This window comes from Cajanus cajan, chromosome 10 (genome assembly GCF_000230855.2).
Source record: "Cajanus cajan strain Asha chromosome 10, NIPB_CcT2T_4, whole genome shotgun sequence".
Taxonomy (NCBI): domain Eukaryota; kingdom Viridiplantae; phylum Streptophyta; class Magnoliopsida; order Fabales; family Fabaceae; genus Cajanus; species Cajanus cajan.
In genome coordinates, this window is record NC_138526.1 from 50,488,260 (window position 1) to 50,558,212 (window position 69,953).

Genomic DNA, 69,953 nt, shown 5'->3' on the forward strand with positions numbered 1-69,953 from the left:
ATTATATTTAAACTTTCCTAAGATGATAATTATATATATATATAGGAGGGTTCAAACGACACCAGTGTAATTTTTATTAAGTATTACATCGCTTAATAACTTTATATTAAATATATTTTTTATAAATTCAACTATTAGATTAAAAGGCTTTTACTCTTAGATCATATATACAATATTTTATATTAATCGAAGATGATTTGATACTTCATTCTTATAAAATAAAATTGACGTAATATATATATTTTAAAATATAATAGAATATGAATATTTTGATTACCTTTAAGTTGTTGTTCAATTTTAACAAAATTTGATACAAACATATAAAGTGTTATGAACTTTCAATATAACGGTTAGATTTACAAAATTGACATTTAATATAAAGTTATTGAAAGGTGTAATACTTAGTAAAAGTTACATCGATTTCGTTTGAACCCTCCTCATATATATATATATAGAGGTTATAATTACACCGGTGTCACTTTTACCAAGTGTTACACCACTCGATAACTTTATATTAAATTTGAATTTTGTAAATTCAACCGTTAGATTAAAAGTTCATATCACTTTACATGTGTATATCAAATTTTGTTAAAATTAAACAACAATTTGAAGGTGATCAAAGTGTTCATATTTTAGTATATTTTGAAATGAATATATTACGTCAATTTTGTTTTATAAAAATAAAGTATCAAATCATCTTGGATTAACATAAATTTTTGAATATATGATCTAAGTGATATGAACTTTCACGCTAACGGTTGGATTCACAAAATTCACATTTAATATGAAGTTATTGAATAATGTAACACTTAGTAAAAGTTACACCGGTATTATTATAACCTCTTTTATATATATATATATATATATATATATATATATATATATATATATATATATATATATATATATATATATATATCATCGTTTAAATTAAAATTAATTTATTCATTGGAATTCTTTTCATAAATATTTCTAAAAGAAAAAAATGAGATAAAATACATTGAAATTCACTTATAAGTTGAAATCAACTTACTCATTAACTTTTATAGAATTTATTTCTAACTTCTCCGAAAGTTGAGGTGATATCCATCATTTATTTTAATTTATCAAAAAAATAATTTATTTTACTTTCTTATTTTCATTTCTATACGTATTTGTATTTGTATATATATATATATATATATATATAAACAATGCTTTAATTAAATACTTATCGAATATTTTGTTTATCATATATAAACACTTTCTCAATCGAATATCGAATATAACAAAAAGGAATTATTTGTTAGTTTTAAATATAAATAAATATCAATTACTTTTATTCTATTTAATGATATTATTTTAAAATATTTTTTATTTAATCAAGATTATATTTTCGATGGTCATTTGAAAAATAAATATGTTATTTTTTAAAATAAGATTAATGGAATTAAATGATGTTTACTAACTTTACTAATTAGCATAAATTAATTTGTTTATTTTTTAATTATATTCGAGACAAGGAATAGTATCAATCTATAAGTTGTTTCTATCAAACATGAAATGAAATATTTTTAAATTGTTTTCATATAAATTGTAAGTTATCCTAAAGAGTCAATCGAAATATGGCAAAAATAAATCGTAACTTATTTTTATAAGTCTTCTTAAATGTTAAATTTAAGGAGATAGTTTAGTCATAATCAAGTTCAAAGATTATAAACAAACTTTTTCACACACAGCCTTAGAAATTGTGGTTTTTTTTTTTTTGTTACATGAGATAAGTGTATTTATAAAGTCAGTTAAATCAATCCTTTTAAAATTTGTTCTTAAAAAGATTGGACTTTATGTAATTTAAAAAATATAATTATTAAATTTTAACATAACGTTTCAAGATACTATAATTATTAATAAATTTTGAACATATTAACCTAAAGTCATTAATTTATTGTAAAATGCCTTTTTAAATGTTTTTAAACCTCGATTAATTTTTAGAGAGGTCAAATCATACCGTAAAATATTCATATTAAATTTTAAAAGTGGAAAAAAAAAAAGAAGATCAAACTTAATCTAATCGAGGCTATTGTTAGCTTTGGCCTATCGGAATGTAATTAATGGTATAATTAGAGGAAACGTAATTCAGAACAAAGCATAAGCACTGCAAATTCGAATATACCCATCATTCACCAAATCTTAGTGATATTGTGAACTTTTACATTATTGAGATCCACTTACTCGATGAGATGAAAATTTTAATGATCCGAAGTCTTCCTAAAATAATGTCAGTATCACAAACCATCGTCAAAATCACATCACAAAAACATTAATACATGACAAATCAAGTCAACTCTTGGATGAGGTCTCTGCTGCCGGAAAGCCGAGAAGAAAAAAATGTGAGTTTATACGGACTCAATCCTTTATAAGATATTAAGATAGAAATTACACTCACATTTCAAGGGAAGAAAAAAAAATGCTACAGTGTCATTTCCTCAAGATCTGTGTTGATCAAGATTCTTTACTGTTAAAATTTTAAACCGCGAAGATCAGAACCTTTAAAATTATTTCTTTTTTCATTAAAATAAAACATAATTTTATTTTTCAATACTTAAGCAGCGTTGGATTATAACTGCATGGGGTGCAGTTAAATTCCAAACTCTAGAGGATCCAATTCTGGGTTGATTCAAATGAAGTGGAAGAGGTTCAACATGAGTACTGAAGAGAGGATTGAAGAAGAAGATGAGAATTTTCCTATCATCTTATTTTTGTTCCCGTGGCATCCATTGTTGGATACTAGGTGGCATGCCATTTAACAGTTACATTAACTAACCCGAGTGACGGTTTGCACGTTCAATAATTTATTTATGAATTTTCTTAACTTTAGAGACTCATGTAAGTTGTAACAACACTTAATTATTTTGAGGACCAAAATGTAGTTGCGCGGAAAAGACAATGATTTAGCATTGGAAATTGTGTCATGTTGGTTGTTTCTAATTTGGAGTACCGTCCACTCATGGTAACTGAAAATGCACATTATGGACTCCACTATTAGAATCGGAAAGAGCAGTGATCTAATAAATAATAATCTAATACTACTGTATAGCATGTGGGGTGTTGCTGCAATTTGAATTGTATAGCCAAATCATATCTAATGTTATATATATATAAGAAAATATGGAGGGTGTACATCTAGTTAAGAGATATTGAGGAGAAATAAAAATTTATAAAGTATATAAATATTTAATTAGTAAAAAAATTTAAATAATGAACAAAAGTAAAATTATAATAATATAGTTCTAAAATGGATAATATTTAATTAATATGGAGTTGTAGATGCAAATAATGGATAAAATAATAAAATATAATATAGTTTTTTTTATAAATATATTTCCTTAAAAATAAATAGCATAAAATAACCTTAATAAGGATCACTATAGACTTCAAGAGACATGAGAAAGATATCATAAAATAACTGTAATAAAAATTACTATGAATTCAAGAGATGTGAGAAAAATAGTTCAAGCTCACGAAATCATTTTTCTGACAAATCTTCTAAATTGAGTCGATCGATGAAATGTATTCTCATGTGTTATATTCAAACAGAAGACAATGCTAAAATATGAACTTATATGGGTGAAAAGAAGAGATAGAGAAAAACAAAATAAAGAGAATTTGATAAAAGAAATCAGATATGAATTGATGAAAAAAAAATGAGGTGAGAAAAAGTTAATCATTAAAATACTCACAACTTTTGAAATAAAACGCATCTGATAAAAATTTGGAAAACAAATTAGCATAATAAATGGATACAAAGTAGAAATGATGTTCTTGAAATTGTTGTAGATCACTTGGTACTAAATTCAATTACGATTAATAAAAAATACAAAGTACTTCCTTGGATCTCTTTTACGAGACTTAGTTACTTAATTTTTAATTTAAAAAAATAGTTGATTTAATTAATAATATTAATTTTGTCCTTATTTTATTTTATTTTTTTTAAAAAAAGTATCCTTAACATTAACTAGACTCTTATTAATACTCTACTAACTATATATTGAATTAAAAGAAAATACTTTAATTAAAGATATTCCTTATAAAAATAATTAAGGTAAGAGGTATTTTTATTTTAGATTAGTTTTTATGAAAGTATGACCAAACAATACTTTCAAATTAGATCTTACAAAAATGACGGGTGGGAGGTAGCAAACAAAATATGTATTTACACTATAAAAACTGCATGTTGTTAAAGTTAATAATAAATTATACATATTTAGAAGCCCTAATCATATTGATATAGATACAAGATTAGAACATACATCACATGAGTAAAGGAAAAAAAACATACATATGGTTTAACTGATATAAAGAATAGGTTCGTCTCGTTCATCATGAGATCCGATTAAATCATACAGGAAACTAGAATAAGAGAAGATTAATTTTAGAGAGTTTTTGGGTCTGAAATCATTGGCAGGTGCTAGCTGATAAGTTGGGCTGGGAATGATCCAATTGAAGCATTTTATCTTTCTCTCAGTTTTGGTCACATAATTGGTAATAAAGATGAATGGTCAACCCCTAGACTACACCAACTCCCTTTAGAAGCTAGGGACAAGAAAGATGCACAAATACATTTGGGTCACGCAAAGTTAAAGAATGTATCTGTCCATTTGTCCCCTTAAGCAGATAAGGTTACCCTCACATTCACCTAGTTAGGCACCTCCCCAACCACAAGGACCATCAAATTGCTTTCTACTCATACTCATACATGCAATGCTCCTTCACTCTCCCTTTATGCTATCATAAACTAGTATTGCTCGCTTGACTTTGATTTATTCATGCAAGACTAGGGACACAAGTGTTCACACATGCAACAGTTATAATGATAATATGACCACGAGGTCAGGGAACACCAACGAGTAACCATTGCCTCATTTTACAACTAAAATTTGTGTAGAGCCTTTTAACAGGGATGATCATATGTAAGTTAAATAATTATGGATGTACTTGGTTATCCATTGGAAAGTGTGTTTTCACTCCTTAATGTATTAAATGTAAAAGTAACAAGGTAATTATTTTAAAGTGAAAGTAGGTTAATTAACTTGAATCGAATGTAAATTTTATTTCAACACACTATAAAATTAGATAATTCTTTAGATGTACTAAATTATCTAAAAATGTAATCAAAATACCTCTTCCAAGATTTGGTATAGTCAATTTGAGCACAGTTTTTGTATTTCAATTCAATTGATTAAGGACGCTGAATTATCCCCCGTTAAGATCAAATGATGGACCAGAAGCATCTTGCAAAAGTAGGCTCCAATAATTCGTTTGGTTTTTTCTTTTGATAATAATTTAGGTGACATTTTGTAAAAATCTAAAGTCTTCAGCATGTATCCAAACTGCCATCGTGAGTTTTAAACAAGTTATGCCACCAAGGAATTAACATTTAACCATAGCCTGCTTGTACTCTATGCTGGGAAGAAGAAAATACTACGTCGTAAGTTGAGAAATCGTGTTAATAGAAATTGAAAATCACACGATTTTGAGAAAAACATACAATTTTTTTACAGGCTCCCCACTTTGGTTCTTTACCACGTCGATGTGAATTATTGAGACATTGGAAGAAAAAAAATCCACCTACAAAAAGGGGCTTCAAAATACAAACCAAAAGTTAATGGTTACTCAACAGTAAATCATAAGTACACACATCCGTGAAGTTTCCCTTCCCTATTTATACAGCCCATAAACATTTCAAACCTTCATTAAAAAAAAAAAAAAACATTCATCACATTACTTAGTTGTAATGTATGCAGCTAGCTTCATTCCATGATCTTCACCAGCGAAAAGAACCAAAACGTCCAAATTACAAGAGTCTTCAAGTTTCAGCAGGGAAACAAAGCTTCAAACTGCGCTTCATTTCATTGCCGAATCAAGTGCTATCTTCTCTTGCTTACTGCCAACTGAAAACAATAACATTTCTTCAATTATTCACTCACAACATAAAACAAATAAATAAAAGACATGGAACTAGCTTTTCTCAAATATATAATATAATATAAGATTCCAACTCACGGGTAAAAGCAGAAAGCTCAGAACTCTTCAACACACGTAGCCTCTTCACTGTTGATACAAACATGCTGCCAAGCATATGTAGACATTAGAAAAACCATATAATAAACCATCTTCGCTGCCAAGTGCCAAACCAATCATAGTTTTCTAGCAATAACTAAATCGTTATATAAAAAAATATAAAAGGGAAAGGCCAATTGCGAGAGTTATTTAATATTTATAGTTTATTTGTATTTCTGAGAGGGGACAGTCGTACAGGTGTCTTCATGTGAAAGCACAGACATGCCATGGCATGTACTGCTTCGGATTTATTCACAACAATTGCCAAAAAGTTGTTTCATATAAATATATAGTAATTGTTAAGCACAAGGAATCTAACTAATATCTATTGCAGTTTTGAGATCAAGATGTTAATTCAGCATTGGCCCTCACACATCAAGTGGTGAAATATAATATTGAATAAAATAAAATAATAATAATGCATGAGAATGAGATAGATAGTGATGAGATGCTTACTGCCATGGCACATCCCCAACAAGCATCCTGTCTCCTTCATTATCCTCATAAACAAGAGTATACTCCCCTTTTCCATCCAATAAACCCGTAATCGCTTTCTCTTCCTCCACCTTGTTGTGAGCTCCACCAGCAGAGGAATCTCTTTGAGCTGAACAACAGTGGCAAAAAGACAAAATGAGATAACTTCACCAAGTTTCCTTCTTGACAATACCAAAATGGTCTAAAGGGCCAATTAGAAATTGTATTAAAAAACTTGTTTGGTGAAAAAAGATTGACTCTAAGCATTAAATGTTGAATTAATGTAGCCAACCCCCACGTACATAGCTAGTCATGAATTAAAAATAAAAACCTTCCTTTTGCTTGCTTAACTTACTAGTTCGGTAGCTATCACACAAAAGTAGGAAACAAAAAATTTCCACACAAGGAAGATCTATATCAACTCCAAGAGAATAAAGAATTGTGATAAAATTTGATCACATGTCACAGGCATTGAATTAGTGAGACAAAAGTTACCATTACCAGCAAGAAGGCCTCTGAATAGCTCGTCCACGGCAGAAGAGAGATTTTCATAGCTGTCGTAAGCATTGAGGTCCACTTTCCTCCCTATTGGAACTCCATCCATGTTGATCTTGACAAACAAGCCTTTACCATAGTTGTCAACAGGTTTTTTACCAGCAACCTCGTTGTGCTGTGATGACTCAGGAGGTGGCTTAGAGTTAGAACTGCTTGCAAGGTTCTTCCTGAAGGAACGAATTGGGGGCCACCCCACCACTGGAGCAGGAGCAGTTCTGTTTGTTGTGGGTCCACAAAGGAAAAAAAGTTATGTTAGGCATGAAAGTGAATAGTGAAACTGGTATGAACCAGGCTAAAAGTTTAAAATAAAATAAAAAAACAAAAACAAAAAACAAAAGATGAGGTGGGGCTAAAGAGCTCTCACTAGCACCACCCTGCCATCACTACTCATCACATTCACATATTTAGTATTGCATAATTGCATAAAACATATGTATATGTATTCTTGTTTATTAGTACAATTTAAAATTTAAATGAACAAGGAAAAAACAGACTTCTCCCAGGAGGGACCAATAAATTAAAAACGGAGAGACAAAAGAAGAGGAGAGAGGGAAATAGAGACAGGGTCAGATATTCACATGCCAATGTCAAACCTCAAGGAGGATAACGAAGGCACATAATAAATGACAGATAGCATCAAAAAACCGATGTGGACATATCTGAGAAAACATGGCAAGCAAGTATATCAGAACAAAAACAGCCAGTACAGAGTACAGGGAGATCAAAGCTAAAAAAATTGTCCCTTCTTTATTTCTGAGGATGAGGATATATTGCCATATAGGTTGTAATTAATAATGGAAATCTCTATAGTTATTTCTTTCACCCAAAAGTGCAACAACGGGTTGTGAAACACTAGATCTAACATACGGTAACAAGTAGAAAGAAAGAGGCAGGGTTTGCATGGACCACAGAAATAAATATGAGTGTGGGAATGAATATCCTCTGTCCAAAAGTTACAAAACATGGATACAAGAAAGAAAAGTTGGAGTACCTTTTCTGAGAGGTGTTGGGTTGTGACACAGCTGTATTTGCAGAAGAGGGAGAGAACACTTTTGTATCATTATTCTGCAACTCTACCACCTTAGGGCAACAGGCCTGTGAAGCTAATGCTTCCTTTCCCATCACAGGTGGGGTTGATGGGAACTGAAGAAACGAAGAAGCTTTGTTGTGGTAGCTTGGCCATGGAGGGGTGGTATCCTTGCTTTGGAAACCATTTAGTATTGCATGAGAGAAGCATCCAAGAGAGAGTAGAGACTCTTCTCTTTCTGTGTTGCTTTTCTTCATTTTACCACTGTGAGACCATTCTTCACCACCGGGTGGACCTAGCCTCAGTTCAAGCTTTCTCTCCTCTGAACACTTTCCTTCGCTTCTGTTCATCAAATCCAACAGTTGAGGAGATGCCTCGCTTCTTGACCTTTCATCCATCATTACTTCACACTCGAAAGAAAGTTTCCTCCTTGCTCACCAAATATATATATGCAAGAAACAAAACAAAACAAACTCGACAACTCCTCACTGGTTCATGCAACAAAATAAAACACTTTAGTTAGAAACAAAAAGGTTTTAAAAAATATAACAAGATGATATAGGGGTTGGTGTTAGAGAAGTGAGATTCTTACATGACTAACCACAGTTTATAACCACGAAAAACCACATCCTTAGTTGTGAAAAAACGGATTCCTTACAACAAGTGGGAGACTCTGAAGCAAACTAACAGGAAGAAGGACCTACAATGAAACCTTAAAAGGTTTTAAGGTTTTGGGGAGTACAAAACGTTGGATAGGCTAAGGTTGCAGGAGGAGGAACCCAAGTAAGTATTATCACAGCTCAATGGAAACCCCACCAAGAGAGGAAAAAAAAAACACCCGAAAAGCAAAGGTGGAGGGAGCTATAATAGCATGGGATTGTAATCTAACTTTGGTTTGCTTTAAGTCTTTTATTTGCACGCTTAGTGGGTTCTCTCTCTCTCTATGTCTTTGCTCTTTTTAAGGAGAGAGGAAGGTTATATTTGAGAAGAGGCAAAACAAAAATGAAAAAGATTAAAAGAGAGAGAGAGAGAGACAGACAGACAGAGGGTGATAAAAACCAGAGAGATTCCCCTTAGAACACAAAACAGGAACGGAATTAGAGCAGAATGCACGCAACCTGAAGTCTCATAAAAATAACGTTAGGTTGTTTAGCACAGGAAGTAAAGCAGGCTGTGCTTGTGTTGTGTGTTTTGCTGACCTCTCCTAAAGATACTCTCACACACTCCCCCTATAGCCTTATACCCTTATAGCTCCTACTCCTATTCCTATTCCTTTTTCTTTCTTCACATCACACATCCCAAACACCCCCTCCCTTTATTAGTTCTTTGCTAGAAAATGACCTGCACTGTAATTTAACATTTTCTCCCTAATCAGTAATCACACTCACTCAATTTGATCATTTTTCCACTTTTTATTTTCCTTTTGGATCTGAGTCAAGCGAATTAGTTTACTTAAGCACTTGAAAGTCCAAAGAGAGGGACACTCACACTGGCACGCTCAAGTCCATGGTGGCATAAAGGGACAAAGTTTTACCCTTTTAGTAATGATGGTAATGCTAGCCCTTGTTAATTGGCTAATTAAATATTTGAATTTAATTTAAGGGCTAAAGAAAAAATATAAATTGAAAGGGTCTGAGATGTCAGGAAATTGATGGATGGGATAGCAAAGGTTGGTTTTTTGTTTTTATTTTGGAGGGAGAGGATTTGCATGATCCACATTTGCAGGGTTCTGCAATAAAAACATGCAGATCCCATGATCTTGTCTCCTCTGCACTCTCTCTCTCTCTCTCTCCGTCCACATATCCCCATATGATGAAAATTTCAGGATGCTGAATGAATGGGAATAGGATTCCCTGTGCCGCTATTCAACCGTGTCTGCTACAATCATCCTCTCCTTGCCGTTTGATTTCTGCCAATTACCATTGGGATTTGTTTTTGTCTATTCTAAATCTGACAAAAAGTTTAGTTTCTTTTTTTTTTCTCTCTCTTTAATTTTTCATGATAAAATACGAAAATAACAAAATTTTAAAAAAAAACTCTGTCTGCTGAAGTCTGCACTTAACAGCTCAAAGGAGAACAACTTTTGTTGCTTTTCCTTTTTGTTTAATGATAAAGGAATTATTTAGGTTATATTTGTTTTTTAATTTTGTCGGAATTAACTTTCTTGAAAAATATGTGTTTGAACAGACTATTAAAGTGAGTTAAGAAAAATTAACTTCATTAGATTAGATTAGTAAAGCATATTATCTTCGAAATTAATGTTAAAAAAGGCATTTTATTTATTTGTATGAGTGAACAAACCGCACTTTGTCCACGAAAAAAGGAAAAACCCTCACTTCATCATCGTCTTCTTTTCCTTTTCCGCTTTAACAAAAAGTATATAAAATCATGTCATTTTTAAGGTTTAATTTCTATGTTGTACTTCTGATGCGAATAGAATTTATAAATTCTACATTTGAAATTAGTTATATCTAATAAAAGTTAAACATGTTTATTTCTACTGAAATTAATTTTCTTCCCCACAAAGTAAATTACAATCCATCAACATACTATAAAAACCAAATGTAGTGCACCGAAGTGTAATTTTTGGTGCTGATCAAATAATCACTTAATTATCTGCATGATCAGGATGGAGAATTGGGTGGAAAGTGTAATTTTTTTTAATATAAATTGCTTTGATATAAAAATAGGTTAATATAAATAAATTTATTTTTCATGTATTATTCATAAATTTATTTTCACATTATTATCTAATCAAAATCATCTTAAATATAAATTTCAAAATAATTAACTATTATATATTAAATGTGGGTCACTATCTTACACATAAATATTTTTAAAATTTTTAACTTCTTATCTAATTTTATTTTTTTCATTTATCATATTTATTTATGAAATAGATATTAAAATAAAGTATAAAAAATTAAAAATAATTTATGCCACAATATAAATTATATGTCTTAAATTCAAAATATAATTTATGTTTAAAATAAATTATTTATACAAATTTTTAATAATATATATATATATTCAAATATATGTATATAATTTATTATAATTTTAAATTATATATGAAAACATTTAACCTATAAAATGTACAAACTAGAATATTAGTTATAAGCACAATTAACAAACTTATTTTACATAATAATTTATAATTGAATACTAATGTAAAAAAAATATTATCAATATTTAACGATTCAACAAGTTCCTTCACTTAATTTATAAACCTATAATTCTCATACAATAGTTATATAGATAATCATGTAAATCTATACATGTATAGCATAAAAAACATAACACTAAAATTATAAATCCTCTTGAGGGGTTATATACATACCTTGTACACATATACAATCTATATCAAATTCATAATTGTATACAAAATAAATCTTATTCGTCAATCAAACGTCTATACACAATTATGCTACATCAGAGTAGCAGCAACACAAAAGAGTAATTCCCAACATAACTTGTCACCAAGCAACATGTTAATCTTATCAAATCAAGTATGATTATTTAGTTTCAACTATATGGAAAAGAAATACAAGTTTGTGAAAAGAAACAACATACAACACACAAGTAAACAACTTACAACAACATAACATGGACAATTTAATCAACATATAATCCAACTATACACATCAATTTCAACTTATAAACCACATCATCACACCAACATCTCAACAACTTATAACACCACAACAATATCATCATAATAGTTTTAAATAACCAATACGTTGCTACGCATATTAATTATGGAAATCTTTTATAATAGAGGTGAGCAATTTAAGTGGTTATACCCTACTGAATCACAACGTTTGACCCATCACAATTAGGTTAAGTACAGACAACATTTGGCCTCAAAGAGTGCCACGTTTACAACTTAAATTAGATTTTTTAGGGTTTTCCACTTAAATTATGAATCCTAATACTATTATTAGGGTAAAACATTTAGGGTATGAACCTATCACAACTTTAGCTTACAATATTAAGTATCATATTAATCATTATCATTCAATCACAAAACATCACATTTTTATCATGCAACTTGCACTCGGCACCATTATTGGATGCCTAATGTCATTGAGGTAAGGGGCTTCTTGTGTCACTCATGTTCGATATCAAACTATCTATGCTCAACGTGGTTGAGATAGAAAACCTTCCACTCTCTCGCACCTAACGTGGCAAAACCCCATGCTTAACACCAGTCAAGCAAAGAGTCTCCGTTTGATTCACATTCATCGCCACACTATTGGCATTTGATGTCAATCCAAGTAGAAATGATTCTCTCTTTTCACACTCGATGTCATCAATTATGCATCCAACATTAAGAGAATGGAAACCCTTAACTTCAAACCATGTTCGACACCATGAAGGCATATCTTATGCGATACCAGTTTTTTCACTTGTGAAGAAACTCACTATGTCCAATCTACTTGAAACTCAACAAAATTCCAACATGCAACAAGATATACCACATATATTCAACTTGTAAGACTAAAAAACAACTCCAAAAATCAACATGCAATCAAGATTCATAAGGATCATCAACCAACCTTCACAACCAACATTTCAAGACACCCCAACTTCATCAAAATTCGCATCTCAAGAATTCAATCAATCAACAACTACAGATCAAGGATTCCATGCAACAATAAATCATTATTCATCAACATTGATTCGAAATTAAGTTTCCTTTACATTTTGTCAATCTAAACTGAGGAGAGGAGAGGAAAAGAGCAGGAAAAACTCTATATGACAGTTGACTTGAAATTCTTAGCATTGCACGCTTCAACTTAGCCAAGTGATTCAATTACGAGAAAAGGAAAAATATAAGGATTTCAATCTACAAAGAGGGAGAATAAAACTTGAGCTCTAGAAAACCTCTCTCTCAAAAAATCTTATGTACCTTTTTTGGAACTAAATCAACTTAACTATGCTTAAGACTAACTTAAAAGCAACCTAACTTTCAACGTTCCCTAACCACCAAGGTTCTCAGATAACAATATTGTCAACAACTCACAATTAATCATAAATTAAAGTAATACACTCAAAACATATTGTGTTAAACAATAAATACTATTTATATTAAATTAAAATATATAATATTTTTAAAATTTTATATTGGTCAAATTTTTATAATAACTTTGTATGAATTCCTTCAATATATATATATTTTTTTATTTTTATTTTAAAGTCTAGAGATATCTACTGCATAATTAACCACGCTCAAATTGAATAAAACAGTGTGGATAACAAAGTTTTTTTCCCATATATTTAAGATTATTAATTAATAAAAAAAATTATACACTAATAAATTCATGAGATCAGTGATAATAACTTGTAGTTATTATGTATATATATTATTTTAAAATATTCCTAAACATCTTTATGTTTATAATAATATTATTTTAGTAAGTAACTTTTAATAATATTTGAATTCACATCAATTTTAATTAGATGTTATCAATGAAAATAATAATTAATTACTTTTTCCATTAATATTAATGTGACTCTTATTGATACGCAATGCATAAATGTGCAGCCAAATATATACTTAAACTTAAAAATCCTTCTAAAAATAAGGCATTCAAGCAGCAACGTAATCTAATCCCTTCCGTACACCATTATGTCAAAAATATAGATAGACAATCAAGTTGTGCTGTCACCCTCCTGCCCTCCAAATAATTTATACTAAATTATTCAAAAGCTATGAAAATTACATCGTCATTCATTTTTTAATTGTGAAATGACGTATTTTCTCAATACGCCAATGCGTGACGCCTTTACATATAAAAAGAAGACTGAATCATTTATAAAGTTTTTTTTTAATGCATGTAACTAATTATATTTTTTAATATATTTACAGTAACATGATATAATTAAAAAATGTAATTAATTGTCGATATTAAAAAAATTTATATTCATAATATATAAATAATTAATTATAAAAAGAATTAAAATTTCTTAATACATTTATGTTTTATTTGGAGAGAGGAAGGAATAGGCCATACATACTACATTTAACATTTAAGTAACATTTTATTTATATTTAATAAAATGCTAATATAGATTAAATTAACATGTAATTACAATATCTTTTTAAAAAATATTATTAATTCAGTAATTTTTTATTTTTTTTATCTTAATGTTGTTCTTTATAATTGTCTTTTAAATTTTAATTTCACATCAAATTAAAAAATGATAAAAAAAATATATTTTTCTATTTGTAATTATTTTCTAAACTTAAATTTTTACATTCAATAAAAGAATTATACATGAAGAGTATATAACTTTGAAGTAAAATTTAAAATAAATGAAGTTTGATATGTGATTTAGAGTTGGTGGTGATTAACTTAAAATATTTTCTCTTATTAAATTTTTTTTAAGATATCTTAAATCTTAAATGATTTGTAAACAAAAGTCATAAAGTATAAGTGGTAGTATAATATCTAATTATCATTTTATAAAATTTACAAAAATTTAGTAATATTATTAAAATGTTACGAAATACTACTTTGATAAAATTTTAAAAAATATTGCCATTGATATGTAAAATATTATTTAATTTTTTTAACAACATAGGTTTTATCTTACATTTGATTAAATTTTGCAACAGTATATTAGTAACATTTACTCATAATATATCAACATTTTTCTAATGTTGTTAAAAACACATTTTGTTGTAGTGAGAAAGGAATGAGAGAATCAATGAAAATTAATTTGATAAGAAATAGGTAAGAAATAAAGTAAAATTGAATAAAATTTGTAATTGCTTAGTAAAGTGAAATTAAATAAAAAATATAGTGAAATTGATATTTATAATCACTATTTTACCCTCACTTTATAATATAGTTTGAATTAGATTTTGATATTATGTACTTTTGCATATTTCCCAAATTTCACAAAAAAAAATCTCAATAAAAAAGGTATAAAAAATAATATGAGATTTCTTTTTAATTCCTCATTATTCTTCTTAAATATTCTCTACCAAACACAATTTTTTTTTTCAAATTCATTCTAATCCATTCTCCTCTTTTCTAAATCACCTCGACCAAATATTTGCTTAGAAACATTGTTACTTGAACTTTTTTTAAAGCTTTTCTTATTGTAAAATTGGCCAAGTTGAGTTCTGGTTTCATCCATCTTTTACGATATTTTTTATTCAGTTATCTCCCTCTCACCTAATTACATCGACCAAAATAAACTTGTTAGTTATTATTTAAATACTACGTATTGCTCAATGATAAATTTTAAAGCAAAACATAAAATTTTAAGAAACTATATTTATATGAAAATATTATCATATTATGCACACATTACATATATATTTAAGTTAATAAATTTTATAAATTATCCTTGGATATTTATTTAAGTTTTACTTCAATCGTGATTCAAAATCCGACAAAAAGTATATTTATCATTTAAATATCTAAGCACAATATCAGTTTCGAGTTAGAGACTATTTTAACTTTTAAAGAATATTTTTATAGTGTATAGTAACATTCGAGAATAAATCTTACTCTACAAAAAAACGGTAATAGTAAAAAAACATATATAAACAACTATTTATTATTTTATCTTCACTATAAAAAAAAAATTATTTTTCACTATAAAATCAATCCAAGTAAGTGCATTCGAATTGAAGCTGGTGAATGGTAATAGTAATATAAAAATGCGCTTAATTTCCAGTTAATTGCAACAATTTCTATTGCTACACACACCATTTATATTTTCCTTCTCTATTTTCAAGAATTTTAAAATTAAACATGATAATTTTTTAATCTAATTCAAATATATATCGATAATATAAAACTCATAATTAACTCAAAATATGTACGTACGTATATTATTCTTAAATCCCATTTTGTAGATTTATTTGATTCACCAAATATTATAATGCTATACAACACAAATATAAAAAATAAAATTTCATTTTTTTGTTACATAATATGTTAAGAGACAATTTTTTTTTCTCAAATACAAAAGCACATACTAGCATGTTGATAGGATTATTTTTACGTTTTTATTAATATCTCAAAAGACCTTTTATGTATATGTTTTATAAATCGTTATTTTTTTAATTTTATCGTAGGATATTATTTATATTTTAATAATTATCTTTTATAAAATAAGAGACTTAACCTTTTATTTAACGGAATTTGTCTTTGTACATCATTTTATCACTTTTATTTTATTGATACAGGATTTTGTTTGTATCTCAACACATTGTATCAATATTATTTCATTCCTTATTATCTATATATGTCCAACACCCCTATTGTTGGTCTACCTTTGTTGTCCTTGACCACTATTATATTTGCAATCATTTATTATCACTACACTTTTATTGTTATTGTCGTTGTTGTTTTCATTATTATCACTGTTATTAATGTTATTATCATCATTATAACTTTTGTTAGTATAATTTTCATTAAGATAATAATTTATTATAATAATTAATATTAATTAATATTATAATAAATTTAACATTATTTTATTTATATTATCTATCATTTATCAAATAATATAAAAAATAAAATGTTACTAAATAATTGAAGTATTTATTATATATATATTTTCCTATATCTTAACACTCACCTATATAAAACTCCAACCGTGTGGATAGATAAGTTATATGTATTTAACTATTTATAGTTGAGACATTTATTTCTTTTGAAAGAATGAATGTGTAGTGTATAGTTGTATACACCTGAGTTGAGACAGCAATGTTAAGTAGGTGGCGTTGGTTGTGTGGTGTATGTGGCGGTTTTGTCACGTTTTCAGGTTGAAACATTTGTTCAGGCGTTAATCAATGAGACAGCCATTCACGTGTGTGAGCTTCTACAACTTCTGTTACTGTGTCTCTGTCTCTGTCCTCTTCCATTTTTTTTCATTTCTTTCATCTAAGACATGAAAATCATTATTTTACAAATATGATATTTCACAATAACATACACACGTTTTGATATAAAAATATTAGTTACACATTTCAATTCTACTCAATAGTTCAAAAATCAACTTCATTAAACGAGAACTAAAACAACCTGGTGAACATAATAACCCATTCAAATACTCCGTTTTTATTATAGACAGCTCATTCCTACAGTTAGAACATTGTCTTTTATGCATAGACTACAGTGCATGTTGAAACAACAACAAAGCTATATAGAGAAGAATGTTAGGGATTTTAACAGAGTTATACATATTTCCAATAAATAGTATCAGAAATTGACTAAAAACAAACTACAGTACATAACTTTACGTACTAGAATTGCTGAATTTGAAAACTAAATTCAATTGATATGTGTAGAATTATCAAACGTGTGAACATTTGTGCAAAATAATTAAGTGAAACTACGTTTAAACTAAAATCAGTCAAATGAACCAATAGGAATGAAGTTAATAGCTATACAATTTATACTATATATTGTAAATATTTATATAATATTTACTAACATGCATTTTTCAATTAAAAAAACAATAATATAGAGAAATATATTAAATAATTATATTTTAATCACAGGCTTGATAGATTATACATTCGCGGTTATTAGAATAGTTAGCGACTATAAAAGGAAAACATATATATATATATATATATATATATATATATAATATAATTGTTGTTTTTTTCCTCAAGTATAAAAACTTAAAATTATCATTTTTCACTTTGAACTTAATATATATGATTATATTTTCATTCACTATTTTGTAGATAACACAGTTTCTTTAGTATATATAATTGCCAATTGGATATCACAAAAGAAGATTAAAGAATAATTTAAGCTATGATAAATACAAACTGATTCCATTATTTGAAAAGGATGCTGCACCACCTCAATTATTTGGCTTGTTTGTACTTTGGTGATTATATATATAATAGCCAAAGTTGAAACTAAAATAAGCTATAATTAGACCAATGTAATAAGGAGTAGGAATAAAACATAGTATGTTAAAAAAAGAGTATATTATTATAAAAATAAAACTAAAAATGAGTAGGAATAAAACATAGATAATAAATAGGGATTATTAAAAATGAGAATAGTATATATGTTGTGTGTTGTGCATATTGGGACGTAATATATTTTAGGCAGTAACATGGATGGTATTCCTGCGTTCACTGTTGAGGTGGCGTGGAAAAGGGGAATCTGGAATCTTTATGATGCATGCGGGTGAATATGGTGTTGCGCGGACCACAGTATCGAATGTCCCAATCCGTGCAACATGCGAAGCTGAAGACGTTGATTTGGGAGAAACGGATGGTGATGGCGAAGAACACATGTCCAATCAAAGTGGTACTGGTAATGATGCTGCGTGTGTCCGTTGGATGAGAGAGAATTCATTGGGATGCCACGCCAGTCTTATCATACGATACCACTCACTCTCATCCTCATGCCCTTACTTCACCCCTCTCATCTCTTCTCATATACAACTTCCTGGGCCCCACTCCCCTCCCTGCTTTTACTTTTTATTTTTATTAATTATACTTTTATTTCATAATAAATAAATATCTTTAAATATGTAAATTGTTTTTTTATTTTTAATAATTATATTTATAACGCAAAGCTAAAACAATAGAGCTTTTTTACACATACCGGAATTGAGATTTTTAATTTTAGAATTTTAACTTGTTTGATCCATGGGTAAAAAGAAATATATTTTGGAAAACTTAGTTTTTATCTACCTCATTGAAATGAACGATTTGTGCCCGAAAAGAAAAAGAATAATGTTTATTTTAAAAAGACATAATTGTAAAAATGATTTTGTATCCATATTATTTTTGATCTGGGTAGGTTCATAAATATTTATTAGTTGTTAAGAAGGTTATGCTGAGTTCAGTCCTTTTACAAAAAGCAATCGTTGAGATGATAGCATGGGTCGTGTTCTGATCTTTTCTCTTGTTCTTTTGCTTGTTTCTTACTTTTTCGGACGATCTTTTTGGGTCCTTGAAAGTCCTTTTAGTTTTGAAGAACCGGATTCATGGAAACATATGTGTTAATAAGAATGCATTCCTGAATTGATTAAGAATAATTTGATGGCAGTGGTCCACTACTCAAGTGTGATCATGGGACAACAACAACTTAACCTTTAAAGGCAACACAAAAAGATAAATAAGTGTTAAGAGGAGAGTGCTTCGTTCGTATATATCACATGCTACATGTTGTAAATTCGTCCTAAACCGTGCTATCGACTCAATACCAACCATTAATCGTGTCCATTAGATCGACAGGGTATCTATTCTATTTCTTAGTGTACTGCAAAAGAGAAAGAAAAAATAAAGTGAAACTCGAACTAGCTAATCTTTAAGTTCAATTATTAATCCGAATAAAGCCCAACATTAAATTGAATTTAAAATATATAAATAAATGGATCACTATTAAAATGTGACTCTGAATGTAATCGAAACCGAGAATTATTGATCTAATGAATTCCTTTGGTGGATGTAAATTTTTTTTTTTTAACTTTCCTTATCTAAGAATTGTATATTTCGATTGTATAGTTAAATATAATCATTAAAATAGACTTTCATATTATTATTTTTATATAAATTTGAATCTAATTTAATCTTAAAAAATTGACTTATAAAATAAAAATTATTTTTTATTTATATATTTTATTTTCATCTTATGTCTAGTAACATGGTTCTTCAAGAGATGATTTTTAACTATTTGTGTACCGTGTAATACATGTTGTACTATTATACTGATAGGGTGTTGTCATTGAGGTTTTATTTGGAAAAATAATCCGATCGTTATTTAGAAAAAAGGGAAGGAATCTGACAAGGAGTGTTTGATTGAAGAAAAAGGGTGGGAAAAGGTGGCAGTGAGTGAGGTAAGTGATATATCAAAACCATGTTTTGGCCTCTCATGTCTTGTAGTTGTCCACACAACACATCAATGCTTTCATTACCTTTGGCACTTTAATTTGCTAGGTGTGGTTGGTTGAGTGAGCATGAGCATGAGCATGAGAATGAAGAAGAGAAAATATGGTTTGGTGGGATTGCGTGTGTGAGTGTTGTGTGCATTGTGCAACAAGAGGCTGCTATGGTCGACCATTCCGTGTATATGGACTGTGAGCATAATAATGTGTTATTTTGTGGCACGTTTTCTAACATTAAAATGGTCTCACACACACTGCCACCAAAGATGACTCCAACAACTCCAATTAAACCATATAAGTTTGATGCATATCCTCAACTTAACTTTGGTTTGTGGGAGACCCCACCCAACCCCATTCCTTTTATCTAGTATTATATTACCATCATTGATAGGATCACTTCCGATCCCCCACTATTGCCAGTTTTTTCCTACTTCGATTCATTCATTCCCCTTTTTTTGGGCTTTTAATTTTCTCTTTCATAGTGTTATTCTCGCTTTCATTGATTGCACCCATCACCCTGTCTTTTTGATAGTTCTTAGTGTAGTGACCTTTTTTGTTTGTTTTTTTATATATGTGTGAATAATTGGGTCATGCGCCGCTATAGTACCAAGAATGTATGTGTGTGCATGATAAGTAATGGGATCCACCTTTAGACTATGGTGATGGCTTTGTTCCTTGGAAGATAGAAAATAAAGAGGGCTGCTCAGAGACAATACACTTTCATGCTTGGATTGGATATATGGTAATAACTTGAAAGCCACCGACTGTACCATATTATGTAAAGTTGCAACTTGATAGGGTAGAAGAGCAACTACTATTATACTATTAGTCTAAGAAAGGTAAATCAATTTTCCCTGCCTTCTTTGTATTCTCAATATGGTATTTAAAAGCATTACAAATGCCAATCATTGGCAGTCCGCACATTCCGGAAACAGAAAAGGAATCTATCAATGCGTAAACCTAAAGCCGTTGTAACCAATTCACGCATCTCCCTTGTGACTCATATCAAACAAAGTCCTGAAGGTGGCTGGGCCTTTTGGGGATCCTTTTGGGCCTAGGCGTATTCACCATGTTGCTATCATCTCCTTCTCCTGGGAAAAACACCTTGTCCTCAAGGTGGTAAGTATGACGAAGGTCTTCCCAATTTTCCCAACTAGTGTCCTCGGGTGCAAGTCCTAGCCATTGGACAAGCACTAGCTTGGTGGGAGGAGAGGTTGAGCCATCCAATTTAGAGTCCAGGATTGTTAAAGGTTCCACTATGGGGTGGTGTTCTATAGCCGGAATTGGCAAAGACGCAGAGTGTGGAACCAAAGGACCCTGGTGAGGTTTGAGAAGTGAACAATGGAAAACAGGGTGAATTTTAGAGGAGGGAGGTAATTGTAAGCGGTAAGCTACAGAACCAATCCGCTCAGTAATCGGAAATGGACCATAGAATCGCTTAGAAAGCTTATGATAAGAACCCGAAACTGAGAGTTGTCGGTAAGGCCGCAATTTGACATAAACCCAGTCGCCCACTTGGTAATGTACATCACGGCGTTTGCGATCAGCAAAATGTTTCATGGCTGCCTGAGCTTTGGATAAACGCTTTTGTAATAATTCGTAGAGAGCCTCACGAGTAGTAAGTACAGAATCAACAGCCTCTATATTGGAAGAGCCTAAGATATAATGAGGAATTGTAGGCGGGGGTTTTCCATAGGTGATCTCATAAGGAGTGAGACCAGTACCAGAATGAACAGAGGTGTTGTAAGACCATTCAGCTAGAGAGATGAACTTTGACCATTGGGAGGGTTTTTCGTGCACAAAAGAACGTAAATATTGTTCCAAGACCCTGTTGAAGACTTCAGTTTGGCCGTCGGACTCGGGATGATAAGCGGTGCTCATGCGTAACTTGGTACCACACAATTTAAACAATTCGCGCCAAAAATGACTGATAAAAATGGGATCACGATCTGACACCAGGCTACGGGGAAATCCATGAAGCTTACACACCATATCCACAAACAACATAGCAACCTTGTAAGCTGAGTAATGAGAAGGCAAAGCCCCAAGATGAACCCCTTTTGAGAAACGATCCACGACAACTAAAATTGTAGAGTGACCTTGCGAAGTAGGGAGGCCAGTGATAAAGTCTAAGGACAAATCTTCCCAAATTGACGAAGGGATTGGAAGAGGTTGGAGGAGGCCGGCGGGGCGTTTGGTCTCGGGTTTCATTAGTTGGCAAGTGGAACATTGGGCTACAAATTTTTGGACGTCTTGGCGCATGTGAGTCCAGAAAAAATTTGCTTGCAAACGATGAAGGGTCTTGGCTACCCCTAAATGGCCACCCAAAGGAGTTTGGTGAAACTCTTGCAATAAAGTTGGCCGTAGTGGATTATCAGCATTAATCCAAATTTTGCCTTTGAAGAAAATGAGGTCCCGGTGGATGCGAAAATCAGCATGAGAGTTAGGATCATCCCGAATTTGGGAGAACAGCAAACGAAATTCAGAATTGTCCTTAAGTGACTTATGTAATTCTTCGAGGAAGGTGAAGTTGGGGATGGATAGGGTATAAAAAGTGGATTGCGTGAGTGTCGGGAGGCGAGACAAAGCATCAGCAACAACATTACTAGCCCCTGATTTGTAATGTATTGAATAGTCATAGCCCAAAAGTTTGGAAAGATACGTTTGTTGTTCCGGTGTTTGGATGACCTGAGACATTAGATCTTTGAGGCTGCGGTGATCAGTGAGAATACGGAAGGGATGACCGAGCAAGTATTGACGCCACTTCCGAACAGCAGTAGTGATAGCATGCAATTCGCGAACATACGTGGAGGCACGTTGCAAGCGAGGACAAAAAGGCTTACTAAAAAATGCAATAGGATGATTCCCTTGGAGAAGCACAGCACCCATCGCTAATCCCGAGGCATCTGTCTCCAGTGTAAAAGGCTCATTGAAATTTGGTAAAGCCAAAACTGGTGCAGTCGTCATGGCTTGCTTGAGAGCATCAAAAGAAGATTGGGCCGCTGGGGACCAATTGAAGTTATCCTTGCGAAGAAGGTTGGTAAGAGGCAAAGCAATGGCTGCATAACTTTTGATAAATTTGCGGTAAAAACCTGTAAGCCCCAAAAAACCGCGAAGTTGAGTAGGAGAATTAGGGACTGGCCAATCAACCATGGCTTGAATCTTGGAAGGCTCTGGTGCCACACCCTGTAAAGAAACAATGTGCCCAAGGTACTCAAGTTGTTGTTGGGCAAATACACATTTGGTGGAGCGCAGAAAAAATTCTGCCTGCAAAAGAGAGGAAAACACAGAGTCCAAGTGGTGGAGATGAGATTCAAAAGAAGGGCTATAAACAAGGATGTCATCAAAAAAAACTGCGACAAACTTTCGAAGAAAAGGCTTCAAAAGTTCATTCATAGTAGCCTGAAACGTAGAAGGGGCGTTGCAAAGGCCAAAAGGCATAACATTATATTCATAATGTCCCTGATGTGTGCGAAAGGCTGTTTTATGAATGTCTTCCGCGGCCATGCGTATTTGATGAAAACCTTGACGTAAATCCAGTTTAGTGAACCAGGAGGCACCACCAAGATCATCTAACAACTCATCGATAGAAGGCATCGGAAATTTATCCTTCACGGTAATGGCATTTAACGCGCGATAATCAACACAACAACGCCAACTGCCGTCTTTCTTTTTGACAAGTAGAACCGGAGAAGAAAAAGGGCTCTGACTCAAACGAATCATACCAGAGTCGAGTAATTCTGACACTTGTTTTTCGAGTTCGTCTTTCTGGAAATGTGGGTAGCGGTAAGGGCGAACATTCACAGGCTCGGAATTGGGTAAGAGGGAAATGTGATGTTGTATAGTGCGCGGGGGGGGGTAAGTTTGTTGGTTTCTGGAATAGGGAGGCATAACGAGATATAAGGGAAGTGATCTCAGGGAAGGTGGGGGGTAAAGGGTCTGAGACTGGTTGGGTAGGTGGATTCGGTAATAGGGTAAGGTGAAAACAGGCGGATGCAGAATGGGTTTGGATGATGCGTTTAACTTGTTGGGCCGAAACTTGAGTGGGTTGGAGCGGCACATCAGCATGTAAGGTAATAGGTTGGCCCAAAATAGAAAAAGTCATGGTTAAAGATCTAAAATCTGTGGTAACCGGCCCAAGGGATTTGAGCCACTGTACGCCCAATACAATGTCTGCACCGCTAATAGGAAGCACATGTAAATCCACGGAAAACTCATGACCTTGGATGCGAAGTGTAACCTGTGAGCAAAGGTGATGGCAGTCTAGCATTGAACCATTGCCAACCATAACCTGCAATGGAGGAGGGGTGTGCATGGGAAGGGCGAGAAACTTAGCCACCCGTGTCTGCACAAAATTATGGGTGCTCCCGCTGTCTATCAAGATGGTGACACATGTCCCTCCAATGTGTCCGTAGAGACGAAAAGTCTCGAGAGCTGGCATACCAGATAACGCATTGAGACTAATGTGAGGTGTGGGAGAGCGGGGTTCAGCAGAATGATCCTCAGTAGTGGTAGCGACTGGCACTTCAGAGACCTCGATAGGACCAACATCGTCATCATCGGCAATAAGGAGTAGGAGACGCCCTTTACAACGGTGAGTTGGGGTGAATTTCTCGTCGCAATGGTAACAGAGTCCTTTCTCACGACGAGATGCAATCTCAGCTGACGAAAGATGTTTGAAATGGACCTTCGGGGATGGCGGGAGTGCAAGAGGCGAGGAAACCGGTGTAACGGACGAAGAAGAGAGAGTGGGGTGGCGAGAGTGGCGACGTCGATCAACAATCTTATCTTCTTGAAGCTTGGCTAGGGCCATCGCATGAGGAAGGGAAGTAGGTTGCAGAGCCTGGACTTCCCTACGTATTTCGGATGTAAGACCTGAAATGAAACAACTCAAAAGAAACATCGGAGCAAGGCCCACGATGCGATTAGCGAGGCGTTCAAAGTCAGTCATGTAGTCGTTAACAGTACCACGTTGCACAAGTTTGAATAGTAGTCCAGAAGCGTCATCATAATAGGAGGGTGCAAAACGAGACTCAAGTGCTTGTAGTAATCCAGGCCAAGAGGTGATATACCCATTACGAAACATCCATTGGTACCAACTCAACGCGGGACCGTCCATGTAGAATGATGCAACGGTAATACGTTCAGCATCAGGAGTCCCTTGATAATCAAAAAATTGGTTGATCTTAAAGATCCAACCCAATGAATCGTGACCATCAAAGCGAGGGACGTCCAACTTGATAGGCGGGCGGTGGGGAAACGGTGGTGGGGGGGATGGCTGTTGGGTGGTTAAGGTGGCTAAGCGATCAAGAATAGTATCCACTTTGGTGGAAAGGGCATGGTGGTCTGTGGATAGGGTAGTTTGGGAGAGGGTGAGTTGCGTAATGGCTTCTTCGAGGCGGTCAATGGTGGTTTTACGGGTATGATGTTCAGTCATGGTGGACGGCAGGTCGGACCAGTTGATAGGGTAGAAGAGCAACTACTATTATACTATTAGTCTAAGAAAGGTAAATCAATTTTCCCTGCCTTCTTTGTATTCTCAATATGGTATTTAAAAGCATTACAAATGCCAATCATTGGCAGTCCGCACATTCCGGAAACAGAAAAGGAATCTATCAATGCGTAAACCTAAAGCCGTTGTAACCAATTCACGCATCTCCCTTGTGACTCATATCAAACAAAGTCCTGAAGGTGGCTGGGCCTTTTGGGGATCCTTTTGGGCCTAGGCGTATTCACCATGTTGCTATCACAACTCCAACAACCACTCATATCACTAGATATTTTAACTCATATATGTATAAACTCAACAAACCCAGTTTCAACATTATCTGAACTCGTGTTTCAAGAGAACAGAAAACCAAACAATCTAATACGATGAATCAATGCAGTGTGTCTAGTTTGTAAACATGTCTTGTGTTAGACAAAAATATTACCTAATGTACCATGCATTAAAGACCTAAGAGGAAGATAAAAGAAACAGATTTAGCTTACATAATTAAGTGAGGAGATTCCGTTTTATAAATTAAAATACAACAATAACTGTTAATTAAAATGTTAACGATGAGTATTATAATTAATCTTATATTTTATTATATATGTATTTAATTTTATTATAATTTTCAGTTGTTAATTTTTTAATAAAAAATTGTGAATATATTTTATCATTTAAAATGTCTCTTCTAAATTCAAAATAAAAATTCACATTGATGATAACTTCTAAAGAAAAATACTCATATATATAACTTTAATGGATGTCAATTAACGAATAATAATTATTCATGTATAATACATCTTATTATTTTAAGAAAAATAAAATAAAATAAAAGTTATATAATATATAATGAAAATATTCAATCCGTTCAATGTAATCTTATAAACTACTTTTGGGCCTTTCTAGACGCATGGTTTTAGCTTTATAAACAAGATAGTGAAGATATAAATTTCTTTTATTTTTATATTTTTACCATTGAGTTACTTAATATGATTAGCAGCCAGTAGCCACAGTTAATTAAAGATTGTTTCTACATATGTACATAGAAGGGTCTTTTGTGAGTCAAGGTTCGTGGCACAAATTTGCTTTCCGTCCCTAAAAGATTGATTTTCCACAATGGAAGACCAAAAAATGGTCTTGACCTAAATCAATTACTTTTTTACTATCATGTATGATTGCTTTTTAAGAGTTGGCCTGCTTTGAATTTGACGACGTAGTTGCTAATTGTGTTTTGGTTCTAAATTAAGTCAATGTTAGATCAAGAAAACAAAGATTCTATTTTTTTTATGTACGCACACTCTTAACTTATTTTTGAAAATATCTTAGAATTGGTGGTGTCATGATTTAGATTGTGTCTCTCGATCGGATTAATCTTCTCATCATAATTTTTACACGTAATATTAAAATGGACTCAAGATCCCAAAAATCTTCTTTAGCTGCGAGGATGAGAACTATATGCGCCACATACTGCGTACATTCTTCTTCTCTCTCCACGCTTCAATCTAGTTCTACCTAATAATAGGTCGTTATTCCATGATTTCTAATTTCTAATATTATCTAACGCAAGCATAAACATTCATGGAAGACAACTGTTTGTATGCTTTTTCCCTTTGCCAGAGGAATTAATTCTAAAAATGAAAAATAAACTAAGTTTCAAAAGAAACAAAACAAGATATTGATAACGACTATCGTAACAAAATAGAATGCTTATTGATTCCTAAGGGTACATTAGTGCACGCCTACACACGCCTGTCGGGTTACGTGAAAAATATTTAAATTCGAATTAGATTCAATCGGAATCCTTGATTTTCTTTTAATATCTCATCAATATGTTTAGATATTCAATGATGATTAAAATGAAGTCCAAAACTTTGAAACATTGTATGTATAATTAAATTGGTAATTATAATGAGGATTAAAAGGGTGGGGACCTATGTATAATTTTTTTACAAGACATTATAAGTATAATTAATTTGTATAATAAAAGAAGTATAAAAATTAATTAAGGTATATCTTAAAATAAACATTTTCATTACAAATATAATATCATGTTATAAAAATATTAATAATTAAATAAACTTTATTATTATTAATACACAATTATTTTAAAATATATATTATATATTAAATCAAATTGTAATAATAAAAAAATGGATTGAGATTCTAAATCGTAACACGACCTCATCCTAAAACTCGAGTTTAGTTTCAAATTTCAAATCTTCTAAATCAATTTTAAGTTAGACTAAATTAGTGCCCCGATTTATATCATGATCATCCTATATCAAATTGTAACTCAACCGAGTACATTGAAGTTCAAAATTTAGAAGAGAAAAAAAAAAGTGAGATTGTTGGAATGTCTTCCCTGATTTTCCATTTTCTTTTAAAAATTCAAAACAATGGTACTATATCTTTTTGCACATCCAAACAAGCCTTCAGATATCATAACTTAGAAAGAGGTTTATTAAATGCACTATTCCCACACCCAAAAAAAGAAAAGCACTAGTTAACTCTTTGAATTTGGATTTCTTTTTTTTTTTTTGGTAGCTTTCCTTTTCGATTGATAGAGCTTTGATTTAATTCTTTACATATGTGTTTCTACTTTTTTTTTGAAGGCAATGGTCCTAATGTGTCATTACTCATTAGTCTTCTTTCCAAAATAAAATTGACTTCATTTTAAGGCACCAATATTCCGTGGTAATACCTTTAGTTTTGTGGTATTGACTTTATTATGACTGGAAGAAACCGCTTGCTATCAAATATCATCATTAAGATTTGATGTTGTCTCCGATGGTTAAGTTTTGGTGGTTTAATTAGTTAGTAGGAACTATCGTTGGGCTTAATTTGATGTGACAAGAACGTTGTTAGGGTTGGGATTGGGATCAAGAGCATGTCATAAAAGGGAAGTTGAGTGAATATGGATAATTGATAAATAAAAGAGGTTTAAGATAAAGAAAAACGAAATGCCCTTCACTTTATAAAGAGACAGAAATAGAAAAGACTCCCTAACACGCGTACTGTTTGAGAAACTAAGGACCCATTTAGTATGAGAAAATATTTTCATTTAAAATTTTAATTCAAATACACATTATTCTCACTTTATTTCTTATTTAAAAAATGTATAAAAATTATTAAAATCTAATTATTTTCTATTTTTGCTATTTTTTATGCAAACTTTTAAAACAAAAAAAAAGTAAAACTTTTAAATATAAAGGGTAAACTTTCCATCAATTCAATAAAAAAAATTAATTTTCTTTCTTCTCTCAATTTAAACAACTTAAACTTTCATTAATTTTTTTTCTTTATTTTTACTTTTGTCCATTTTATTTCCACTTCTTTTTCTTTTTCTTATATGTATTTTTTCACGTCCAAATATATGCTCAAGGAATTATAAAATTTGTTTTCTTGGATAAAAGGCATGAAAACTATTAAACGGCTCCTACAAGATTATCTTTTTAGTTACTTTATCTTCTACTCTCTCTTTCTCAAAATTTGCTCTCTCTTTCAAAATTTGTCCCTGAAGGGTGAAGATTATTTATAAATTATTTTTAGCTTTAATTTCTATGTAGGGATGTGTTTATAAACTATTTTTAGTTTTAATTCCTAAGCGATGTGAGATGTATTTATAAATTATTATTAGTCTCGATTTCTAAGTAATATGAGACTTTTAAGTTTATCAAAACAAGCTCCAGATGAGACTAAGGAATAAGAGTGACATGTATCCTTCTTGTAGCACCAATATTCTGATCATAAATTTACTAACATTGATAAGTGACCATGTTCAAGGTATTGTTCGTTTTGACACTTATTTAGTCGTCACAGTTTTGTCCTTGAAAATATGTCTCAGTGAATTAAGGAAAAAAAATATTTATAAACTATTATTAACTTCAATTCTTAAGTGATGTATGATTTTTAGGTATATAAAAAATATTATTTATAAATTTTCTTATCATTTTCTTTTCTTTAAAATTTAACCGAATTAAACACAGAATATGTTTGAATACAAGTTTTAAAGCACTTTTGAAAATTTTTTCATAAAAAAAATACTATTTATTTTTAGTAGAAAAATTCTAAAAAAAAAACACTTTTAACTTTATATAAATAAGCTTATGGACTTACCCAAACCTATCTTTTGTATTCCCCCTCCCTCCCCCCTAAGGTATTGTTATTATCTGATGAATAAATAACTATTAACTTAATATAAAAAAATGGATACATAAACAGAACTTTCCTCTTTTAGAAACCTAGCCTCAAATCTTATGATTCCATCCGAATTGGCCTAGTAGATTTATACTTATGAACTATTAAAAAAACAAAGAGAAAAAGATAACATATTTCTTGGATCCATTTTTTCTTTTAATCTTTAGGTCTTTGGAGTATTTAATTGAGTATGCGATATGGTGGCCGATCTTGGTGGTGCTTTCGGCCGTTTATAATCAAACCGAGGGAGAATAAGATCACTCTCTTCAGATACAATATTGCTTTTTCTGTGCCCTTTTGAAAGTTTACTAAAATAAAATTATTTTGCTCTCGGAGTAAAGCACTTGCACAGATGCTGTAAAATTCAAAAGATTATATTATACAGATACATTGTCTAAATCATTTTCTATCTATTCTCATGATTTATAACTTTGTGATTATAAAAACAAGACTGTCCAACCGGGACCATAGTTAATATGTATAATGTTACATTTCGTTTTTGAAAGGTTTTTATGTTTTGTATTTTGTTATATGAAGGCATCGATCCTTTAGGTACTTATGCTCGGAATGATTGCGATGAGGCATTATGCAGCACTATAATATAAAGTTACTCTTATTTAAGCAAAGATGAAGAATTGAGCTAGTGATGAATGTCTAGAATCGTAATTGGTCAACAACGCAAAAGAGGGCTTCAAACTTGTTGTTCAACTTTATCTGTTTCCATGCAACTTGCACATTTCTGTCTTTTAAATTTGTTCTTAAGAGAGAAAAAAAATGGTTTTCCTTATTAGTTCGTTTTGTTGTCTGGTAAAAATATTTTCTAATTCGGTGGCTGGACTACTCACAAAATATAAAATTTGATACCTCTAAGAGAAAAAAAAAATTAAAAAATATATATATAAAGCATTCACATTAACTTAAAAAAAAAATACTTTTAAAGATTATGATGTATGTATGTAAATAAATATATATTGGCACCCCACTGATTTTTTTTTTTAGTTTTGCCCTGCAATGCACTTATGAGCTACTTCGTGGAAAGATACTGCCTAGCTACAAATTTGTATGGAACTTTTTTTCCAGAATGAAATGGACAAATGGTTCTCTTTTTTTTTCTTTTCTATAATGGAATGATTGGGTTTTTTTTCTAGAACGAAACGATTTTTTGACTCATTCTCTCTCTCTCTCTCTTCCTTTTTATCAGTTGGATAGTGAAAGATTAAGATCATTATACAATCATAAGTTTTGTTATTTTGGTATTGGTCAGTTTATTTATTGTACTTCTTTATAACTTTTAACAAATCGTCTTATTTAGAATTATCATTAAGCCACAGAGAACAAACAATACACTGATGTAATTATTATTGAAAATGAGAAAAATGAAATTATGTACAAGCAAGTATCCGCATGCATGCACTGCGTCCCATGATTACTTTGAAATAATACAGTTTTTATTTCTGACCCGACTTGAAATAATGTAGATTTAGTGACTGAATTAATGCATATAATAACATAAAACCCTTTGGACGCAGTTATGGGCTATAGTATTGGGCCATTGGCCTTCATTTATATGTAAGAGATTACTTTTTGCTCTCCTTCTTTTTCAATATACCCCTACTTTTTTATATTTGAAAAATTATTAAATTATTTTTCGAAACATATGAAATAATTTTAGAAATCAATTTCTAAAATGAAAAAAAAAAACGAGAGAATTTTTTAGAAAAAAGGGGCGGCAAATAGAAGCCCCCTTTTTATTATTATTATTTTTTGTCTATCCCTCATTCATACCCTGAAATAAATGTTTTGTCTTCGACTAGGTTTCTCAATGAGCTTATCAAACAGATCCATGTTGTTTTATATTATTGTGATCTATACCGAAGCCCATAGAAGTTTTCCTAGGCCTCTCCTTTTGGGTCACATGATAGTTAAATAGTTATTTCAATTCAAGGGACAAAAAAGGGCCGAAAAAAGAGTAGCAAAAACGTCCAATGGTATCAGAAAAAAAACAAAAAAAAGAATCCCACAAGTAGTGGTACTGTGGTAGGGTACGTGTTCACCACTGGTAGTGGTGGGTGTCAATCCTGTGTTTCCCGGAAGAAACTTGGTGCACTCCATTAAGCATGCATAATTCACAACATAAACTATATATATATATAATATTTTTCTTCTTAATATTCGGATACAGACTTATACCAATCCATTCAATTTAGTTTTATTTTACCCAGTTGATAAAAAAATGCTATTTAACAAGTGAAAAATAAATTGTATATATTATATGAGAAATTATAATAACACACTTTAATATGGATATGATATACGGGTTATGCTCTCATGCATAATTCTTGAGATTATTTCCTCAATTAGAATATTTAATTTGGCGTATATTTTGTTGGTTTTAATTCTCCTTTATTGCAGAATATTGCCAAATCATATCAAAGATATGAGGGAGATAATTTAGCCTGTATATTTGTATATAATTACCTATTGATTAATAGAATGGGGGACGATTCTTTTCCATAACTTTGTTATGGTATCAGAGCGTACAAAGTCTTGGTGAGAACGTGTGACAAAACTCTTCTCATGGATAAAGCTGAGATCGAGAAGAAGACCGAATTGGTGAAAAAGATACCTTCACCGTATGACTTGCATGCAAAAGATAATTCAGGAAATTTGAATGGAGGTTTTCGAGCAAATGCAATGCAAGTGAATGGAGAAACCAATGGGACTAATGAAAATGCATTGAGTGGACTAAGATCTGAACAATGGAAAACTCTAAAGGATTTGTTGAACAATCACAAAGGAACCACAAGTGACAAAATGACAGGTAAACATAGTGAGTGGATCATAGACACAGGGGCCTCTAGCCACATGACAGGAAACTTGAGTTTATTATGTGGGCTGAGAGACGTAATTGGGTGTCCAGTGAGACTTCCAGATGGAAAACAACTGATGGCAAACAAAGAAGGGGCAGTGACACTTGATGGAGGATTGAAAGTGGAAAATGTGCTTTATGTGCCAACATTGAGTTGCAACCTGTTGTCTATTTCTCAATTGACAAATGAAACAAATTGTGTTGTCTATTTCACTAACAACTTATGTGTTATGCAGGATTGCACTTCGAAGATGCTGATTGGAGTGGGTGAACAACGAGATGGACTTTACTTCTTTAAAGGAATCCGAAGTGAGAAAGCACACAAAGCTAATGGAACTTGCGAACTTAATCTGTGGCATCAACGCATGAGGCACCCTTCTTTCAAGGTCACTAAATTAGCTTCCAACATGAGGTGTGATAACATTATTTTAAAGAACAAACCATGTGATGTATGTTTACGGGCTAAGCAAACTAGAGATGTCTTTCCGTTAAGTACAAATAATGCTAGTGGTAGTTTTGAATTAATACACTGTGATTTGTGGGGGCCCTATAGAACCCCCTCTTCTTGTGGTGCTTCATATTTTTTGACAATAATGGATGATTTTTCTCGTGCTATTTGAATTTATTTGATTTATGATAAAAGAGAAGTGTCACGTACATTGCTGAATTTCTTTACATTAATAGAAAGACAATTTGGCAAACAGATTAAAGTGCTACGTAGCGATAATGGTACTGAATTTACATGTTTGAGAAACTACTTTCATGAACACGGGATAGTATTTCAAACATCTTGTCCAGGAACCCCACAACAAAACGGAAGAGTAGAAAGAAAGCATAGACACATTCTTAATGTTGCTCGTGCTCTACGATTTCAAGGTAATCTCCCTATTTCTTTTTGGGGTGAGTGTGTCTTAACAGCTGGATACTTGATTAATCGTACTCCCACTCCAGTGTTGTCTGGAAAAACACCGTATGAGATGTTGTATGGTCAAGCCCCAATGTATGAGCATTTAAAAGTTTTTGGTTGTTTATGCTATGCACACAACTTGGATAGACATGGTGATAAGTTTGCTAGTCGAAGTCGAAAGTGTATCTTTGTGGGTTACCCCTATGGGAAGAAGGGTTGGAAATTATTTGATTTAGATACTCAATGCTATTTTGTGTCTCGTGATGTTGAGTTCTTTGAAACGGAGTTTCCTTTCACACCTACAGCTGGGGTCAAATATGATTTATCTATGGATTCGTCGTTAATGAACGATGCATTGGATAATGATGATGATAATGATTTGGATAATGACACAAGGATGGGAGAAAATACACTCAATGAGGTAGTTGTAGGTTCTGAAGTGAGGGAGGGAACTGTTGCCTTAGACAGTGAGAGAAGTGATGAGCTCGTAGAAGAAGGAAATAATCCAACTCCTAATGTTGACTCACTAGAGCTTGTTCGTCAAAGCAGTTTGGAGGAACTAGGAAGAGGTCATCGTACCAAATTGCCTTCCGTGAAGCTACGTGAGTATGTAACTCACACCATAAAGAAGTTAAGTCCATCTCCAAGTCAATCCACTTCACAGTATTCTTCAGGTACTCCCTATCCTATATCTCACTATATAAGTTGTGAAAATTTCTCTGAAAAGCATTGCAGGTTTGTTGCTGCTATTACTCTAGCCCGAGAACCCATTCATTATGCTGAAGCAGTGCAAGATGCCAAATGGAGGCTTGCAATGCAGCAAGAACTTCATGCACTAGAAGCCAATGGAACATGGTCTCTAGAAACTCTACCGGATGGGAAGAAACCTCTTGGTTGTAAATGGGTATACAAGATCAAGCATAATTCAGATGACACGATAGAGCGATACAAGGCGAGGCTGGTTATTCTCGGGAATCATAAAAAAGAAGGGGTTGACTATACTGAGACATTTGCCCCTGTTGTCAAAATGGTTACGGTTCGCCTTGTTCTTGCTGTTGCAGCGACAAAGAAGTGGGAATTGCATCAAATGGACGTCCACAATGCTTTCCTTCATGGTGATTTACATGAAGATGTCTACATGAAGCTTCCTCCGGGCTTTCATGCTTCTCAACCGAACCATGTTTGTAAATTGAAAAAGTCTTTATACGGTTTGAAGCAAGCCCCTCGTTGTTGGTTTGCCAAATTATCATCTGCTTTGATAAACTTTGGATTCCGTCAATCAGGTTGTGACCACTCACTCTTTACTCTTCTTGCCCATGGAGTGCAAATGATGGTTCTGGTATATGTAGATGATTTAATCATATGTGGGAACGATTCCGCTGCAATTCAACGCTTTAAAGAATATCTTAGCAAGTGCTTTCACATGAAAGACTTGGGACATTTAAAATATTTTTTGGGAGTAGAAGTTGCAAGGAATTCAAGTGGAATATTTTTGTGTCAACGTAAATATGCATTAGACATCATTCAAGAAGCAGGCCTGCTTGGTGCACAGCCCGTGGCTACACCTCTTGAGCAGAATCATCAACTTGGACTCGCCACTGGACGCTACATTGATCAACCTGACAGGTATCGACGCCTTGTTGGGCGCCTCATATACTTGTGTTTTACCAGACCGGAATTGTCGTACTGTGTTCATACCTTGTCGCAATTCATGCAACAACCGCGTGAAGAACATTGGAATGCAGCCATTCGAATTGTGAGATACCTCAAAGGAAGTCCTGGGCAAGGAATTCTCCTCAAAAGCACATCTGATTTCCAACTACATGGATGGTGTGATTCCGACTGGGCCGGATGTCCATTAACTCGGCGTTCAACTACTGGGTGGGTTGTGTTCTTGGGTCACTCTCCTATATCTTGGAAAACCAAGAAACAACATACTGTCTCTCGTTCATCTGCTGAAGCAGAATACCGTTCTATGGCTACTACTTGTTGTGAACTTAAGTGGCTCCGGAGCTTACTGGCTGATTTAGACATTTCTCATAAAGGACCTATGCACCTCCACTGTGATAGTCAGGCTGCTTTGCATATAGCGAAAAATCCAGTTTTCCATGAACGGACAAAGCATATTGAAGTGGATTGTCATTTCATTCGTAATGAGATACTTCAAGGCACCATTCAACCATCATATGTTCCGACACAAGAGCAACTTGCCGACATCCTTACAAAAGCCTTGGGACGACATCAATTTCAGACTCTGCTTAACAAGCTGGGCATTCGTAATCCTCATGCTCCACCTTGAGGGAGGGTAATATGGGATATGATATACGGGTTATGCTCTCATGCATAATTCTTGAGATTATTTCCTCTATTAGAATATTTAATTTGGCGTATATTTTGTTGGTTTTAATTCTCCTTTATTGCAGAATATTGTCAAATCATATCAAAGATATGAGGGAGATAATTTAGCCTGTATACTTGTATATAATTACCTATTGATCAATAGAATGGGGGACGATTCTTTTCCATAACTTTGTTACACTTTTTTTAACATACTCTCTGTTTCTAACTACAAGTTATTAAAAATGGAAATTATGGTAAATGTCACTTCTCATTCAATATTTTGTAATTTATAATTAATAATAAAATGTGTGTTGGAGAATGTGCTTGACTACTCGTATTTATATTAGATCTAACTCCCTGAAGAAAATACATTTTAAAATATAAGATTCAACTCTTAATAATTAAATAAATAATGTAAAAGTTTTGATGAAATTAAATAGGTGTAATAAATATTAAAATGAATTATAATTTCAACTGTTGTTTTTTAATTAATAATAAGCAATAGAGTGTGTTGTGTCCCTCAACTCAAGTGATATGGAGTGAGATCCAAGTTATATTTATAGCAGCAAACACTTTGTCTTCAGTCCATGTGCGACACTGTCCTAGACTTGCAGAGTATTCATTCACTACACCCGTCACTACGATACTCCCATCTTTATATCCAATCCTTTTTCCTCCCTTCACGCTTCGCCAATTGCCACTTCCTCAGCTGAAAGTGCACCTCTCATAAATATAACTCAGAAGCACCGAATACTTTTTTTTGTGTCGGTTGCAACGAGTCAACCAATTGTGACCTTCTTACCGACGCACCTCTCTGATCATTTGAGACCCAAATGGCCAAATGTGTTTTCCTCCCATGTCAAAAAAAAAAAAGTCATTTTCTTGTTTTTGTACTATTTTGTTGTAATTAGAAATTGGAGGCTAATTTCTTTTGTAGAGACCAAGAAAAGTTCTATTGCTTTTTCGTGGGGGAATCCATATTACAAAAAGTATTAAAAGAATAAAAAATATATATAGTTAAAAAATTGAATATCTGACAACAAATTTAAAGAATTAATGATTTATTTACTAAATGTGTTAAACCTTATTAGTATTTGTTTTGAAACTCATAGAATTGTAAAAGTAAGGAAGATTTATAAGTAAAAATGTTATGTTATTAATTTTTGTTATGAGAAAATATTAGCTAGAAAATGTCAAAACGTCCCTATCCAGATAGTAGGTTCTCAAAGTTATATTGTTTCATTATTTTCGGTTCAAAATAAATGTTGTGTTCGCAGCCTCTTCATCACTTTCTTCTTCCATCGACAATTCAGTACGCATTTCCTTTGGTTGCTTGTCGAGTTTACCACATCCCGTTTACCTTTTCATCAACCATTCTCACATATCTTTCTATGATATTTCTTTCGGCACTATCTGAATTGCATCGAAGTGTTGAAGAATAAGAACAAAACAGGTTAATCTTTAAGTTGGAACTGCAACCCTTTATCAAACACTTATATCTTGCATTCAAGTCTGTGCTCCTTTAAAATGTGAATGGTTTTATGTGTACTTAAATGTTCCATTTGCCTTCAAACTTGAATAAACTTTCCTTCTTTATTGTCCCCATTCTATCTTCCATTATAAACTACTTTCTCAGAACAAAGTTCTTTTCCATTCCTTAAGTTCCTCAACTCAAATTTTCTTACCATTCATCACAGACAAACTGTACACATTCTGAAATGAATCTTATACAAAAACCCCGTTTGAAGTTGCTACTACACTTAAACATCTTTCTGCTTTGTCTTTACTGCACAAGTTCATATCCCACACCCATGAAATGTACAGACACAAGCCATGTTTGCACTTCTTTCTTAGCCTTCAAGCCTCGACCAAACCAGACTTTGGCTATGATACAAAGCATGTTTGACGTGCTGCCAGATGAGGTCACTGTTGAAGGCAATGGCTGGGAATATATATTCATCAGGAAAAACTGTTCTTGTGCTGCTGGTATGAAGAAGTATGTGTCTAACACCACTCTCACTGTGAAATCCAATGGAGGGTTTGTGCATGATTTGGTAATGGAAGCCTATGATGGGCTTGCTCTCTTGCCAAACACCACTCGTTGGGTTAGAAAAGGTGGTGTCATATCACTGAGCTTGTTCTGTAGCTGCTCCAGTGGACTTTGGAACTATTTGATGAGCTATGTCATCAGAGATGGTGATAGTGTTGAGTCACTAGCAAGCCGGTTTGGGGTTAGTATGGATAGCATTGAGACAGTGAATGCCATTGACAATGCTGATACCCTCGCTGTTGGCTCTCTCTATTATATACCTTTGAATTCGGGTTAGCCTTTGCAATCTTCTTTAACACTTTCATTGTGAGATGGTGCTTGTGTGTTATGTTATGTTTATGTGTGTATTTGTTTGAAAGGGACGTTTAATCCTTTTTAGTCTGATTGCTGCTTTGGTACTATTAATTACTATTGTTTTATGCAAGTGCATATATACTGTTTTCATTTTATAACTAATAGAGGGGATTTGGGAAATTGAGGTGCTTCTAGTAATTAATGTTCAATAGTTGGATTTGGAAATAAACTACTTAATGCAGTACTTCAAGAGCATTGAAGTTGAAAGACGTTCTTTTGGTCACCTAAGCTTATGTACTTTGCTAAATTTAATTTAGTCATGATTGCAATATTCAATTATTTAACTGCATTGCAGTTCCTGGTGAGCTTTACCACTTGAAGAATGACACTCCTCCAGCTCCAACCCCTTCCCCATCTGTTGATAATTTTTCAGGTATGGATATGCAAGAAAAGGAGGAGCCATTTTAGTTTTCCTTCAGAAAGGAAAAATCACTCGTGTCTTTATCTATTTGCAAATTAGTAGAGGTTAAAGTTTTGCTTACATATATTAATCTTGTTCTTTTAGTTTATGCTTATCCTTACCAATGTTATTGATCTCTAAAAGCCCAAAGGAAAAATTATTTAACAAAAAAAAATGTTGTGTAGAAAATTAGTGTTTGAAACAGCAATTTGGTAAAATCTGCATTTATTTACTTGTTTTTCTTTAAGACAAATACATTTATACACCATTTCTACTAGACAAGTGACAAGTCTTACCCCCACTTCCTTTTTAATTAATAAAACAAGACAAACGTACTTCTGAATGCACATTTCTTTTCTTATTTTCCCCCCAAACAATATCTTTTTTTTTTTTATCAGCCTCAAACAAGATTGTATTTGTGCGTAAAAATAATTTTCCCTTTGTTTATTACTCAACGCATTGAGACGCGGAACAAAAAGTTATTTGCTTCTCTTGGATTTCACTCATTTGTGATTCAAATTTTGCAGTTTTTTTTGGGTCCAGTTATTTGTGCAATCATTGAGTATGAATTTCTTTTTTCCTGCAGCTGACCAAATCAACCATAAGGCTCGTGTATCCCATGAATGGATCGTTGGAGGTTTAGGGGTTGGTCTTGCTCTGATAATATTAAGCATTATCCTATGTGTGGCCCTGAGATCACCCAATTGTTTGATTGAAGCCAGAAATAAGGCAAAAGATTCTGAAGGAAAGATCTCTAATAAGTTTTATGTTTTTGGGAATCCAAATTTGTTTTGTGGATGTGGCAAATCTGTGGACCAGAAGCAAACTGACGGTGAATCCAGTAGTCACCAAATTACCAAAGCATCAAGTAACCAGCCTACTTATTGGACTCTTCAATATACACGTTATTGCAGCCTAAATTTAGAAGCTATGCATAACATATTCTATTTGTTATTGCAGCCTTAATACCTGACATATTGGACATGGACAAGCCTGTAGTTTTTTCACATGAAGAGATTTTTTCCTCGACTGATGGTTTCTCTGATTCAAATCTACTTGGGCATAGAAAATATGGTTCAGTTTACTATGGCCTCCTTCGTGACCAGGTTTGTGGCCGTATACTTCTAATTCTGTTATATAATAAGACAAGTCCTTCAGCAGAAAGAAATTATGAAGCAAGTAACTCTCATACTATTTTGGTATGTATTTAAATCATTCTAGGAAGTTGCTATTAAAAGAATGACAGGTGCTAAAACTAAAGAGTTCACATCAGAAATGAAAGTTCTGTGCAAGGTTCATCATGCTAATCTGGTAATGTCTTTGTTGTTCAAAATAAATTACATGCTTTGATTTCAAAACAAAGTACTTGCAGCATTTCAATTTTCAAGAGTTTGAGTCCTATTTCTTTTTAATTTTGTCAAGGTAGAATTTATCGGCTATGCGGCTAGTCATGATGAGTTTTTCCTTATTTATGAATATGCTCAGAAGGGTTCACTCAGCAGTCATTTGCATGATCCTCAAAATAATGGTAAGATCACACCAGCTGCTACTTTACTGTAAAGCCTTTTCTTTTTTAATTTAGAAATACTCGGATAAAATTTATAGAGGAACTCTGGAAGTCAGTACTGAACAAAACTGCTTACATTATTCAAAGATGAAATAGTTTCTCATTTCCATATGCATGTGGTTTAAGAACTGTTTTTTTCTTGCTAACAGGTCATTCACCACTTTCTTGGATCACAAGGGTCCAAGTTGCACTTGATGCTGCTAGGGGCCTTGAATACATACATGAGCATACAAAAACTCGTTACGTCCATCAAGACATTAAGACAAGCAACATTTTACTCGATGCTTCCTTTAGAGCCAAGGTAATAACAAATTTAAACAACATTAAATTATTTATAAATGTTTTTTTACAGATTTGTTGATTGGCAGATCTCTCTCACTATTTTTCCAGATATCAGATTTTGGGTTAGCGAAACTTGTATGTAAAACAAATGCGGGAGAAACCACAGCAACCAAAGTTGTAAATGCATATGGATATCTAGCTCCAGAGTATGTCTACTTGTACAAGATTATTCCTCTTATATGGAAAGAAATTTTTTATTTTTTATTTTTGTTATTTTGCAGATACTTGAGCAATGGCTTAGCAACGACCAAAAGTGATGTCTACGCATTTGGTGTTGTTCTTTTTGAGATTATATCAGGGAAGGAGGCTATTATTCAAACACAAGGTCCTGAAAAACGATCATTGGCATCTATTGTAAGTTCTGCTTATATGACACGATTTTCTTATTGTAAGTCGAAGTATCGCATGAGAAACTAATGAAGTGTTATCATGTATACTGTCTTGACTTTCTCTGAACCAGATAGGTCAAGCTGATCTACATTCCACCCTAATCACATTACTAAGGAGAAAAATAATTTTCATCTTGTCAAATGACTTTACCGCTTGATTTTTCATTAAGGAATTTTAGGGATGAAGATGACAGTCCACTTTTAATATAAATTAGTATTGTTTTTTCGAATGTATTCTTAGATATATACTAAATTTATGTGAGAGTAAAGCTTAAATCAAATGCAATGGGAATAATAACTTAATAAGTAGTAATTTCTTTGCTTTGACTTTTGATATAGCAATCTCATAAACTTGGCGGCTGCAACACCTGTGCTTTCCTGTACTAGTTGTCGGATTTGTGCTTTATTACACCTGTACATTTCTCCTTGTTTCATCTATTATGGCATGTTAAATTGCAGATGTTGGCAGTTCTCAGGAACTCACCCGAGTCCGTGAGCCTGTCAAGCACGAGAAACCTCGTTGACCCTATTATGATGGATCTGTATCCCCATGATTGTGTATTTAAGGTAAGTTGATTTTTCCATTTTTCTACTGTTATGATTATGGACAAGGTCAAGGGTATTTGTTTTTCACCAAGGTAGACAGAAAATTGTCCAGCTCAGAACCTAATTAAGGAAATGTTACTCTCTTTTTTTTTTCTTCATAATTTCTCGTAGTCATATTATCGGCGTAAAAAAAAATCCATCAACTTTGGAGTAGGCATAACAATTTGCATGATGTTTTATCGTAATGACTCATTGTACTTTGTGTTTTGGTGTGTTCTGAGCGTGCATAGATGGCTATGTTGGCAAAGCAATGTGTGGATGAGGATCCCGTATTACGCCCTGATATGAAGCAAGTTGTGATTTCCCTCTCACAAATCATGCTTTCTTCTGTTGAGTGGGAAGCGACTCTAGCTGGAAACAGCCAGGTATTCAGTGGGCTTGTTCAGGGAAGATAGTTTTACACACCAACATCATTTTCGTCCCACTACTCCATTGTCTTTTTCCCTTCCATTCTTTATACACTCCCTTCCCCTTTTTTCAATAGATATGTAATAAAATAGAAACTTTTGTCATGGAAACGATGTGTCAATTGCGTTTCATTAGACAGAAATTTTTTGATGTAGTAGAGGAAGGATTTCGCTGCTCTCCAATTGGTACCGACATAATTTGTAATTCGGCATTTATATAGGCACGTTTGTACTCAGAGTACTTGCAATGTAAGGCTACATTTTGTGGTTCTAGTTTCTAAATGCTTAAAAATATTTCAAGATTCAGCAATTACTGCTGAAGCAGTTATTGTCTCGACTTTCAAGTATGTTGGTGTATATATATATATATATCCTTGATGCTGCTATGAAATTACAATTACCATACAAATAGAATATAAGGTAGTTGAAACATTGTAGCTACTGCAATATGGTATAATGCTTACTTGACAAGGGAAGCTAGGACCCTGCGAGGTGGATCGAAAGATCTTCTGGAATGAAGGACAGCCCAATTGTCAATCAAGAGAATGTCCCCTTTTTGCCAAGGAATGGCAACAGATTCCTCCTCCAGTATGTGGAGACAATCATAGACAATGTGAGAGGGTAGCGGTTGACCATCCCCAAAGGTTACAGCCTTAACAGGATCATTCAATTCATCTTCCCAGCCGGTGTAAGCGGCCACCATGCTGTTAAACCATATTTTCCGTTGTCTCTTCTCGTCATATTTCACACCCGGAATTGGACCCATTACTGTCTTCACTCCATCTTCCAACCATTCCAGCTTCATACCCAGTTTAGCAGCCCTGCAATGCAAACATTCCGAAACCCAATATTTTTACTCTATTTTACTTTTCTTTTCCATGTAAATAAAAGCTTATTTGGATAACCTTTTGTATTAAGCATTTATAAAAATAGAAAAGAAAAAAAAACTTTTTGTAAGCTAAAATTACCAGCTAATATATAAATTAATTTGTAGAAACTCTAACTTTTACAAAAAACTTATTTTTAACTTATATATAACATTTTTTTTAATTATATTATTGGTGGGAAGTCCAGTGGCATTACCCATGACTCATTTCTGCGAAAAGTCTGATTGATAGATAACATTTGCTTGAGTCACTCCTCTTTTCATCTATAAGATTCAAACTAAAACCTTACTTTATCTTTTTTATAACTATTTTATTGGTATTAATCTCCACCAAGGAATCTAATTGCCTACCTTTCAACTACATTTAATCGGACAGATGCCTTGTTGGTCCTAAAAGCATACTTTAAAAAGAACCTAATGCAGTTCCCTTAGTCTTCTTCTATAAATACTCACGGAGAAGTTTACTTAAAAATGTCAAAATAAATGATTAAAAACATCAACAGGAAAAAAAGAACCTTTGTTGAGCGAGGTCTTTGTCGGTGGTTAAGAATGTTGATTTCCAGCCACGGCCAATTGGAGAGGAAGGGTTATCGTCTTCCCCTAAAACCCTGGTGTACAACAAACCATGCTTCTCTAGTCTCTGAACAAAGTAAGGGTACTTGTCCCTCATCCTTTGGTAAACCAGATGGCTGAGAACAATGGGGGTTTCGCCCCCACTCCGGGGCTCCACTTGGCAGAAGAAGAACAATTTGGAAGGGAATTCAGGAACCTGGGCCATCTCGTGGTGGAAAGGGATCTTCTGATCGGGAGGGGACTCATTGGCGGTGAAGACACGACCCACGACGTTGGTGCGGGGAGCGGCGCCACCCACGTAGGGAAGCTCCTCGTAGCCGAAGGCCTCCACGACGTCGTTGAAGTGGGAAGGAGTGGAGAGAGGGAAGCCCCTGAAGAGGACAGCGCCCGATTGGAGTAGGAGTGATTCGAGGAAGGGTTTGTGCGTTTTGACGGCGTCGGTGAGAGTGAGAGGCGAAGACACCACCGCAGGGAATGGAACTCCGTTCACCAGCTTCTGCCCAGGAACTTGGATTTCCACAAACGCACTTCCCATCTTTTTCTTTCTTTCTTTCTTTTCCTCATCGCTCTCTCGCACCGCGGAGAGGATAAACTCCAGAGTCTGCTTCTCCCTCCGATTGCGACCCCGTTACACGCCAAATGGGCTTTCCTATGGCCCATTCTAGCCGCCACCCATGGGCTCATGCTCATCTCATCAAAACACTTCAGGCCCGCCCTTATTTCTGTTAATACAGTTACGCGAAATATGTACAATAAAAACTGATAAATGCTCTATACATCTATTGCATAATTTCTTTCATACTATCTTTCAATTATAAATTCTTATGTATTCATAATTGATTTTTTACAAAATTTTATTAAAATTATATATACTATAGTCTGTGATTGGTTAAAAGAAATTATACACTTTGTATTATTTATCTAGGGTTTGTAATTTATAAAACATCAATTAAGAAAAAAAATTTCGTGTATATATATATATATATATATATCGTAGAATAATTTTTTTAAAAAATAAAACAAAAGTAAATGATTGATAATTAAAGGGTCGACAATTTTTGAATAGTTGTAATTAAGTGTAGAGTAGTTATTGAACAATTTTAAAATAAAAATAAATATCTTATAAACAATTGTGGAAAGCGAAAGAGTAATGTGAAAGGTACATATAAGAACAGAAATTGTATACACACACAAAAAAAAAAGATAATTCTCTTTATTATTAATTTTGAAACATAAATATATTTTTTATTTTATTTCTTAACCCCTCTCTTAGTTTTTTATTTTTATTTTTATTTTTGACCGAAATTTCTTTCTTAGAGATGACAATGAGTCTCATGGAGGTGGGTAATAGTAAACCCGTCCTCACCTCGTTAGATGAAAATTGGCACATATCTATCACATACTCGTGCGGGTATCCGTTAAGCGGATATTCATGAATTTCTTGAATATCTGTGGATATCTATGAATATTTATAAATTTTTTAAGAAATTAAAAAATTAATTATAAATAATTTTAAGTTTATATTTAATGTCATTAAAATATTAAAAATAAAAATTTAATGTTAATTTTGAATTTGTAATTAACGTTAATTTGGTTGAAATAATAATAAAAAAAATAAGATATTCAATAACTTAAAATACATTAATCTCACAAGTAAGTGAAAGTCTCATATCATAAAGTTACAATAATTCAATCTCATAATGTGTGATGACTAATGTGTGGGTTGTGCGATTATGAAAGAAAAAATAAGATGAGAGAGTGTAGTTTTATGGTTATGTAGTACAAAAATAATTAGGATATTTAAGAAAGGTTATTAAATGGGTATCCGCGGGTATGGATACCATCATACCCGCCCTCACCCCGTTTATAAATGGGTAAAAAGTTATCCATCCACATTATCCACGGGTATCCAATTAGTTTACCTATTTATTATCCGTAGTGAATTTTATCTACAAATACTCGCGGGTACGGGTATTTTTGCCATCCCTACTCTTTCTTAGTTATTTTTTCTTGGTCATAACTTTTTTTCTTCAAGTTTTAACTTTCTACTTAAGCATAATTGTATTTGTGCCTCCAAACTTTCATATTGTCATGGATTTTAATGCTAACATCAATATTCTGTTTATATTTTAACGTAATATTGACAGAGTATAATTCGCAATATTCTCAAAATTCAGAAAAAAATCTAAGGAAAAAAATAATTATTTGAAAACAAAATTTGGGACTATTTAACAATTTAGGACACAAGATACAGTTAAAAATACAATAAAGGGTTTGTGTGTATACTTTTATGATGGTTAAAAATCCACGGCGGGTTAAAACGAGTACTCGTATACTCTATAGTCTTGACGGTTACTCAAGTGGATCAGTAATAAAAAAGAATATCAAAGAGAAAAGTAAAAGTGGAGTGAAGTTTGGGTGAGTACTGTACTGCAAGTCAATAAAGTGCCAAACATCGCTCTTAAACCCTACATTCTCTCTCTTTCACTGCATTTCTGATTTCTAAAACCTCAATTCTCTCCGATGGCGGAAGCCACTCAATTGACTCGCCACATTGAGTCCTACGTCGATTCTTCTTCTTCTCTCACGCACCAGGTCCATTTCCTTCTCCCTACTTCTATTTATTTCACAATCACTCTTCCCTCTCTCCTACGTCATTCATTGATTTTGCATTACAGGCTGCAACTTTGAACGCAATTGCAGCTCTCGTCAAAACTGATGCTTTACCTCTGCAAGCACTGGTACCTTTCGCTTCGCTTTATCTGTTCGTCATTCCTTTTTTCTTTTTCTCAAACAACGAAACAATAGTAGAATCTTCATGCTTGCTTAATTTGTGTCTTTGCTGGACTTGTTTTGTTTCTCCTGTTTCGAAATCTAGGTTAGAGAGTTGGACATGTATTTGACCACAACAGACAACGTTATTCGTGCAAGAGGTGCGTTTTTTTTTCCCTTCATTTATTTTAAAGCTATCATAGCATTTGTTTTTATATAATAGTCGCTGTCAAAATATAATGAAGGAAGTGAATTAAACTAATTTTGTGATGAATTAGATGTCAGTAGGAGGTTATTTTAGTTCCACCACACAACCAATGTCGCATTCATTTGAATTATCTCGATAGCAGTCTCACATTCGGTAGAATAAAAAGTTTGACGTGGTACTTAGATCACAAGGCTCCTCCACTTTATGGACTAGTTTTTTGTGTTGGACTTACTCTTGCATGCCCTTAAGTCCTATTAATTGGTGCTTTCATTGGAAGTTGGACTAAGTTGGATTAAAGTGTAACACCGATAATTGATAGGTGAGTGAAGCCATCAAAGAAAAAAAAAACTACCATTAAGTCAATGTCGATACAGTCAAAGCCATTGTAGACGTAGGCTCTTAAAGGAGGTGAGTGACAATGTTAGGAGTCTCACATTGAGTAGAATAAAAAGTTTGATGTGGTACTTAAATCATGAGGTTCTCCCACCTAATTGACTAGTTTTTGTGTTGGACTCTCCTGTTGTGCTCAAGTCCTAACATATCCCCACCTGAAATTTGGTACAAACTAACACTCACATGTTGCGTGCTCTTTCAGGCACACAGATATGCTCTCTACTTGTGCTTTTTTATGTATGAATGTAATTTAAGTTGTATGTATTTGAAGGACAGTGGACTGTCTTATTAGTTATTTCTGATTGTCTCTTGGATAAACCTCTTCAGGAATTCTTCTTCTAGCAGAGGTGATAACTCGTATTGAATCAAAACCTCTTGACAGTGCAATTATACATAGCTTGGTTGGATTCTTCAAGGACAGACTGGTCAGTATGAATATTTCTTTTGCCAGATGACTTTTTTAAGTTTATGGTTTTAGAGTTTCCTAAACTTTTGTTCCAGTTTGTATCTGTCAATGACTTTCTTGTTCCCTCTGTTTATTCCTGCAATTTCTTTTCCTTTCTTATTTTCATATCATGGAGATTGCATTTATGGTCCAAATCTTGATTGGATTGAGCTGATTTCATTGTGGAGATCGACAGATTTGATGCTATGTTTATAAGCTTTAAATTATTTAAACTCTTTCTCATAGATAACATACCGAGACTGTATGTCTTTGTTTGCTTATTAATTTGAAGAAAACAGAATTTGTGATGCATAATTGCCTCAAATTTTGGGTTTTGATATTTTACAAAACTCTTGTGCTTCTTGAGCCTTGAGATTGCTGGTTGAACAGGATCCTTTTGCATTTTTTACTTTACATAACTGTTGTGATTGGTGATCTATTATCTATTTAACCATATCTAATTTTCTCATGATATTTTCTAATGACATAAACAATATAATATTATTTATAATCAGGCAGATTGGAGAGCAGTACGAGGTGCACTTGTGGGTTGCTTGGCATTGATAAGGAGAAAAAGTGTTGTGGGTATGGTAACTGGTAGTGATGCCACAGCAATTGCTCAGTCTTTTTTACAATACATGCAAGTTCAGTCTTTAGGACAGTATGACAGGAAGGTAAATTATTTTTATGGCCAGAAAGGCAATAAATTTAAAGCTTGTGCTTACAGTGTAGAATTACCCAAAAAATCAGAGAAGACATCAAATTTTGACTGAGACAAAAATAATTTCAGAAAAAGATATCTGTTTAAAATGAAAATAGCCACTAGGAGTGGTTATATATTGGCTTCAATTTTTTTACCAATTAATCTGATTCAGTTTAATTTTCATTATGTTAAATATTTTTGTACAGAGTTCTTCTGTAATTTTCCTCCTTTTGACTGCATATGAGCTAAATCTGCTAAATATCTCATCTTTACTTTCTTGGTTTCAATACTGCAGCTGTGCTTTGAACTGCTTGATTGCTTGCTTGAACGCTACTCTGATGTTGTTACTACACTGGTAATCTTAGCTTCCCTAAACATCTGTATAAGTATGAATAAATCTAGAAGAAAATGAAAGTCCTGAATATTTATTATTCAATTTGATGATATTTAATTTTATTTCTCATCTTCAAATGTATTTTAAGACTCTAGATATATGTTTTGTTTAACACAACCATTCTCCTTTCCTTCTGCCATCACTTCCCGGGATATACAAAATATAACCAGCGAGTTTCTTGGGTATAGCTTAAGCTGAAGACAGCATAGTTGTGAAGCAAATATAAGTTGGACAAGTTTATACAGCAACAGCATGTTGATTAATGTTGTGTCTCATGTTTTATCACCATGAATATATAATTACACATCTTATAAATTGTCTATGCTGAGTAGAATATCTAGTTTTCTTTTGTTCTACAAACTACAAAATAACTGGTTTGCATGATTGAAATCAATTCATTTTAAAAAAAAAAAGTGAATTCTTGTAATGTTTATTAACTTTTATGTGGAGTGTTTGGATTAGCTTATATCAGGAAAATAATTATTTTTATTTCTTTGCAATATCTTGAGAGAACTCAAAAACAATTTAAAAGCATTTTGTTCTCAAACGTGCCTGCAGTATTTGAAAATAGGACTGTACCTTTCTTGTTTTGCTTAAATTGTGATGTACATATTGGAATTTAAGCTATCTAACATTTTTTCCATATTCAAATAAATGTTATTGGGGATACAAAATGATGAAGTACAAGAGCAGAGGATAAGATATCCAACTAAAAATAACAAAAATATCAAGGGTTTTCTGATTACATTTTTAATCCCAAAGATGTAATTTATCCAAGCCAGTTTTTACTCATAATTATATAAAATATTTTATCAATTAATTTTGCTGCTGATACTTCTTTTTAGGGGGCATCTCCCCTTTTTTTTTATTTAATTATTATTATTATTTTATCTCTATAACTCACTGTTTCTTGACTCTCTTATAGGGGGAGGACCTTATTTATGGAATTTGTGAAGCCATAGATGCAGAAAAGGATCCAGAATGTTTAATGCTTGCTTTTCATATTGTCGAGTCTTTGGCACAATTATATCCTGATTCATCTGGTCTACTTGCAAGCTTTGCTAAAGACGTTTTTGATATTTTAGAACCTTACTTTCCCATTCACTTTACACATGTAAGCTTAATCTTTCATGTATATTTCTCTGTTGAACATCTTTTGTTTATATAGTCTGATTGCTAATTTTCTGTACAGTACTTGAGTATCTATGTTTGAGACACTAAGAATATTGTTGGTATATGTCATATTATTTTGATGTTGGAAGACTGATGAGATGGACATTCTCTGTGTAAATATCCTTTTAGAAATAGACTAGGCATAACTCATTCTCAAAAGCTAGCTCAATGAGGGAGGATTGCCCAGGTCTCATGAGTATATCCCAAGTCAATTTGAGACAGCCTGACACCCCTCTCATGTTCTGGACTGTACATCTAAAACATTAAGGTTTTAAGATTGGATATCTATGGGTAATTCGACATTTAAACTGGATAGGCTCTATTACAATATTAGAAGTGGACTTTAGCTCAACTCACTCTCAAAGGCTAGCTCACAGGGGAAGGGTTTCCCAAGTTTTATAAGGAATTTTTTGGCTATATTTCTAATTCTAACCAATGTGGAACGTAATAATATATCCATTCTCACTTTGTGTTATTTATATGTAATCTTTGTTCTTTTCCCAGCCAAGTAGTGGAGATACTCCTGTGCAAAGAGATGACCTGTCAAAGTCTCTGATGGTATGTGAAACTTTCCTTCGGATTTTGTGGTGATTTACTTTTATTGGTTGCATTTTCTTACAATTAGTTATTTAGTCTTTGATGTGAGGATATGGAATTTGTAAATTTGTTACTCCATATTTCATTCTCCCTCATTTTTTTTAATTAAAAGAACTCTAAAATGTCTTTATACCAAGAGTTCAGGATTATTATAAAATTGAAGGTTGGATTAATTTTTTTTTATGGTTTCCTTTGCTCATTCTTTCTTTTTGAAGATGGCCAGAAGTTTTGCTAAAATCCTCACAAGTCTCTGTAGATAACCACCAGAAATTACAAGGTTTCAAATTAAATGCTTATTTTATTTTTTAGAGGCTAATATCCCTAACTAAGAGTTAGTGACCTTAAGAGACTTATCAATGATTATCAAAGTCCACATACAGTTATGTTGCTTTCTTAGAGGACATATTTTTACATCTAGATCAATAAATCTTAACTCCTCTTTTGAATTGTTTCTCCATGGGGGAGAACCAAGTAAATCCTTAATATCCTGGTAGTTTTAGCATACAAATGCTTTCTGTATCAACTGGAAGTGCTCAGTACCACTTATTTCCATTGTTCAGGCCTAGGTTTTATATCTAGGTTTTTCCTCTTCAGAAGTTACATATTTCATACTGTGTAATCTGAGAAATTTCAAATATTTGTAACCATGGAATTTTCCTTACTTGAAAAGTACATTTATTGATGACTTTATGAGTAATCATACAATCAATAGTTAGTTTTTACGGCATATAGCAGCTTGTCAACAGCTTTTAATGCTCTGAATTGCCACATGCATTTACTAGTGGTGATTTATATTAGATTGTGGAGTGACATGTATTAGATAGCCATGCTTGGTCAATTAACTTTACTTCTTATTGTTGTCTTATTTAGAAATATCCTTTGTATTCCTATTCCGTTTTCTTTATCCAATTAAATAAACAAAATACTAATTGCTTGTGTGGATGCACACGTGCACACACACGACATAAGGATGCACTTCAGGCTTACCAGTGTCCTTAAAAGAAGCATCTCTGATATTTCTCAGATAGTCAGATGCAATTGAAATCTGTTACAGTACTGTATATTTTGCATATAAGAACTGGTGAGTATATGTTATTTCGTATGTGTTTTATAATATTAGCAAATTCTTTTCCTTTTCTGCAGTCTGCATTCTCTTCTACACCTCTCTTTGAGCCATTTGTCATTCCTCTGCTTCTTGAGAAACTTTCTTCTTCTCTGCATTCAGCAAAGGTTGGTATTAATAGATTATCATTCTACCTTTGATGCTAAATATCTATGATCACCTTTTTTTTTTAACATATTCATATTTCTGTGTGTTGGTTTTCTATGCATTCAGATTGATTCCTTAAAATATCTTAGAGTTTGCTCTTCCAAGTATGGGGCTGAGAAAATTGCAAAATATGCCAGGGCTATTTGGTCTTCAGTAAAAGACACCCTATCTACTTATTTGGGGGAGCCAAAATTTTCTTTTACCATAGCACCTGTAGATGGTATCGGCTTCCCAGAGAATGAAATTGGGATAGAAGCTCTGTCCCTCCTTCAACAGCTTATTGTGCAAAATAGCAGTTTGTTAGTTAGCTTGATAATTGATGACGAGGATGTCAACGAAATTTTCAAGACCATTGCTTCTTACGAGATATATGATGCTATTCCTGTGCAAGAAAAGAAGAAACTACATGCTATTGGTCGTATTCTGTATATTACAGCCAAGTCTACCATTTCTTCTTGTAATGCCGTGTTCGAAAATCTTTTCTCCCGAATGATGGATGATTTGGGATTTTCTGTTAGTAATGCTGATAGTTTCTCAAATGGTGATATTTTCACCTCTCAGAGAGTCAAGTTCGGATTCCTTTATCTCTGCATTGAACTACTTGCGGGATGCAAGGAGTTAATTGTTGGATCTGACAAACCAGCACTGCAGTATGTTTTTGAACATGAGACATGTTGCATTATGCTTCATAGGTTTTCAACTCAATTATTGAATGCATTTGGTTCAGTCTTGGCAGTAAGTGCTGAAAGATGCCCCCTTGATCCAGATATATACATTGGAGGTGCATGCTCTTTTTATTTGATTATAACATTTATTTATTTTTAAATACTTGGTCTTTCTTTCCCAGAATTTTAGTCATATTTTGTTCAATGGTACTCTTCCTAGGTAGCTATCTATGAGAATATATCTTTAACATTATGAATTTATGGGTTAAATGTGTTTGTTCACTATGAGAATATATGTTTAACATAATGAATTTATGGGTTAAATGTGTTTGTTCACTATAAGATGATTAAATTTTGGTTTTAGTCTCTAAAATGTTTTTTTTCTCTGGTCCTCACCCCTCGAAAATTTGAAATCATTATTTAGTCCTTGTGATTTTTTCCCTTTTAGTTTTTATCTCTCCAAAATTTGAAATCATTATTTTCAATCCCTAGTATTCATTTTAGAACAGATAAATTTTATTTATTTTATGGCTCAAAAAGAAATTTTGTCGATACTTTGATATACCGAAGTCAGAAGGAATAAGTTGTCAATTTGTTTGTGTCAATAATACTCCAGTTGGACTCTACGTAATTAATTTTTATGGCAAAATCATATCATTTGATTTAGGTGTATAATGCGAAAGTGCTATGCAAAAACCATCTTGTTTGCATATTTGTAGACTCTAACTTAGATGAATAATCACAATTCAGAACAAAATTCAAATAACTCAGTTCAGGATTTATGCTTGTGTGACATGTATGGTAGAAAAAAGTTGTACACTTTACAGGCATTTACTATAATTTATTTCCTGAAGCGCTCTTATTATTTGAATAATGACTTTGGGAGTTTATTATTATATCTTCTCATAACTGATTTTTATTTTTGTTTCTCTGTACTGATTTGCAGTGAAGGGTTTGCAGATACTTGCCACGTTTCAATCAGATGTTTTTCCAATACAAAAATCAATATTTGAGAATATTTTGAATAAAATCATGTCAATTATCATGGAGGACTTTGAGAAAACAATACTATGGGAATCAGCATTGAAAGCATTATGTCATGTCGGCTCATTTGTTCAAATGTTTCATGAGTCTGAAAAAGCTATGAGTTACAGGAGTTTAGTCGTAGAAAAAATTGTGGAACTTCTCTCTCTTGACGATATTACTCTGCCCTTCTCACTCAAAGTAGAAGCATTATCTAATGTAGGCATGACTGGAAGGAAAAATATGCTAACAATTCTTCAAGGGTTGGGGACAGCTGTGTTAGCAAATCTATCTAAGGTTTATGTATGTATATAACTCCAGTCTCTATCTTTTGTCAAGGCATATTAGAATGTTATTTCATTTTTAAAAAGTTCTTAAGTTTATTTTGGCATTGGCTATTTAAACATTTTAACTTACCTTTTTTCCTTGCAATATTGTATGTTTACTTTTTTTTATGTGATTGTAACTTTCTTACATTTTTTCAACTAGGTTCATAGAAATGTAAGGTCTTCTGAAACTGCTGTTCAGCTTTTGGAGTGCTATTCTTGCAAGTTGCTCCCATGGTATTATTCAGCTGCTCCCAAGTTATATTCACTTTGCTGTGACTATTTGAATTGTCTTCTCTAACACTTGAAAATACCTTATATATTATATCAGAAATAAGGAAGGACAGCCTAATAGCCCTTTCAGCTTATCAATTGTTACCCTATATAATGCTATTCTCTATTCAGGGAGCAGGGAGGGTTTGCACCAGGCTAAAATTCCTATTAATCTGATACTTTGAATTGAATCTGGGCAGGATCCATGAAAATGGAGGTACAGAGGACTTTGCAGTGCAATTTGCTCTGGACATTTGGAGTCAAGCAGGAAATTGCATGGATTTCAGTGCCCCATTCGTAGAAAAGGTTTATATAGCTATGACCCACATGCATTCCTTAATTATTTAATGTGTATAGGGTTTTTTTGGATAAATTTCTTCATAAGTACTTATAAGAGAAGAAACTTAAAAATAAACTTAAAAATGAAATAAGTTTCTCTATAAGGTAAAATTAATTTAAGCATAACTTAAAAATAAACTTTTGAAGAAGTTAATATGAGAGAGTTTCTACAAATTGGCTTATGCATGAATTAATTTTAACTTATATAGAAACTTATTTCACTCTTCTTTTATATTTTTTTCTTCTAAAGTGTTTATGAAAAAAATTATCTAAGCTGACTCAGTTAAAATTCTGTACTTTTTATTACATACATGCAAACTAAACAGACTATTGAAGTAGTAATGGTGATTTTTTCTGTTTTTTCTTCAGGGTCTTCTTGATGCAATAATGAAAGCAATGAAACTTTCTGTTGGGAGTTGTGTTGTGGAGAGCCAAAATCTTATAATTCAAAATGCTTACAGTATACTATCATCACACACAAACTTCCAGCTTAAAGAAGTGGAAACATTACCACTAACTCCTGGAAAATATGACATTTCCCTTAGAGATGAAGGGATAATTTCATTATTTGCATCAGTAGTTGTTGCAGTTCACCCAAAAACACACATTCCAGATATAAGAGTACTTATGCATCTATTTATAATAACCCTCCTCAGGGGTGTTGTTCCAGTTGCACAGGCCTTGGGTTCCATACTAAACAAATTAGTTTCAACATCCAACAGTGTAGAGAACTCTGGTGATCTTACCTTGGAAGAAGCTCTGGATGTTATATTTAATACAAAAATATGCTTTTCTAGTACTGATATGTTGCAGAGATGTAATGGAACAAGTAATGGGAATGAAATGGTTCTTACTGATATATGCCTGGGCATTGCAAATGATAGGTTGCTTCAAATCAATGCCATTTGTGGGCTCTCCTGGATAGGAAAAGGTTTACTTCTACGTGGTCATGAAAAGATTAAAGACATCACTAAGATTTTTATGGAGTGCTTAATATCAGGCACAAAGAGTGCCTTGCCTTTGATCAAAGATTCTCTTGAAAATACTGAAGAGCAGATTCAGGATCCTTTAGTTATGAAATGTGCTGCTGATGCTTTTCATGTTCTTATGAGTGATTCTGAAGTTTGTTTGAACAGAAAATTTCATGCCACAATACGGCCTCTATATAAGCAGCGATTCTTCTCTTCTGTGATGCCTATCATTCTGCAGTTGATTACAAAATCTTACTCCTCATTGTCTAGGTAGATGTATTGTTCTCACTCTCTCTCTTAGACACACAAAAATACTCATAAATGAAACTACTTTTCCTTCCAGTGACATTCGTTTGTAGCTTATTTTTATTTTTATTATTCTGAATTTTTGGTGCCTTGTTAACTAAAATTGCGTGCAAGGTCCTCCGTATACATACAAAAACTGTAGTACTGCAAAATGTCTAATGAGTTGTTTTTATTGGGAGTTTTGCTTTATACCATTTCCCTTGCCTCTACAAATATCTAAACTGCTGTTTCTGTACTATGTCAGATCTTTTTTGTATCGAGCTTTTGCACATATCATGTCTGATACTTCAATGGTTGCTATACTGAGTGAAGCTAAAAAGGTTAGTTTTAGAAAAAATTTAAATTGCAGTAATTAGAATTACGTATGTTAATTATTCTTATCAGAACACTATGTTGGATTTTCTTGATCAACTACTTTTACTAGACTAAGTTCCCTGGCAAATTTTGCAGCTTATACCAGTTCTATTGGATTGCTTGTCCATGTTGACAGAAGATATCCAAGATAAAGATATGTTGTATGGTCTGTTGCTAGTCTTATCTGGGATGTTGACGGAGAAAAATGGTAACTATCATTCTTATAGTATTTTTTTTAAGGTTATCTGAATCTCTTTAGGGTTAAGATATTGATTTATGGCTTAGTGTAAATTTCAAGTTCTCATACTGATTAATTTATTTTCCTTTTTGGTTTCTTTTTATAATTCCTTAGTGGTAAATAAATTGGTTTATTATAAGGATTTATTGTGAGTTAATATTTTCACAATGACCTTGATCATCAGTCATTATATACCTGATGCTAGATCTAGTGTAATATCTGGTATTTGCACTTGTCTAAGAAAGCATTGCCATACTATTCACAATTGTGTTGGGGAAGAAGATGGTGATGACAATATAAATATGCTGTCTTATGTAAACAAACTATGATCATGTATGCAGGACAAGAAGCTGTTATTGAGAATGCACACATTATCATCAATTGTCTGATTAAGCTTGTAGACTACCCGCATAAGATGGTATGAGAATTTACCTGTACACGTTATTTACTGCTCAAATTTGATGACTGAAGTTGTCTTATATAGTAACTTCATTGCCTGTTAGACATGCCAGTTTTTTTTTAATTATTGGACTAGGGGGTGAGGAATTGGGTACGTCATTAACTTGCTGTCCCGCTAGCTAGCACTTGAAACTACAGGGCCAACATGTCAGTTTGAATAGTCCAGACATGTTTGCTGTTTTGGCTACACATTAGGGCCAGCAGGAAGGGCCCTGAACTCCTGGCTCCAATTTATTATTGGGTTTTTGCCCGAGTCCAAAGCCAAGTTACATCAATAAAGCTTACATATACTAATTTATCTACCAACAAGATATGATATAATTGGTAGATAATCTTGTCTCTTAAGCATGTAGTTAGAGGTTCGATGCCTGGTCAGTGTGTATGAAAAAACATTTGTTGGGAGAAATCAATCCTTTAAATTGATCTTGATAACTAGGAAGATTAGTCTTTAGCTTTCGGTTAAGGGATCTTAATTTACAAATAAAAATAGTTTATGCTCAACAATGCCTGTCAAAACCTTTAGACCCCTTTCATCATATTGTTTCCATCTTATTGTCTTAGACCAATCAAAGTCCACAATGACGTTAATGATTGATTTCTTCTCGTCTCGTTGTGCAGCTTGTTCGAGAGACAGCTATTCAATGTCTTGTTGCCTTGTCTGAGTTGCCCCATGCCCGTATCTATCCTATGAGGACACAGGTTTGTCATGCTTTTAGCTTGAAAGGATGATTATTAACTTTTTGAGAAGCATTCTTATTGATCTTCTATCATGACTTGAATAGAATGCTCTTGATTCACATTTCAAGCTGTGTTCAATGTTTGAATCAACTTGTTCATATAGATATTGTGCGTGGTGTTGATCACTTTTTTATTTTATATATATATATTCATTATTTTGGAACCAGGGTGTAAAATATTTTTTCGTTATTCTTCGAGCTATTTTATATTTTTTTTATTATATTAGGTTCTACGAGCAATATCAACGTGTCTTGATGATACAAAGAGAGCTGTTCGCTACGAAGCTGTCAAATGTCGGCAAACATGGTGGGTACATAACTTTTTTTTTATAGAATGTGTACAATTCTACTTGGTCCAATTACTGTTATACTTGCCAATATTTACGTTTCTGCTCGACCTTTTGATAGGGCGTCAATGTCATCCAGAAGTCTTCATTTCTGAAGTTCAATATCAGCTTCCCTAGCTATTGGAAATGCTTTTGAACTTTGTGTTCTAATTAACACAGATTCTTTCACCAAATGGGCCATCTTTTGAAATGGTGTAAGTAAAATAACTTGTAAATATTAAAGTTTATCAATGTTAATGTCCACTCCTATAGCTGCGTTAATGAGAATTTGTTACGTCAATCATTTCCTGATGACATGCTGACACGAGTGTAGCTGTCACTTGAAACATTGAATTTTTCTTGGAATTTGAACGATAGAAGATGGAATTGGAATAAATAGATGATGATGGGTCTCATGAAATTTTCTGTTATATTGACGAGGACGAATCATTACCGGACATTTGTCCTGTTTAGCTTGACTGGAAGTTTTAATTTATACTTTTTTTTTCATAGTTGTTTTGTCAAGATTTGTTATTTTTTTTTATTGTCATTTTACTAAAATCAATGACTTATTAATATTTTTTTTTCATTTTTACTCTTGATAAGTAATACATGTTTACTGAATAATGTGTGTATTTATTTTTAATGTCTACCTATTTTTTTTTCAATTACTCATATAAAGTTAATGTGCATTTATAAGAACAATATGTTCCCAACAAAATATTATAAAAAAATAAAAAAAGGGACAAGTATAATTAAATATAGTAGGTTACAGTTCACGTGTAATCAATGCATTAATAGTTAATGGAGTAGATTGTAGTTCAACAGTCTCACAAATGCAAAAAAAAAAAAAAAAAAAAAGGTAAAATAGGAAAGTAAGTAATAAATATTTTTAAAAATTAAAATATCAATAATTTCCTTAAGTCTCGTGAAAAATTTTAATCGACTATAAAAAAAAAAATGGAAATGGAAGGAGTAGTGAATTTCGTCTTTATGTTTATGTGTCCATGATTAGCTACGTGATGCGCTGCATCACATTTGCCAAGATTTGGTGGATAATTAACTGTAGGAGCTAAATTGACTAATAGAATTTGATTTTAAAGATCTATTAAACATTTTTCTAATTTCAAGGATTATTATCACTGATGTATAACTTAGGCATTAAAATGATAATTTACTTTTAAGTTTTTTTTTTGTTTACAGAATAAAATTGCTTTTTTCCCGATAATGTGCATAAATAGGTCAAATGCAACGCTAAAATGGGCTTGGTTACTTTATTTATAAAAAAAAAATTGAAGCCGCATTGCAATTGGTACCACTATTGCTGGGCTTCGGGTACAAACTATAGATTTGAATTTTGTTGGGGGAAGTTTTTTTTCAAGGTTTTTTATAAAATGAAAAAGCTTACTTTCTAAAGTTTCCCACAAAATATAAAAAAAAAACTCAAAAATTAAATAAGTTTACACTCAGTATATCGACTCATCCAAGACTGAGAAACCACTTTATATATAAAAATGAAAATAATTATTTTGTATGAGTGTTTGTAAGTGTTTTTTTTTTTTAAATAGAGGGTTTTGAGGATTTTTTTAGAAATTTTTATCCATTTCAGTTTATATTTTCATATTTATTTTTAAATTAAATTATCAACAAATAAAATGATTATTTTATCATAAATTTAAAATATATTTTATGAATTAAAAAATATATTCAAATATAATAAGTATAATAATTATATTATATATATATAATTATGTCAAATTTTAATTATATAAAATAAATGTTTAACGTGCAAATACTAAAATTCTAGTTAATTGCTTAAATTTTTTGATCCGTAGTTCATTTCTTAAAAGTATTAAAACAGATTCTTTAAAATATTATTTAATACGCGAAAATTTTTAAAATTATGAGATTACATATTTACGGTGTTCAAACTCCTTCGACTCGGGCCAATATATACTTATCAAAAAAAATATTTGGTGAATTTAATAATTATCAATTTGATTATATGAATATGCAGTAAAGGAACTGTTTTACAAAAATTAAAAAAATATTTCAGCATTTTTTTTTACAAACTTAAACAATAGTCTATGAAAATTAACCAAATTATAAAATTTATTTGCCAAATAACAGTTTATGAAAAGGAAAGAACATAGAAAATATTTTTATTTAAAACATAATATCCGAACTTATCATGTATTAATTGCATGCCATGAAGAAAGGACGAGTTTAATTCCACAGGCACCCCCAAAAAGACATGCTATAGAGTTCCACGAGGTTGTCTAGATTCAATAAGCATTTAGGTTAGATACGGCTTTAGCAGAAGAACATGCATGTTTGTGTTTCTGTTGTTTGCTTTGGGAAGGGTTGTGGCTTTTTCCTTTTCAATTTTTACATATCATAGAAAAATAAAATGAAGAGAGTTGTGATGATTGAGCCCAAATAAGTTACATAGAGAATTACAATGACATTGCTTGTATTTTGATGTAAACTAAAGAGCTCTAGAGCAAGATTCCTTTCCTTGAGCATTTGAAAACAAAACTGATATTTGGAAGCATAGTATTAGTATCCCCAAAGGGGTCCTATTGCCTTTCCTAATCATGTGGTGAAATATGTATTCTTCTTCTTTCTTTCAGTTACAAAATTCACCAATTACATGTTGCCTTCATCAAATGCACATCCATAACCTCTTTACTTGGGCCGAAATGCTGTTTCCAAGGGCCCAGCTTGCCTAGCCAGCTGCACAAACAAAAAGGAACTCTCCCTAAGACTAAGCCAACAAATATATGCATACAAATACCACTCACTCACCTGAAAATATGTTTCAAGTTTCTTTCTGAGTGCTGCATATTCCTTCTTCATTTGTTGGAAGCTCCTCCTGCATCTGCATGTTCACACACATAATGAAGGGCACTCAATAAAATTTTAGTTTTATTCCCTTGAGAAAATGTTAGTGTGAATGAAAATAAAGTTAAAGCTGGATTACCCTTCTGCATTTCCTGCCCTGCAATATTCCCTAAACAGAGTGCATTCTGCTTTCACCTTTTTGGCTCCGATGCTGCAATCCACAACAAAAGAAAATTCATCAAATCATTAGGATTCACTGTTGTATCAAATAAAGCCAACAGTGGTATGTGCTTTTTTTCTTTCTATTTTATATAACTAGGACATAATTTTCTCCTACCGGTCGACCGATAAAGTGATACTTCTAGATAATAATTCAGTTATGATTATTAGGTATACCTTGAGCTGCTTCCTTTGAACTGGTGCATGATTGTGTCCAGTTTGTTGAAATCCAGTGGGTTCCTTTCGCTGGCATAAGCACAGGAATGATAGTTAACAAAAATAGAAGCAGAGAATGTAAATGAAATATCAAAAAACATGATGGAAAATGGTTAACTAACAGTGTTTGGTCCAAGTTAGAGATAAGCCTGGAGGAATCGCGGTAGTAAAGAGTGACAATTTCCTCAACAAAGTTAGGATTAGCATCATCCTGCAATTCTTCCAGTTGGATAAACTGCTCATCCAGATGTCCCTGCAAATCCAAAGTGGAGTATGAAGAATGAAGAAGCTGATGAATAGAATTGTGCATGACTGCATGTCTTTGGTTAACACTTAACACACAAACAAACCTGATCAAAGAGGGACTGTTTGATTGCAGCAAGGTGTCTGAGGGAATGGGTTCTGTTTCTGTCCATTGTTGAAAATGAAGAATAAAGAGAAAGAGTGAATTCTTGTTTAACTTAATGGACTCCCAATGCATGGTTTCCAAGTTGGGATAGCACCGGTTTTTATATGGGGAGGGAGAGTATCATCAAACTCACAAAATAAATACACATCAATTTTTTATTTTATCTCACAAATTTAAACAAAATATTATAAGTAATACTCACAAATAATATATTAAAAGTTCCTGATTCAAATACTTTGACATTTATGTTCTTTAATCAAAAATTAATATTTGATTCTCTTCTTGAATTTGGAGTCTCAATCATAAACATTACCCTATATAAGAAACAATTATACCTCTCTCTCTATATATATAAAATACATGTCAATCCTTATAATTAAGCTTCTGTAGGCTAATAAAATTATTATAAAATTGTTTTGTATGCAAACCTATTTTTAAATTTTTTATAAATCTTTTTTAACTAATTTATGAAAATAACCCAGTTTAGATGTTATTAATTATTTTTTTAAAATTTTTATTGTCACTAATTTGTTTGAATTTTTTTTTCCACTTTAAATAATTAAACATGTCATTTTATATTTATTAATCACTTTATTAATTAATTTGATCAACCATTTTAGTTCAATCATTTAGTTTAAAATTTTTCAATTTTTCAATTTTTCAACTTTTTTTTTCTTATATTAATTAGTTGGGAAGATTCAAAACCCATGTTTGAATGACTTGATGATCACCACACTTGTTATGATTTAGTTACTACATGCCAGAAATACAACATATAACATATCTAAGGTGATCATGCAACAATTATAAAATCAACGTGTAAGCCATATCTATATGGGGTAGAAGGATAAACTACTAAAAGTATAAACCCTCATGGACTATATACATACCATGCACAAGTATAAATACACTATATAAGTACATAATTGTATACAAGATAGACCATACGTTGTCAAACAACACCTATATACAACTTGACTATATCGGAATAGCCATGAACAAAACAAAGTCACCACCAACATGACTTACCATTGACTGCACAAGTTGTCTCACTAATCCTATTCTGCTCCCATGAAAAATCATGATCGTTGCAGTTCCAACTACAAAGAAAACATAGGATAAATCGTCCTATAATCAGAACTAAGCATCTATCAATTTATAACTCATCACTATTAAAAACATCTCAACACATATCAACTTATAATTCATCAATAACACCATTTCATCACAACAACATATCTTATAATATCACAAAAGTATCAACACAAATAGCTTTGAAAAACTAATGCGTCATCACACACATCAACTAAAGATATCTCTTACAATAGGCTTGAACAGTTTTAGTGGCTAGATTTTACTGAACCATAATGTGTGACCTATCACAACCAAGTCAACTAACAACTCAATTTGATTTCTCAAGTTCACCACTTAAACTAGGAAATCTATGACTAAATTAGGGCCAAATTGAAACCAAAAATTAAAGTGAGACTAAATTGAAACTTTAAAATATTATAAGGGACCAAATTAGGCTTTTAGCCCTACTATCAGGGTAGAATAGTTTGGATATGAGTTTACCATAACATTAGTTTTCATCACTAAGACACCTATGAGATTAGCTCATTGACTACCCTCTAAGTACTTCGTCCCTACCATATTCGGTTAGGAACTAAGTCTTCAACTTTGTACTTTACTTAATTAGTCTCTTTATATATGTATGTTTCAACCTTACCCACATACGAATACCACATAAATCCTAAAGGAGATAACATACAACTTACCATTCAACAGTCAACTCACATAATGGGATATTTAATTTTCGAAGTCATCACTTACTCTTCTATGGTTTCATGTATCTTAAATAGGACATGTATCTCAATCACATGTTTAATAACTTAACAACTTAGCAGCTTGAACAACTCAACAATATACAACTTTACAACTCAATCATCTATCAATTATCCATCAACTTATAACATATAGATTCTTCATCATACATCATCATTAATACAACTTATTCATCATTATTCAACTTTTTAAACCACTTAAAACCACAACTTTCATCATGCAACTTGCATCTAGCGCCACTCATAGGACGTTTGACGTCATTCAAGTAGGGGGATCCTTATCTTGCTCACATATGACATCGAACTACCTGCACCCAACGTGGTTGAGGTAGAGAGTCTATCACTTTCTTATGTTTGGCATGACAAAATCCATGTTTGATCTCAATCAGGCAGATGGTCTCTACTTGACTCACGTTCGACACTACACATTAGCGCTCGATGCGAATCTTGGCAGTGTTAAGTCTATCTCCTCACACTTGGCACTATTCAATCCCATGCTCGAAGTGATTCCAATCCAAGACAATTCTCTTTCCTAATACCCAATACCATTGATCTTGCGCTTGACGTGAGTAAAATAGAGACCTTTCTTTTGGGTCATGCGCCTAGCACGATATTGATTTTTGCACTTATGCAGAAATTGAATTCAATCAAAATACCTTAAATTTCCGCACATAAAAACATGCAACCAATAACACAATATATATACATCACGTGTAGTTCAAAAACTTAAATATTAATTTATAAAATTTGGCTAATTTTATAATTTTTAGTCAGATGTTAATTTTACCAAATATATTTAATATTTTATTGAAATAGATATAAACACAATATGAAATAAAGTATATCAGAAAAAAAATAGTCACACTTAAAATCTTTAATAAAGATTAACGATAGATATTTTATATTAAAATCATAATTAAAAAATATATATGATTGATTACTTGCATATTTTACTTAAAGTTTAGCATCATATTCAACTAAAAAGTGTTAGAATGATTGATGGATTTAACTTGTGAAAAATATAATTTTTACTTACTATTGAATAATTTTTATTTGTCTTAATGAATTAGATGATTAAATTTATGTCATAAACTTTATGTGATAAGACGTTATAAAATAAGTATTTACTTATGTTATTTAATCAAACGCATCCTATATATTCCACCAAAGTACTTAAAAACAAAACTTTATGCAAGTAATTAAACAGAAAACAGGTTTAATACTTTAGATAGCACCATTAACAACAAACATAGTGCTGGTACGGAGCACTCGGCGCATCATTTGAGATTTTGTTTAAACACAAAAATAAAATAAAATAACGAAAATTGAATTGACAAGATACGAGTCATGACGTTCGACTCATTTATCCAAACACGTATCATTCAGCATTTGAGATGAAAAACTAAATAAATAAATTATGCATCAATATATTGAATCGATATTTTGTTTTAAGTTAGGGTGTAAATGAATTAGATTGTCTTGGGATTGGTCTGATTTAAGACATAATTTAATAAAACATAATTTGAACAAGTGAGTTGGGTTTGTGTATTTTAATGAAGCAATCTAACCCATAATTTGAATTTAATTGGGTTGGATCGAGTAATCAAGTAAATTTATTAAAATATTAATATATTTTAAAATAAAAATGGAAAATGAAATATAAAATAAATTTTCAATATTTTTTCAAATAATACTAATATAGATTATGATTGATGCATGTCTTAACTAAATATATAATTCATATTTTATTATTAATATTAATTTTGTGTTGAATTAATTGGGTTAGGAACCCATTAACTCGTTATTCAACCTAGAATTTTTGAATAAGTTTTGGAGATTGAGTTGTTATATTTAATAACTTTTTATACAATATATGATAAATGTGTTGTTTATTTGTTGTGTTTTGTAACTTTTCCTTGTATTATAAAACCTATCCGATCCATTTCACTGGTTCCAATTGTCTATTGTCAATTTAAAAAATAGCGAGAGAAAATGTACCAAAGTGGAAGGGGTTAATTCCCAAGTGAATCAATGTTCAAATTTCCATTTGAAAGAGATATTACATTTCATATTTGATCATGCATGTCTCAAATAAAATTGACTCCAAAAAAGATACATCTGTAAAAATTTAGTTTTATTAGTTAATCATATTATTTGAAAATATTTTAATTCAAAAGTAGTTTTTATTATAAACAAAAGAAATGGGCATCGTTAGATATGGATGCGGTGACTGTGTGGCACCAACCAAATGCAAATTCTCTGAAAATGAGATAAGAAAGGTGATGGAGGGAAGATGAAGATGCATTGACATATTCCTTTGTATGCTCTACGGATGCATAAAACAAAGAAAGAATAGTTAAGGCAGAAATTCTTTCCCTTTTTAATAGGAGACACATACCAAATTAGCATATGTCCCACTCAACTTAGTTGATCCCAAAATATTAATTAAGACATTCCTAAAACAATATTATTGGGCATCGCATGAGACAAAGAATTTATCCTAAAAGAGACCCCCAAAAGATTGCTTACGGCCATAAATCATATAAATTATTACACCATCTTACAATACAAAATCATTTCTTTCATCACATTACATTCATTCACTACCCGACCTTAGCACAGCCTCCAGGGACAACTGTTCCAGGTCCCAATTTTGAAGGGACAAAAACAATTATTTACTCTATATAACATTAATTAATTATGAACAACTAATTAATTAATAGATAATTTTTCACTTTTCAATAAAAATATACTCATAATTTTAGAAAAATCAATCTATAATGTTAAATATAAAAAGGAAAATGTAGTAAATTATTAATTTTTTTTCATTTCACCATGAATATCTATTAACATAAAATCATTAATAAAATTTGTTCGAGATTTTCTCTTTTTTTTCCTTTACATTTAATTTCTCTTACTCTCTTTTTATTCTTTGAATTGTAATCTCTTTTACTATGTTAGAATCAAATTGTAAATCTCAACTTTACGATTATTATGAGCTTCTTTGAGATCTGTCACTATTATCTTTCCCTTTTTCATTACACAATAGTCTTTAAAAATAGTTTTTGATCTCATACGAAACAACTATATTATATTCTAGTCATTTTTTTAGCAAATGTTTGCTGGATTTTTTTTTTTTCTTGTTTAAACATTTGAGTTTGAGAATTAGAGTTGGCCCGCATGCATTATATGTGTTTTAAGAAGGTTTACAACATGAAGAACATACTAGAAAAAAAGGTGGAGAATGTTATTGATTCCATGAAAAGACATTTATTAATATTTAATTGAGATATTTATTTGATATATTATACTTCTCATCAATTATAGAGTGAATAACAAATCATATCAATATAGAGTTTTATGTCTCTGAACTTCTAATGTACAATAAGTAATATTAAAGTAGATAGTTCAACTAATTGATCAACTCAAATGAGTATTAGTTAATATAATTGAGTGAATTCAAGAGTATAATCTCTTATTGAACAATAGAATTGACAAGCGATCTAAGGGTAATATTGTATTAAAAGTCTTCCTAAAATGTGGAAGAGGTGGCTAATTGATGAGAATTAATGATGATACAAGTAAGCTATCATTGAATACTCGTTAATGAAAAAAAAAATTCTACTCAAAAGGAACATACCATATAAAAAAGTTAAAAGATTCACACATAAAAAAAGAATTTCAAATGAAGAAAATTTCACATCAACTACGTAGAAAATATCTATAATTTGAAGTTGACTTACGATGCAGTAACAAGTTTTTTACAATAACTTATTCACTACCAATGATAAGGTGATTTTAAAACTCCCGACATGTCGTGCACCATCTAATTGATGTTTTATCCTCGTAATTATTTTTTCTAATCAGTAAAAAAGCGATAAGAAAGATGTAACATAAAACTTTGTGCTTACCGGTCTAATTTGGTTGGAGACAAAATAGAAGAAGAAAAAAATGAAATTAGTTGATTTCTGTTCTTGAACAATTAGCATTGTGGTTAGAGTTTACACAACACGAGTAGAACAGAATTAGCAAAACTTGTAGTGCTGAAAAGAAGACCACGTCAGATTTGAGTGTGGCGAGATATGGCGCCAAAAATTTCAATGATTGACATAAGAATGAGTGGTCCTGGTCATTTGTTTCTCTCCAATTTCAGCATAGCAAGATTGTTTAAAAGAGAAAGAAGTGTTGCAGAAGAGATTCTCTTTACATTCTTTCTTTATTCGTAATTCGTATGTCACAGTGCAGTGAAAGAACAATGCAAGGGCGTATTTGATCTACGCTACAGTTTCTCTTTTTTATTATTTATATTTTGTATTGTAAATGTGGTCACATCTGCTCCTTTGAGGTGGGTGGAAGGAAGAGGATCAGAATCTCTCTGTCTTTTTTAACATTCTTGGTTTTATTTTATTTCTTCTTTCTCTTGTCACTATCTCCTATGTTGATAAGAATCCCACCATGGACAATCATCGTTCTCTCTATGTGAAACTCATTTCCTAACGGATCCATATAATATAAAATTTGCATCATCAAGACACGTGTACGTCATTTTTCCAAGCCATCTCGGGGTATGTACCATTACAACCAACACCCATGCAGAATCATATTCATTGTTACCAAAACAAATTAATAACACACGAATTTACAAATTAATACTGCACATGCCAATCTAGGATGACTGCAAAACTAGTCTTTAGGTTTCTTTTAACTATAAATTATTTCAAACACAGTTAAACTAAACAGGCTAATAACACGAGGTCAGAAAACTTTGGCTGCATCTCCTAAAGAGAGGAAGATCCAATTGCATTGAAAGGGACATGATTGGAACACATAGAATGTGTTTAGAAAACAGTTGAGTTGAACTCAATTAGAGTTAAAAATATAATTAAACTCACAAGCTTTTGCTTTTTTATCAGAATACATGTGTTTTCATTCAATATGATTTTAAACTGGTATCATATCATACATATAGCGAGTGTCTCTGATTGGTTGTATGTCAAGAATTAATGAAAAAGCATATATAGCAATTTTTTTCTCTTTTTCTTTTTTCTTTTTTTCTCATCAAGAAGTGTGCGCTGACACGAATAATCCAATTCCAAGGCTGTGGAGAGGTTAGCTGAGGTTGCTTTCTAACTTCTGAGTGGCTTTAGCCTTTAGGGGGATTATTCACTTATTCTTGTCTGGAAGGAAGCATCAATTCTATTTCTACTGTGCATGTGATTGATAGCAGCTAGCATGGCCACTAAAGCCAACTTTTTACCCAAATTTTGCATGAGACAAGATCCTTGTAGTTGTAGCAAACATGGAAAATGAAAGGACCAAATAATCATGATTGGGTCACCAGCAAAATCAATAAAAGTAACTCCTTGTGAACCTTTCTGGAAAGGATATATGCCACATAATAATGCTGTCATGAAATGAGGCACCTGTTACCAACAAATGCATGCAGTTAGTTGTTGGCATTTTCAAAAGATTCCCCAAAAGATAAATACAATATGTTCCTATTTACATATACAAGTTGTTGGCAGATATTAACTACTGTTTCTAACGGTTTCATATCAATAGTATGGTTATAAAAAATATTGTGTACATAAACACACATGATGCAATGATCGGCTAAATTCTATATATAAATGAAGCACCCTTTGAGATAAAATTAAATTATACAGACTTGTCTATATTCCAAATTCACATCTTCACTCATGTATCTTATCTACACTCTGATGTTCCTTGGGTGAAACCTCGCCTTAAATTTAACATGGATATAGCTTCAGCTACTACACATCAAGTTTGGGAAGATCAGGACAGTAATCTCTCTTATCTGCACTCGTCGTTGAAATCCCACCGCAAAATTTATCACAGACAATGCGTCAAGTTTGATTATCCCCATGTTATCTAACCTTGAGACACGTGCAGGATGTCATACTTATCTTTAATTTAAATTTCATCCTATATCAATTATATTAATTTAAATCGTGCTCCATTTTGACAAAACTTTACTATACCACCATAATTATTATTATTGATGTTATTCTTCCAAAAATACATTGCCCCTAAAAAATGTTATTTAAATAAATATTGTCGATTTTGGTAGTTATCGAAATAATGTATCATCTAATATTTTAGTTTGTGTACAAGTTAAATATTTATGTATATAACTAAAATTTATAATAAAGTATATATATAAATAAATACTATATAAATCATATTTAAAAATTATATAAATAGATAATTTTAAGTATATAAATTATATTTTATATTTGTAATAAATAATTTATATTATTTTACAATATTATTTTTATTAATTTATTGATAATTTATTTTTAAAATATCAAGATTTAAACTTATAGATAATTATGATAAATTAAATTAAATTAGATAAGAAATTAAAAAAAAAATTTAAGAAAAACTTCTAAAGACAATATAAATTCATGTTTAATATATAAAAATTAATTTATTTTTAAAACATTAAAATTTAAATTCATGAATAATTATGATAAATAAAAACTGAATTAGATAAGAAGTTAAGAAAATTCTTAAAAATATTTTTGTCAAAAAAAAAATTTCTAAAAAGGTCTTATGTTAAATAGAAATTTATATATAATATATAGGGGTTGTTTTTTATGAAAAAATGTTAACAAAACTTTGTATTTAAGTTTTAGGATAAATAAACTGATACAAAATTATTTTTGTTTAATTAATAATTGAATTTGAATTTAAGATATTAAATACGTGTAAGAAAAAGTTTATCTGTTGTGGTTTTTGTTAATTCAATCATAATGGTATCCCTTAAATAATTTCGTAAAAAAAAAAAATCCATTAATTTTGCACTTAACGAGTCTCAAATAATTTATTAGTCAAGTGTGTCTCTAATAGTAACATAAAGTGGGTCTGTCCAAGACCGATTAGCCTTTAGAGTGATTATGTAAGCATATATTAATCAATTATTGTTAAAGCATAAACAATATTCATGAGGCTCCTCGTACTGTCGTACAGATTATAAAACTACTCGCACCCATAGTGACGGACGGAT

General features: G+C 32.1%; 5 protein-coding genes and 1 long non-coding RNA gene across 9 annotated transcripts; 3 read left to right on the plus strand and 3 right to left on the minus strand.

Moving 5' to 3' along the window:
• Positions 1-5,628: 5,628 nt before the first annotated feature.
• Positions 5,629-9,565, minus strand: LOC109809645 (auxin-responsive protein IAA26). Of its 2 annotated transcripts, none has more exons than XM_083065412.1 (6): positions 8,748-9,565; positions 8,120-8,643; positions 7,069-7,343; positions 6,556-6,703; positions 6,043-6,107; positions 5,629-5,930 (listed from the first exon to the last, which is right to left on the minus strand). In XM_083065412.1, exons 2-6 carry the CDS (start codon positions 8,554-8,556, stop codon positions 5,884-5,886), a joined length of 972 nt encoding a protein of 323 aa, XP_082921538.1. In that variant the 5' UTR covers positions 8,557-8,643; positions 8,748-9,565; the 3' UTR covers positions 5,629-5,883. The 2 variants fall into 2 exon arrangements, with proteins under 2 accessions (XP_082921538.1, XP_020228600.1); XM_020373011.3 differs by having other exon boundaries at positions 7,075-7,343; positions 8,748-9,548.
• Positions 9,566-32,285: 22,720 nt separating this feature from the next.
• On the plus strand, positions 32,286-33,197 carry LOC145952563 (uncharacterized). Its single transcript, XR_014429994.1, has 2 exons — positions 32,286-32,550; positions 32,835-33,197. It is a non-coding gene; the product is annotated as an uncharacterized LOC145952563 (long non-coding RNA).
• A 3,712-nt stretch (positions 33,198-36,909) lies between these two features.
• LOC109808978 (lysM domain receptor-like kinase 3) lies at positions 36,910-42,285 on the plus strand. The gene is made up of 11 exons (XM_020372180.3): positions 36,910-38,167; positions 38,545-38,622; positions 39,236-39,517; positions 39,610-39,755; positions 39,871-39,960; positions 40,072-40,177; positions 40,366-40,517; positions 40,607-40,704; positions 40,780-40,912; positions 41,407-41,514; positions 41,784-42,285. The coding sequence occupies exons 1-11, from the start codon at positions 37,564-37,566 to the stop codon at positions 41,946-41,948; spliced, it is 1,962 nt and encodes a 653-aa protein (XP_020227769.2). The 5' UTR covers positions 36,910-37,563; the 3' UTR covers positions 41,949-42,285.
• Positions 42,211-44,048, minus strand: LOC109808979 (2-oxoglutarate (2OG) and Fe(II)-dependent oxygenase superfamily protein). Its single transcript, XM_020372183.3, has 2 exons — positions 43,362-44,048; positions 42,211-42,781 (listed from the first exon to the last, which is right to left on the minus strand). The coding sequence occupies exons 1-2, from the start codon at positions 43,952-43,954 to the stop codon at positions 42,421-42,423; spliced, it is 954 nt and encodes a 317-aa protein (XP_020227772.1). The 5' UTR covers positions 43,955-44,048; the 3' UTR covers positions 42,211-42,420.
• Positions 44,049-45,825: 1,777 nt separating this feature from the next.
• Positions 45,826-57,903, plus strand: MET18 (ARM repeat superfamily protein). Of its 3 annotated transcripts, none has more exons than XM_020372130.3 (20): positions 45,826-46,014; positions 46,098-46,160; positions 46,298-46,352; positions 47,120-47,217; positions 47,753-47,911; positions 48,236-48,295; positions 49,260-49,448; positions 50,012-50,065; positions 51,248-51,334; positions 51,441-52,155; positions 52,986-53,359; positions 53,552-53,625; positions 53,862-53,967; positions 54,370-55,241; positions 55,522-55,597; positions 55,728-55,839; positions 56,211-56,287; positions 56,947-57,027; positions 57,293-57,372; positions 57,474-57,903. In XM_020372130.3, the coding sequence occupies exons 1-20, from the start codon at positions 45,943-45,945 to the stop codon at positions 57,505-57,507; spliced, it is 3,438 nt and encodes a 1,145-aa protein (XP_020227719.2). In that variant the 5' UTR covers positions 45,826-45,942; the 3' UTR covers positions 57,508-57,903. The 3 variants fall into 3 exon arrangements, with proteins under 3 accessions (XP_020227719.2, XP_020227718.2, XP_020227720.2); XM_020372129.3 differs by having other exon boundaries at positions 45,827-46,014; positions 52,986-53,365; XM_020372131.3 differs by lacking the exons at positions 45,826-46,014; positions 46,098-46,160 and having other exon boundaries at positions 46,333-46,352; positions 47,757-47,911; positions 52,986-53,365.
• Positions 57,904-59,797: 1,894 nt separating this feature from the next.
• Positions 59,798-61,176, minus strand: AHP4 (HPT phosphotransmitter 4). Its single transcript, XM_020373344.3, has 6 exons — positions 61,021-61,176; positions 60,793-60,923; positions 60,632-60,700; positions 60,375-60,446; positions 60,200-60,272; positions 59,798-60,127 (listed from the first exon to the last, which is right to left on the minus strand). Exons 1-6 carry the CDS (start codon positions 61,084-61,086, stop codon positions 60,080-60,082), a joined length of 459 nt encoding a protein of 152 aa, XP_020228933.1. The 5' UTR covers positions 61,087-61,176; the 3' UTR covers positions 59,798-60,079.
• Positions 61,177-69,953: the final 8,777 nt, after the last annotated feature.

Bases quoted from the DNA above. Each gene is read 5' to 3' on its own strand.
- LOC109808978 (XM_020372180.3), top strand. From the start codon at position 37,564: ATGAATCTTATACAAAAACCCCGTTTGAAGTTGCTACTACACTTAAAC. The intron at 40,178-40,365 runs GTAAGATCACAC...TCTTGCTAACAG, and splicing joins GCATGATCCTCAAAATAATG to GTCATTCACCACTTTCTTGG. The intron at 40,518-40,606 runs GTAATAACAAAT...CTATTTTTCCAG, and splicing joins ATGCTTCCTTTAGAGCCAAG to ATATCAGATTTTGGGTTAGC.
- LOC109809645 (XM_083065412.1), bottom strand. From the start codon at position 8,556: ATGATGGATGAAAGGTCAAGAAGCGAGGCATCTCCTCAACTGTTGGAT. The intron at 7,344-8,119 runs GTACTCCAACTT...CACAACAAACAG, and splicing joins CCCAACACCTCTCAGAAAAG to AACTGCTCCTGCTCCAGTGG. The intron at 6,704-7,068 runs GTAACTTTTGTC...ACTGTTGTTCAG, and splicing joins AGGCCTTCTTGCTGGTAATG to CTCAAAGAGATTCCTCTGCT.
- LOC109808979 (XM_020372183.3), bottom strand. From the start codon at position 43,954: ATGGGAAGTGCGTTTGTGGAAATCCAAGTTCCTGGGCAGAAGCTGGTG. The intron at 42,782-43,361 runs GTTCTTTTTTTC...TTTGCATTGCAG, and splicing joins AAAGACCTCGCTCAACAAAG to GGCTGCTAAACTGGGTATGA.
- AHP4 (XM_020373344.3), bottom strand. From the start codon at position 61,086: ATGGACAGAAACAGAACCCATTCCCTCAGACACCTTGCTGCAATCAAA. The intron at 60,924-61,020 runs GTTTGTTTGTGT...TTGGATTTGCAG, and splicing joins AACAGTCCCTCTTTGATCAG to GGACATCTGGATGAGCAGTT. The intron at 60,273-60,374 runs GTAATCCAGCTT...GTGAACATGCAG, and splicing joins AGGGCAGGAAATGCAGAAGG to ATGCAGGAGGAGCTTCCAAC.
- MET18 (XM_020372129.3), top strand. From the start codon at position 45,943: ATGGCGGAAGCCACTCAATTGACTCGCCACATTGAGTCCTACGTCGAT. The intron at 52,156-52,985 runs GTGCATGCTCTT...ACTGATTTGCAG, and splicing joins TCCAGATATATACATTGGAG to TGAAGGGTTTGCAGATACTT. The intron at 53,366-53,551 runs GTATGTATATAA...TTTTTCAACTAG, and splicing joins CAAATCTATCTAAGGTTTAT to GTTCATAGAAATGTAAGGTC.